This window comes from Phocoena phocoena, chromosome 7 (assembly GCF_963924675.1).
Source record: "Phocoena phocoena chromosome 7, mPhoPho1.1, whole genome shotgun sequence".
Classification (NCBI taxonomy): domain Eukaryota; kingdom Metazoa; phylum Chordata; class Mammalia; order Artiodactyla; family Phocoenidae; genus Phocoena; species Phocoena phocoena.
The window spans coordinates 4,657,841-4,729,929 of record NC_089225.1 but is presented as its reverse complement, the minus strand read 5'-3'; positions in this window follow the sequence as shown (position 1 = coordinate 4,729,929).

Sequence of the window (72,089 nt, the reverse complement as noted above, 5' to 3'; positions counted from 1 at the left end):
GTCTGAAGGGGTGGGATAGGGAGGGTGGGAGGGAGGGAGATGCAAGAGGGAATAGATGTGGGAACATATGTTTATGTATAACTGATTCACTTTGTTATAAAGCAGAAACTAACACATATTGTAAAGCAATTATACTCCAATAAAGACGTAAAAAAAATAAATAAAAACTTTAGGCACACACACAAACACACAAGTCCTTTCTTTTGAGCAGTAACAAATAAAAATTATGTAGTCAATGTGTTTTTAAATTGTTTAAATATGTACTTACATGCTAAACTGAGGGATTATTGGAGTTGTCTGTATAGGAAGTGGAGTTTTACATTGTCCAAATATCTGTTCATCATAATAAAATAACTTTAAATGAGAAAAAAATAAGAAAATACTTATGTGTATTTGCACAAAGCATTTCTGGAAAGAAAGAAAAAAAACTTGATACCAGTTACCTATAGCATGGAGCTGCTAACATATCACTGTGTGCTCTTTTGTGCTCTTCATATTCTTTAGCATGTGTCTGTTTTCCTCTTGTTTAAATAAATGGCCAAAAGAAAATAAAAAGGGTATAACGAATAGAAATGCATTTTGTTAAGGGAAAGGAAAATAATTTTTTCCTAAAGAGAGGTTAAGAGAGAAAGAGAAAGAAAAATGGAAAGCATAGGACAAAATCTGAAATTAAAAAAGGAAGTTGTAGAAGGTTTGTGGAAAGGAAACACTGGCAAAGAGTTTAATGGCTGGTCAGGTCAAGTTAAAATGGACTTGATTGAAACAATTCTAATATTATAAGTAAGCTAGTGCAAAACTAGAATTTTATTTTCTCTCTGTTAAGAGGACAAAGTTCTCTTGGAATATTGATCTGTTTTTGATAATAGATTGTAAAATTTTCTTTACCTTTTAAGTGATCTGTTGTAACTTCTCGTGTTTGCCTTTAAAATCTTATTGTCACTTTGGTTAAGTGAATAACTAAGTGTTGTTTCTCAGAGACGTATGATCCTATTTGACCAAGTATTTTAAAACCTTTATCTTGGATAAACTTCCTCAAATAAAATTTTAAATGAATTTTTTTGACCTCTAACTAACTTTGAGATGTTTCAGAGGGCCCCTGAAATATCTCGGAGAGATATTAAACTAATGAGGCTTATTGGTATATTAAATTATATGAGAAACATTTTAAAATAAATGATGATAAACCTCCTTAGGTTATATTGTATGGTTAAATGTTATTAATATAAATATTCTAGAAATTTTATGAAATCCCTAAAATTCAAATATGTCCTAATATAATATTATCATTTATAATCCTAATTATTATCTTGAAATATATGTCACAGAAATAATCAACTTTCTTTGTCAATTATATTTTAATCAGGTTGCTAACCATGCCATTTAAAGTCTTTTGTCATTTATAGACGATTATTATTTTATCCTTATACTTTTGCAAAAATGCTTCATCAAGAAGATTTATATATTTTTACATTTATTTATTTATTTATTTATTTTTTATTTATTAATTTTTTTTGCGGTACATGGGCCTCTCACTGTTGTGGCTTCTCCCGTTGCGGAGCACAGGCTCCGGATGCGCAGGCTCAGCAGCCACGGCTCACGGGCCCAGCCGCTCCGTGGCATGTGGAATCTTCCCGGACCAGGGCACGAACCTGTGTCCCCTGTATCGGCAGGCGGACTGTCAACCACTGCGCCACCAGGGAAGCCCTAAATTTATTTTTTGAAATTTATTTATTTATTTATTTATTTGCTTACTTGGCCACACCACATGGCTTCCAGGATCTTAGTTCCCTGACCAGGGATCTTACCCGGGCCATGGCAGTGAAAGCCCTGTGTCCTAACCACTGGACCACCAGGGAAATTCCCAAGAAGATTTATAGGAATGACTTTTGTTTTAAACAACCACAGGTTTCTGATAACTTTCAGATCATACTACTGAACTGGGTAAGAAATTAAAGAATGCGGGCTTCCCTGGTGGCACAGTGGTTGAGAGTCCGCCTGCCGATGCAGGGGACGCGCGTTTGTGCCCTGGTCCGGGAGGATCCCACGTGCCGCGGAGTGGCTGGGCCCGTGAGCCATGGCCGCTGGGCCTGCACGTCCGGAGCCTGTGCTCCACAACAGGAGAGGCCACAGCGGTGAGAGGCCCGCGTACCGCAAAAAAAAAAAAAAAAAAAAAGGAAATTAAAGAATGCTATTGAACAAACTGATGGCTTCATAAGACTTAACAGAAGATCAAAATAAACAAAAATTAATTACATAGGACTGAATGAATTGATGAATATGGTTATAAATTTTATGACTTTTGTCTAAAATATTACTCAGTTAAAAAAAAAAGTTGCTTTCCAGGTAAAAGGAAACTTTTCTCCTTACGCTAATTATGACTTACAACAATTTGGTAAATTATACTTTTGTAAGCAGAATTGAAACATTTATCTTTTCTCTGTACCTGATCCTGCAGCATTAGAAACTCTTAGTGAGTATTCTTATTTCCATGGCAATATAGTTATTTGCGTATGTTCAATAAGAATCTGTTCTTCTCGTGTGGACACCAAGGGGGGAAAGCAGCGGGGGTTGGGAGTGGTGGTGTGATGAATTGGGCGATTGGGATTGACATGTATACTCTGATGTGTATAAAACTGATGACTAATAAGGACCTGTTGTATAAAAAAATAAATAAAATAAAATTCAAAAATTCAATTAAAAAACCCAAAAAACTAAGGTACAGGTTTTAGTATCACAGTCTAGAAAGGAACTTCAGTAATCATCTAGTTCTATGATCATAGCGATCATAACAGTCTTGAATAGCAGTCAATATTATTCTTGACAATCTCTAGGCATTTATATATTATATATGTTCCTTCAGCCAGTTCTTGAGTTTTATCACCTAGTTGGTCAAAGGAGTTCTTTCTTATGTTGAAATGAAATGCCTTCTACTGGCAGAGACTATGTTGTAATTCATCTTTGTGATTCTGCAATCTCCTATTGTGTTAGGCAACAAGGCAGTGGCCTGTATTGTGTTTTTATTGATTGAAACAATGCCTAAATAAATGCTTTAATTAAAATAAATAAATAAATAAATAAAGGGAGTCTCTTGTAGGCAAAAAAAAGAAAAAAAAGAATCTGTTCTCCTATAAAGATGTTAAAAAAAAGAGAATCTGTTCTCCTTATAACTGGACATAGTTGGAAACATTGGCTATATTATCATGACTTTGACTGGAATGCCATATTTGAGAACATACATAGAATCAGATATGACCAGAAAGCTTTAATGAACTAAGATAGACTTTATGGAGCCAAAAAAGCCTTTAGAAAAACAACCTGGTACCTTACTTATAGGGTTCCCAGCAACCTTACCAGATGAATAAGAAAGGTCACTTCCTGACAGGTGCAGGGATCTCAAGATATTCTGCAGAGCTTGAGAAGACAGGACTTCACTCAAATCTATAAGTATTACAGGTGAGTCTGATGACAAGTCCTTAGCATAAATTTCCTGGCCTTGAGAGGCCTTTTAATGTTCAACCTGAGATTCCTTATGGAACGTTCCAGCAAAGCAAATTTAAAACAGCTTATATGATCAATTGCTTTTCTTGATATACTTATGTGAATAATCAGGCCAAGTTTATTGAAACCAGACTTATTTTGCAACCAAGTTAGCCTTAGTTTGGCTATATTTGGTGAAAATGAAGATCATTTTAGATAGAAAAATTACATTTCAGTAATACGTCTTTGTGGATATTAAGTTCTAGTGCTATTAATTCTCTTTAAGTTTTCATATGTATACCTCCTAAGACTCACTTCCTAGATGGCTCCTTGTTGCTATGTTACATTATTGCAAAATTTAATTGAATTATTTAAAGGACATTTTAGGCTTGTTTCTGAAGTTCATCACTATAATCTCTGTTTGAATGAAGATCAGATGCCCCAAGAGCTAGAACCAGGAAAATATATACTGAAAAAGTTATCTTAGACACTAGACACTCTCCAGCCTAGGTAGAAAGGCCTTTATCAGGTACTTTTAACTAGCTCATACACAACAAAACTAAAGGGAATTGACTCTTGGATTCATATTTCCTACTTAAAAAGGGCCTTGCACTGGACTGGTCTACAGAGAGGATTGTTAACCTCAAACTCACCTTAAAGCAATGCTCAAACAGAGAAGAAGGATCTCCACAGCAGGACAAGAAAAAGGTGACATCAGAAGTAGATAGTTATCCCAAGATGCTGGACCAGACCAGTATGTTTAATTATAGTGTTTTCTTGACTTCTTGGACTTTTACATATGAATTATGACCTTATTAATGCTATTAGCTATATTACTTGTATTCTGCTTATTTTCTTATATTACCCAATATGCAACTGAGTCTCTGCCAGACATAATGATGGCTAAGTGACTTGAAATAATTAACCAGCTATATAATTCCATATAAGATTAAGATGGACTGTAATAGTATAAACTCTAGATATGGAAATAAACAACAAGGGTGAATTTTTCCTGGATCATAACAGACTAGTAAGACAGGTGGTCCAGAGACCTTTATAGCTACCGTTAGACTGGCTCAGTTTGGTCATAACACATTGAGTGGTCTATCAACGAAATCCTTGCTTGACCTAAAAGTGAACCTTCCTAGTGCAGTGGGACAAATTGGTCATGAAATGCCTCCCAAACTTTGGATGAATTTATGACCAAAAGGGGGGAATTGCAAACAAAAGAACAGCAGTGAGCATTTCTCTCTCCATCCAAGTCGACAAAGATTAACCCACTGCAGTTGCTGACCCACAGTGCTTTTGGTATTTCAGACAAAGATTAAGGTGATAACAGGATGGGATGAAGCACCCTGTGCTTCAGACAGAGGAAATTAAAGACAATAACAGGATGCTCTGTGCTTTGTACAAACAGGCCTTTGAATAGTTGGATGCGTTTCAGGAAGAATTTTAATGAGCCCCATTTCTTGCATCTTCCCATACATAGAAAAATACTATAATCATCAACATAAGATGTCTGTTTTTTGAGACTAACAGTAATCTTTTACCAAGATGTTTACTGACTGCGTGTATTCCATAAGAAAAACCACATATAAACTAGCCTCCCCAGGACCTCTCTGGAACAGTGTCTCAGAGCTATCTTAGAGGCTGTCTCCTAGGCTACCATCCTCAGTAGTCTTACTGAATAAAACTTAACTCACAACTCTCATGTTGTGTGTTTTTCTTTCAGTCAACCAACATCTACTCTGGAGTATGATGCGGTCATTAAATAGAATGATGTAGACCTACATGGACCGACAAGAAAAGAAAGACTGTTAAAGAAGAAAAAGAAAACTATGTATAAATGGTTCTGTTGTTTAAAAATTTTTAAATGATATATAAAATGATAAACGCTTATACAAATATGTTTGCATTTGCATAGAAAAGGGTCTGGAAATTGCATCCTGCCTGGGTGACAGTGATGAGTCCAGAGGCTGGGGAAGGAGGGGTTCCTGATTGGTGTGTTGTTTGAAGCCCTCAGGCTGCTGTGAGGCTTGACTGAGTGAACCCGGGTGAAGCACCAATCACAGAGCCCATTCGTTTTGCAAAAGACAGGTTCTTTTTGAAGCTGAGGGTGAAGCTCAAAGTTCTGCACATTATTAAGCCACACTCTTCAATTCATTGACCTTGAGTGCTAACACATCATCTTGAAGGGCTTACTGTAAATCACTTCTACCCAGCTGCGAGAGCCCCGGGTCTGGGAATGGAGGGCGTGGGACACAGAGGACTGAGTCCCCCTTGGTGTAGCTCTGAGCTCTGGTATGACAAAGTTGATTTATGCCTACATTGGAACCTCACTTTCACTGGGAAAACCCCCAGAGGGTGGGAAATTAAGATGCTGCAGGCCTCCCAGCCCTGTCACTTTTAGTGGGGCATGTAATTAATGTGTAAGCTGTTCAACCATGTTGTATTAATTGTGTCTCTAGCCAGTGCCCAATGTGACAAGATTAGCAGAGAGCACAGTTATTCGTCAGTGAGTTGTCACAGTTTAATTGTCCTTTAAATGCTTCAGAATACAGCAGAGGTTGAAGAAGGCAGGGACAGATTACCTTTGCTTACCTGAGAACCAGCCCATGGAGGCACTGACAAAACTAAGTGCAGTTTCCAAATAGTGAATCTCAAATGAAGATGTATCAGCATGCATTGCTCTTTCCATCTTTGCCATGTCCTTCCTCTCACCCCTGACATCTATCAATTAATAATCATGGTAGCTACCATCAGTTGAGGGCTAACCATAAGCCAGTTTAGAAACAGCATCTCCTTTGAAGTTTGGAATAACCCTGAGCCTTGGTTATTGTGTTATGCCCATTTTACAGATGATGAAACTGAAGTTTAGAAAAGTTAGGTAACTAGTCCAAGATCCTGTGGCAGATAAGCAGAAAAACTGGGAATAAAACTCAGTCCAAAACTGTGTGCATATATGTGTATGTATGTGTGTGTGTGTGGGGGGGGTTTGCTGGACTATTCTCCCATGTGTAAAATCCTCTCCATCTTCTAGGACCTAGTTTAAGTGTGACTCCTAGAAATGTCAGACCTCTTCAGAGAAGCTGTCCCCAATATCTCTGCATCCTAAAGCAGTTAACTATTGTCTAATATCCCACAGGTTAATAGAATTCACTCTTTCACCTCCTTCTCATCAGTTTGCTCACACACAGATCCAAGGTAGCCAACAGGTTGTTCAGGGACAGAAAACTCTGTGTTGTGCCCTGGAACTGGCAAGCCCATCTGAAGACCTGTCCCTGCTTCCCCCAAGCTCTCTGATGTATGCTCCCTTCACAGCCAGCCAGCCAGGGAACTTGTCTCCTTACCAGTACTAGGGGTTTACCCTGGATTTCTTTATTTGAAGCAAAATCTTCCTGGAATCTTTTGCTTGCTCTTCTTTGCCCAAGCCTGAGGTCACTGCTTCTGGAAATGCATCTCTAATCTCTTTCTTGAACTAAAGAAACTGGTAACTTCTAGCTAAATTTTCTTTAAAAAAAATTTTTTTTATGGGAGTACAGTTGCTTTACAATGTTGTGTTAGTTTCTGCTGTACAGCAAAGTGAATCAGCTATACATATACATATGTCCCCTCTTTTTTGTATTTCCTTCCCATTTAGGTCACCACAGAGCACTGAGTAGAGTTCCTTGTGCTATACAGTAGGTTCTTATTAGTTATTTATTTTATGCATAGTAGTGTATATATGTCAATCCCAATCTCCCAGTTTATCCCACACCTCCTTTCTCACCTTGGTATCCATACATTTGTTCTGTATGTCTGTGTCTCTATTTCTGCTTTGCAGATAGATTCATCTGTACCATTTTTCTAGATTCCATATATATGCATTAATATGATATTTGTTTTTCTCTTTCTGACTTATTTCACCCTGTATGACAGCCTCTAGGTCCATCCTCCAGCTAAATATTTTGAAATAGAAAACTCTTGCACTTTCCATTCTTGGGTAAATGGATTAGGGAGCCATTGCGATTCCCTCTCAATCCTACTGGAAGAGAGGTATTAGGATAAAACTGACCGACGTGTTGATTACAGTGGCAAAATTAAGCAGAAACAGCTTACCTGGCCATGTTGTATTGAAACCAGCTCCTCACTCCTCCCTGTATGCATGAATTATACCATATGACCTTTGCAGTTTCCCCCAACTAAACAGAGTCTATTTCTCCACCACTTGACTCTGACGTCTTTTGGTTTGTTGCAAGCAGAGGCATGAAAAGCACTTGTGTAATTGGGCTTTGCTATTCTGGTGCTGCTGCCTCCACCCTGAAAACAGGCCTGGGACGGGGTACCCGAAGGACGAGGGACTTGGGGAGCAGAGTGTCCATGGTCGCCCTACCAGCTCATCCTAAATCACCTGACTGCCAGTCCTGGATCCTGGACATGGGGCTGAGCCACCTAGCTATTCCAGACACGGGAGAAATAAATGTTTCCCTTATCCACCAGGATGGTATTAAACCTTTTCCAAATAAAATCTGAAAATAAAAAGCAACCCGATATTACAGAAAACAGCATCTGTTTTAATTTTCAAGCATTTGATTTCTTTTAATTTATTCATCTTCTCAAATCATATTGATTTGGTAAAAATGAAGCCTGTTCATTATAAAGAATGGAAATAATACAGAAAAAGAAAGTTTTAAAACGACCTCAGATCCAGCTGCTCTACAACAGACATCTCAGCCTCAGGTGGCCCTCACCTCAGACATCTCTGTACCCATCTCTGTACCCATAAAAGGTGCAAGTATAGATAAACAAAGACTTTTAGATAAAAATGGGATTAGTGACACCTACTATTTTCAATATAAAAGTATTTTATTAAATTTTACTTTAATTTAAAAGAAGAAAATGGGGTGGTATTTAAGTGAAGGAAACTGCCTATCTTCAAATAAATGTTGCCTTGGCACAAAAGATATTTTGTAAAAGTGCCCTCTAAGATCAAGAACAAGGATGTGAAAAACATTAAGAGGCTAGCTTCTTTATGTTTTTAATTTCATGTTTCAATTTCAGAAAATTTTAATTATGCTCTATTATAAAAGATGAGGAAATCAGCATCCTTATACTTTCACATTTCTTGTGATTTTTGTTGGTGATATTTGCAAGGTTAGTAGCATTTGTATTCTATCATGTAACAATTATTCCCACCATTGTTTAGCCTTTTTCTGTATTTGAGTGGATTTGGTATTTTGGAGCCCTTTTCCTAATAGCTTTCCCTCTCCTGGCTGAATTTCTATTTGGTTTATTTGCTTGCTGGGCTGGATTTTATCATTGAGCAGTTCTAAGTTCTCAGAGATGCTGGATTCTTAAATTCTTGTCGGTCAAGAATCGTCTGTGGCCTATGTAATCAAAAGGAAACTTGGGTGGGTAAACAATATTTCCTTTCCCTCAGAACTCTTCAGTCCATACTCCATGTCCTCTGTTTTTTTTTTTTTTTCTTTTACCTGGTTGTTAAAAATTGTATGGTAAGGTATACACAATATAAAATGTACTTTTTAACTGTTTGTCCTCTGATTTTAAGTGTTGCCCAGGTCTACCTGTCCTTTCTCTGTTCATGTCAGTGGGCTGACTTTTTTTTAATGTCTCATGAAAAGAGCCTACTTTTTGGTAGGTTTACATGTGACTATGATTCCTGGAAGCCAGCTTGGCTGGGTATAATAATCTTGGGTAATGTGTTCTCGCTCGCAGAATTTTCTCTCCATGCCATTTTCTTTTTTAACTCTGGATCTTGCTGTGGGGCAGCCTGAGACCTGTCTGCATAGTCTGGTTCATCCCTGGCCAGCTCTCTCCCTTGCTTTCTATGCCTGAATGCATGAAGTAAGCCTTTGTCTTTAGTGTTTATTAACTTAACCAGGAACTATTTCACTGGCATTAATTCTGCATTAAATTTTCCTGGAGTGTAGAGTTTACCTTTTAGATAGGTTTCAGTCCATGTTCCCTTGTTCATGAAAATTTTCCTCTTTACATATTTAAAAAGACATTCTATCCCCTTTTGTAAGGTTTCCAGGTCAGGAACACCAATTAGTCATATCTGGCTCTCCCTTGCCTGTCCTTCATTTCTATTGTTTTTTCCATGATTGTTTTAATCTCTAGGTCTTTTCTTGGGCTTTCATAGCTGTCACCTCAAACCTGTCTTCTTCTATGTCAGTAACTGATTACCTATCTTGTTCCTTGCTGTTTTTGTTAATTTACTAGTTCTGTTAATAATGTTCTTTGGTGCTAAATTAAAAAAAAACCCTCTTTTAAACCTATTCTCTGCATTTTAATCTCATCTGTTAACTCATTCATATTTTTGTATAGATTTTCTCTGATGTGAAGGACTCATGGAAATACTTTTTGCCTTCAGGTTATATTTTCACTCAGATTGCTTTCTTCATCAGTCTTTTGCAGGCTGTGTGCTATCTTCTTTCCATAATTTCCCCTGAAACATGTTCATCTAGTTACTCTGTCATTTCTGTCTGTCTGCCTTGTCCTTAACCTACATTTGCTCTAATATCATTGGTCAAATTTTCCTTGACAGCTATTCTACCTTCTCTGATATTATCGTCTTCCTTGCAGAGTCTCAGTTCCAGGGCTGAATTGTGTTTTATACACTTTTTCACCCTATTCCCTTGGTGGAATATTCTTGGAATATTCAGTGGGGAGTCCTCAGTGACAGGGAACCCTGGAGTGCTTCCCTCTCTCTGAGAGCCAGAAAGAAGCCAGGTGAGCCCCCTTCCCTTCCCTCCCCTCCCCTCCCCTCCCCTTCCCTTCCCTAGGGTTGATCTTTATATTTTCCATCTTGGTCTACTTACCCCATAATCACCTTCTCTCCAAATGTGGGGGCTTTGAATTCTTGAAATTTTCTTTAACTTTGTCCAGTGTGCCTCTGGCTGTGGGGAAGAGTGCCTTGCTGAGCACTTTAACTCTAAATTTTAACTCGGCTTTCCTTTTTCAAGCTGTGGAATGAAGTACTCTTTCCTTTGTTTGTAAGCAGTTGGGGAGGACTTTGCAAACTTTTGCCCTTCTGTTGGAAGGAAGAAGATCTGTGGTGTGGCTTCACTCTCCCATCCTTATCCCATTTATTGGACATCAAAGCCTGCAGCAGTCAGAACTGGGCCACACACAGTGTATATGTGGAAGCCCCTGACATCCTTCTAGGACTGCATCCTCCTGCATTAACATATCAATTGGATCCATGCTCCCCACACCAGTGAGGATCTGGATTTTTCTTCCTGCAAGATCAGAGACCCAGCATCTTCATTTTGCACTATATAAAACTGCAGTTAGGAAATTAAGTTCCACATGAGGAGGAAAGATGTTAAGATCGCTTCTGATCACGTGAGAATGCAGCAGACGTTCAGCATGAGAGAAAACTGGGAGGAGGAGGCTGGGCTCAAGCCTCATTCAGCACAGATCCGAAGCAGCAGCAGCCACAGGTCTGGGCCAGAGGAGAGATGGGTTGTCAGGCCCCAGACAGAACCCAAGTCCTGTGTGGGTGAGTGGTGAAGGGTACCATCTGCTTATAAAGTGTACTTTTTGTGATCAGTACAAGTTGCTAAATTTAAGAAAAATGACTACAGCAGTGAAGCAGAAATTCACTATAAGTATTAATAGGCAGTGGTTGTTGTTACTATCTTGTTCTCCTTTATACTAACACCCTGCCCCTCCCTTCTCCCAAAAGTGTGCCTAGAAAGGTACGCGATGCTGCGGAACATCCCAGGGCAGAATTCAGGCCCCACCTCTGGCCTGAACTTTACCTGTACACAGGGCAAGTCCTAAAAGAATCAGAGACCTACCTGAAACAGGAAGCAAGCAATAGCAACATCAACAATGGCACCATGATAACCCACCGCAATGAGCGATTGTCCACCAGGAGTCAGGAACCGTGTTATGTGCTTTACAGACTTTGTTTCATATAAGTCTACCCCATGATACAGACAGAACGTGGAAGAAAAAAAAGGCTACATATACAAAATCATACAACTAGAAAATGCCAGACTTAGAATTTTTCCCAAAGTATTTTGCTGAAACACAAATATATTGACTTTTCATTCTTTTCATTTGACCTTCAAAAGTATGAAAGGGACCAAGAACCTTTGGAGAGGACCCAAATCTACCCCCACTACTGGATAAATATAGAATCCCCAAAACCCTCTAAGAGTGAATAAATGGACAAAATCACTGGTTAGAAAAAATGCCATCATTCAAAATATGTTTCAGTTTGAAGAGTTAAAGAAAATATTCCAGGATGCCAAGGCATTATCTCCTCCACCAAACAAACAAAAAGTAGGAGAACATGCCAGAAATCTCAAGTTGAGAGATACTGCACTCTGAAAATGCAACAGTTTTCAGGTGGAAATACAATGAACTTATTTGAAAATACATTGTAGACAGTGAAAAATAGATTAGATATGGAAAACAAAACCAGACCCATGAATTAGAAGACAAATTACTAAAATTCTCCCAAAACTAAGGGAGAAGACGATGATGATGCAGATGAAGAGATAGGATAGAGTCCTATGGGGTACCCTCAGGACATTCAGACTGTGTTAACAGAGAACTAATGAAACATTTTCCCTGAACTGAATAAAGACATCAATGCAATACATCACCAAGGGCCGAACAAAATCAACTGAAAGAGATCCACACAGAGGTATAATTTAATGCAATAGATCAAGCTGGGGAAAGAGTGCCTACAAAGGGAAGACACAGTGGTGATATTAAAATGCACCGAGGTGGCTCCTGATGCCTGCTTGGGAAGTGTTTGCCTCCGTCAGAATCATGCAGCACACTTGCTAAATATTTAGGGCTTTGCCCCAGACTTACTGAAGCAGATTTGCTAAGGGTTGGGTGCAGGAATCTCCATTCTTGTATATTCTGAGATTCACCTGGGCTTGGAAACCATAGCTGGCTGGATGCCAAGAGACAGGGGGCACACAAACTTGTTGCTTACCAATCGGTATCCACTAACCAAAGGTTTCTTATACAATAACAAAAAACAGTTAAGAAATAAAGTGGGAAACTGTCCATTCAGGAAAAAAATAAATCCCAGGAATGATATCAACCTGAAAGGTGCAAAACCTGTGTGATCAAACTATAATAGAGAAGAACAAAACTGACTCTGTATTAGATCTGTTGCTTTTGCTTTAACCTTTGTGTTTTATTGCCTGTGCTTAGTCATGCTGGCTCTGCACCTTTTATAAAAGAAGGTTGCCTACAGCCTGAAATATACAGGATAGCCCATTCTCAAAGCTCTGACCTTTAAGAGTCCATTCATATAAAGGTAAAAAGTTGCAGAACAGAGGATAACATTTGTCTTGCTGGAGGTTTACAGGAACATCATGACCTGACCTGCACTGACAGCTGGAAGAACAAAGGATTCCAACATCAAGAAGTTTGCAACAACTAACCACAACCCTCCCTCACCTGGCCTTTAAAAGAGCTTTGCTGAAGCCCTTCGGGGAGTTCAGGGGTTTTTTTTGGGGCACGAGCCACCTGTTTCCTTGCAGGGCCCTGCAATAAACCTTTCTCTGCTCCAAACTCTGATGTTTCCGTTTGTTTGGCACGCGAAATACTTGCGTTCGGTAACAAAACGAGAGGTGCATAAATGACTGCTAACAGCAGCCCAGAGTGAGACTCTGGTTGGCAAAACTTAAACTTGTTTTTCAAATGGGATAGAGGAATTAACCATGTTAATATGTAAATATCTTGTCCAGACATGTAAGAATTCATGCCAAAAGTGTTACTAATCCCTTGTCTGTCAGCAAGAGGAAGTTTGGCAAGAGGGACAAGGGACAGATGTATTTCAAGCCTAAGGTAGAAGGAAGCTCTGAGTCCCTGACTGGGCTCATGAGGACCAGTGGGCCAAGCACAGGACAGAAAGGTCATGTCCTAAATTTCAGTCCTTATTCTCCGATAATCAGGTGTGAGATCTTTTGGAAAAAACTTGGCTATCTCTCCCTTGTTGTTGGGCTTTTTAAAAAGTGGATCATTTTCCTAATTACATAGTCAATACACTCAAGCTAAAAACAAACAAATACTCTTGAAGAACACGAAACGTCACCATATGCCCACCAGTCCTATTTAATGTTGTGTGTGTTTTCCTTGGTCACTTCTAGAGCCACAGGTGTGTGGAACCTGCAGAGATGGTGTTTGACAGCTGTGCTTTACACTTGGCCTTGGTCTGTGAACCTCTCCATGTCAACAGCCTTCTGCTGCAACAAGGATTGTATTGGCCGCATTCATGGTTGCTTTGTCATTTACCTGCTTTCTTAGTTTTGGATATTTAGAGTGTTTTCATTTCTTTAGTATCAAAAATAACTCGCAATGAATGTTTTCGAGCTTTGAAAGTTGCCACTTTTCTAATTTTTTCTTTTTATGGGAAGTACCTAGGAGCTGAATTGCTAAAGATGAGCTTATGAGAGCATAAGCTCATCTTTAATAATATAATAATAAATATGGGCTACACGACTACAAGAATGGATGGGCAGGCCTCCTCACCTCTTCTTACCTTGGCTTCTTTGTTTGTAGAATGAGCATCCATGACCTGAGCCTCCCCTTCAGAACTTCTTGATCACCGTCACTCATTCGGTCAACAGGTGGCAACACTGTGGTCCTTAATGGCCGAGGTCCTGGATCCCTAGAGTTGATGCTCAGGACAGCTGACCAGAAGGAAGGCCCACTCCGATGGGAAGAGGGACAAGGAGAGAGACAAACTCTTGTGCTAGGGAGGGGGTCCTAGCTTTGGGAGGCTACAAACTGCTTCTACTCTGAGTGAGCCTTGAAGGTGAGGACGCTCTCTGAGAGTAGACCTGTCCCAACAGGAGGCATGCTCCAGCGGAAGGGGTCAGGCAGGATGCTCAGGGCCAACCTGGTCCAGACCCTGGGGGACACTGGGTGGAGGAGGGGGAAATGAATCCTTGTCATGTCTCCCGTGAGTGAATCCTAAACAGCTTGCCAGTCCCTCCAAGTCTCCCCAGACCACCCAGTGACTGTGCTGAGGACCACTAGAACTGCCTTGTTGCAGGCCCTGTGCACCCCTCTCTCCAGGACCTCAAAACTCATGGTCAAATCCTTCTGGAAAGGTGTGGGAGCCTGGCACTCTCTATCCTGCCACCCCATAGCTTTCTTCTGCTTCCCTGACCCAAGTCCTCACTCTTATGTTGCCAGTCAACCTCTCAAGCCTGGGCCAACTCGGGGTTAGGGTTAGGGTTAGGGTTAGATTGAAGGCAGCAGAGCTCCTCTGTAAATCAACAGAGGGAAGGGGATGCCGCCTCAGGAGCCTTTGAGGTGAGGCAGATCCCCAGTGTTCCTGAATCCCCATTTCTCAGGGCAGAGCTTCTCTGGAGGTGTGGCCGTCAGTGGACCCCGTTAGGGAGACACTTAACAGAGCCTGGAGAGCAGAGGATGAGTCAGGCACTTCCCAAGTGTGCAGGCACCCAGGAGAGGGGAGGACGCCAGACTATTCAGGTAAATGGAGGAAAATAGTACCCTGTGGAGTCTGTGAAAATGAAGAAACCCTCATTTAAGGTGGAGTGGGGAAGCCCTGAAGCAGGGAGGTCTCACAGAGGCATCAGGAGCAGATCACAGACCCCATCAGGAAGAAAGGTTTCCCCCGACCCAGAAACAACAAGCGGCCCACCACCTCCACAGTTCCCTCCTTTCCTCTATAACGCAAGCCTTTCTCCTCTGCTCTCTGGACTTGCCTATCGTTCACCATAGCTTCGTTGTCCTGAATCGCAATTCTCTGCTATTCCTGAATAAACTCATTTTGCTGGTAAAATAACTGGCCTTTTTTTTTTTTTTTTTTTAAGGTCAACAAGTTTAAGGTGGCAACTGTGTGGAAAGGGTTCAGTGAAAGACAAGAGAAAGAGGGGACAGTGGGTTTGAACAATCCTGGAAAGTAGGGACATGGCAGGACACAGGGAGGGGGAAGGATACATAGTGTGTTCCCTGGGACCCTGCCCCACCCAGGGCAGGGACGGGCTGACAAGGGGGAAGAGACCACAGGGCTGGTGAGGGGGTCTCCAGAAATCAGTGGATCATAGCACAGGGCCTCCTGAAGTCCTGCCCAGTGGGCCAGCTGTTGGGAGGGTGAGTAGGATAGCAGGACAGACTGGATTCTGGGAGTTTTCCTTTCAAATGTTGACAGAGTCAGACAGGAAGAGGTCCCACCTCAACCTCGGGCATTCCGTACCTTCTCCAGCCAGGATCTCCCAGGCATGACAAGTGCACAGCTTTCTCCTCGGCCTTCAAAATCACCTGGTGACCTACTAAAACACAAAGATGTCTTCCTCTAGACGATGTTCAAATGTAGTCCACGAGTTTCTGTCCAGTTCTCATGGGCCTCAGACTCTCCAGAGCCCCTGTCTTCCACAGCCTGTCTGTGCTTCATGGTTTGATAATATAGGGTATCTCCCCCTGACCCCCTTCAGGTCCTAGAGGCCTCCCACATCTAAGACAGTCACTTTGCAAATATGCTCAGTCCTGGAAGGTGAGACATCTTTTCTCCATAGGAGCTTTTAGCAAGGGTTCCAAGACAGCATTCCTCCCATCTGCCACAGGATTCCTCAGGCAGGCAGCAGCGAAGCCACCAAACGTACCGGGAGAAATGCTCTAGTGAAGGGACTTTTCAAGTGCTTTGTCATAAGTTCATAACGATAGTACTCTAGCACCAAGGCGAGAAACATGGCAACCTAAAATCCCCTATTGCTCACTGTATTTCCATTCTTACTGTGGCAAAGAGGCAGAGCAATGAACCTGACACAAGGGAGTTAAACCAGGCACACCTGCACACCCCACACCCCTGTGTCAGTTCACTGGCACCTGAACGAGTGTCAACAGTTTCACGCGTGCCAACTTTTCCCTGTCTTTTCCCAAGACATGGAATGCAGACATTCACAGGCACAGCTGAATCTCAGTTGCTGTGATAGACTGTTTCTCGGTGAGGGGGCAGGTGGCTAAGCCCACACATGCTGCAGGAAAATGCTCTCCACTAATGAGCCTGCTAAGATGGAAACACTGCTTTATGCATGTGTGCATGTCAGAGGGGCTAATGCAATCAAGGTCCTGCAACTCCACGCAAGCTCTTGGTCTGCCAGTCCCTTGAGGCTCTGGGGGGCAGTGAGCCCCTCCTCTGCTCCCCCAAGACCCAGCCTCTCCTCTCTGAAAATACACAGGCACGTGCCTTTGTTCCTGCTCCCTCAGCAGCCTTAGTCATTCATTCATTCATTCATTCATTCACTCACTCAAAAATACTAACTGCAAGTCAAAAGCTTCAGCCAAGGTTCTACACACTGGGGATACAGTAGAGAGAGAAACAGACACAAATCTCTGCCTTCTCTTCTACTGCAGAAACACAGATAATAAAGATCAGTAAGTGAGAAGTATTTTGTTTTTTTATCATGGTAAGTCCAAAGGAGAAAATCTACCAGAGAAATGGAAAAGTGACATTTTCATCCTCTTGCCTTCCTTATCTGTCTCCAAACCCAACCCATCCTTCAGGCTAGACCACCCCCATCCTCACCCTACAGCTTTCCTGAGTGCTTTCCTAACCCTAACCCTAACCGTAACCCTAACCCTAACCCTAACCCTAACCCTAACCCTAACCCTAACCCTAACATTAACCCTAACCCTGATCCTCACCCTCTGAAGACTCTTTCTGAACTTGTTGTTCAGGGTTTCACATGTACCAAGTTAGGTCAGAAGATCTCACCCTCTCAAGGACTACAGCCTGCACACCCACAAAGGCTCAAACGGTGCTGTGCTCAGTGGACTCAGGGGAGGCTCACGGATGACTGTGTGAAAACCAGTGTGGATCTGGGTACAGGTCCTGGGGGGCTTGCCTATGGGGGATGCTTAGGTGCTCCATGCCATGCACGGAGGAGCCTAGAAAGAAGTACATGGAGAGAACTAGCATGTTAGGCAATGCCCTTGGACACGCTTTCTGATTTCATCTTCACTTGCCCCGCTGAAACAGGGACTATCCACAGTATCAGAAACTCGGAGAGGTTAAGATAGATGAGTCCATGGTAGCAGAACTATTGAGTAGAAGATCTGAGAGTTGAAGGCCAGCATGTCTGAACTCATTCTTTGAGGCTAGAAAAATGAAGTTAGTCAGCCCTGAAACCAAATTACCTATCTGACAATTCTGTCTAGATCCTGCTCTGTTCTAGTAGAACCTGAGCAAATTTAACATACTAAAACCAGTAACAATCACTGCATGATTTATAATAGAGCTAATAACTGAACAACAACAACACCAAAAAAGAGGCAGAAAAAGGGGCAAGAAGGATCATGCTGAAGATGCTTGGTATATTGAGATTTAGCATTGAGCTCCAGTTACGTTGAAATGGAGAGCTGGAAGGAGGAATGGCAATTAGACGTATTCTTTCTTACTCCCTGGGGTAGAATTGGGCCCATTAATGACACTTAAGAAGACATTCTTTTTGGACCTCTGCTACAGGATGGAATGAGTGTCAGGAGGCTGGGCAGCTCCATGTGTTGAATGCAGAGAGAGAAAGGAGAGCTTTCCAATTTACACAGTGGGGTGTGGTGAGAACTCAGTGTGTAAAAGCTACAATCTTTCTGAAACAAATCTCGATGATACATGTGAAGAGCTTTAGAAAGCTCCTATCTTTAGGCTCAGCAATTTCTTTAGCAGGAATTTATCCTTAAACTAATTAATAATTTGGACATATATAACATAAAGGTGCTTCTTGACACAATGTGTAGAATAGGGAAAAATGGAAATAAACTAACTTTCCATTGTCCCAGAGATGGTGAGACACAACACAAGGAACGTATTATGGAGACGTGGAAATTATGTGTCTAAAGAGTTTTTAATCATGGGGAAATACTTACAATATAATGTGATGTGAGAAGAAGAGCAGAAAACATAATTGGATCACCCCCTCAGTGAAGCCTTCCCTGACCACCCAGACTAAGAACTGTCCTCTACACTTCTGCCTGTCAGGACCCATCGCAATTTTAATCCTGTTTAATTAATTAGGTGCACAATCATGTGTCTAAAGTCTTTTTTGCATTAGGATGAAAGCCTCAGGATGGGGTGTCTGTTGACAAGTCTGTTGATAACGAGAACCAAGAGCCAAGAACAGTGCGGGGCACATAGCAGCCACTCAATAAGTACGTACTGAATCACATGGAATCATGTAATATGTGACACTTTGTGCCTGGCTTCTCTCACTTAGTATATTTTCATGGTTCCTTCATGTTACGGTGGATATTAATATTTCACTTCTTATTACTGAATAATATTCCATTGTATGGATATACCACATTTTGTTTATCCATTAATCAGTTGATGGAAATTTAGGTTGTTTCTACTTTTTGGCTATTATGAATAATGCTTTTATGAACGTTTGTGTACAAGTATTTTATGGACATATATTTTCATTTCTCTTGAACATATGTCTAGGAGTAAAATTGCTGAGTTAAAAGGTAACTCTATGTTTAACAATTTTAGGAATTGCCAAAACTGTTTTCCAAAGTGGCTTCACTATTTTACATTCCCACCATCACTGTGTGAAGGTTCCAATTTCTTTGCATCCTCACCAGCACTTGCTATTGTCAGTCTTTTTTATTTTAGCCACCTAGTGGGCATGAAGTGATATTTCACTGTGTTTTTTTTTTTTTTTTCGGTACGCGGGCCTCTCACTGTTGTGGCCTCTCCCGTTGCGGAGCACAGGCTCCGGACACGCAGGCTCAGCGGCCATGGCTCACGGGCCTAGCCGCTCTGCAGCATGTGGGATCTTCCCAGACCGGGTCACGAACCCGCGTCCCCTGCATTGGCAGGCGGACTCTCAACCACTGCGCCACCAGGGAAGCCCTCACTGTGGTTTTGATTTGCATATGCATAATAAATAATGATCTTTAACAATTTCCATGTGATTTTTGGTCATTTGTGTATCTTTTTTAGGTAAATATTCACTTAAATATTTTTCCTAATTTTAGTTGGATTATTTATCCTTCCATTGTTGAGTTGTAAGATTTCTGTACATAATCTGCTTACAAGTTCCTTATCAGATACATGATTTGCAAATATTTTCTATCATTCTATGGGTTGCCCTTTTCTTTTTCATTCTTTGAAGCTCAAAAATTTAAAATTTTGGTGAAGTCCAATGTATTTGTTTCCTTTTTTGCAGTGCTGTTGGTGTTGCATCGCCTAGTCTAAGGTAAACAATATTTACTCCTATGTTTTCTTCTAAAAAGTTGTATAGTTTTAGCTCTTACCCTTTAGGTCTGTGATCCAGTTTATTGAGGTATAGTTGATTTATAATACTATATAAGCGTCAAGTGTACAACATATTGATTCATGATTTTTAAAAGTTATACTTATTATTATTAATTAATTATACTTATAATAAAATATTGGCTATGTTCCCTGTGCTGTAGAGTATGTCCTTGTAGCTTATTTATTTTATACATAGTAGTTTGTACCTTTTCATCCCTACCTCTAGCTTGCCACTCCCCCTTCCCTTTCCCTGCTGGTAACCACTAGTTTGTTCTCTATATCTGTGAGTCTGCTCCTTTTTTGTTGTATTCACTAGTTTGTTTTATTTTATAGATTCCACATATAAGTGATATCATACAGTACTTGTCTTTCTCTCTCTGCTTATTTCACTAATCATAATACCCTCCAAGTCCATCCAGGTTGTTGAAAATGGCAAAATTTCATTTTTTTTTATAGCTGAGTAGCAGTCCATTGTATATGTATGCCACCTGTTCTTTATGCATTCATGTATTGATGGGCAGTTAGGTTGCTTCCATATCTTGGCTATTATAAAGAGTGCTGCTATAAACATTGGGGTGTATGTATCTTTTCAAATTAGTTGGGTTTTTTTTTTTTTTTTTTTGATATCTACCCAGGAGTGCAATCGCTGAATCATATGGTAGTTTTATTTTTAGTTTTTTGAGAAATCTCCACACTGTTTTCCAGGGTGGCTGCACCAATTTACATTTCCACCAGCAGTGTACAAGTGTCCATTTTTCTCCACATCATTGCCAACATTTGTTATTTGTGATCTTTTTATGATGACCATTTTGACAGGTGCGAGGTGATATTTCCTCATGGTTTTGATTTGCATTTCTCTGATGATTAATGATGTTGAACATCTTTTCATGTGCCTGTAGGCCATCTGTACGTCTTCTTTGGAAAAATGTCTGTTCAAGTCTTCTGCCCATTTTTTAAATTGAGTTGTTGTGCCCATTTTTTAAATCAGGTTATTTGTTTTTTTTGATGCTGAGTTGTGTGAGTCATATCATTTGCATATACTTTCTCCCATTCAGTAAGTTGTCTTTTCATTTTGTCAATGGTTTCCTTTGCTGTGCAAACACGTTTAAGTTTAATTAGATCTCATTTGTTTATTTTTGCTTTTTTTCTCTTTGCCTTAGGAGACAGATCCAAAAAATATATTGCTACAGTTTATGTCAAAGAGTGTTCTGCCTTTGTTTACTTCTAGGAGTTTTGTGGTTTCAGGTCTCACATTTAGGTCTTTAATCCATTTTGAGTTTATTTTTGTATATGTGTGAGGCAGTGTTCTAGTCTCATTGTTGTACACGTATCTGTTCAGTTTTTCCAGCACCACTTATTGAAGGACTGTATTTACTCCCTTGTATATTCTTGCCTCCTTTGTTGTAGATTAATTGACCATAAGTTTGTGGGTTTATTTCTCATCAGTAAAGGCAAAGACACAGGATGATCTAGTTTTGAGTTAATTTTTGTGTATGGTATGAGGATATCCAATTGTCCCAGCACTGTTGATTGAAGAAAATATTCTTTTTCCATTGAATGGTCTCGGCACCCTTGGCAAAATCAATTGACTGTAAATGTAAGGGTTAATCTCTGGACTCCCAGTTTGATTCCATTAACTTATATGTTCATTCTTATTCCAGTACTATGCTGTCTTGAATATTGTAGCTCTGTAGTGAGTTTTGAAATTAGGAAACATGAGTTATCCAGCCATGTCCTTCTTCAAGATTGTCTTGGTTATTCTGAGTCCCTTCAATGTCCACATAAATTTAGGATCAGCTTGTAAATTCCTGCAAAAAATTCGACATGGGAGTTTGATAAGGAGTGCATTGGATCTGCAGATTGGTTTGAAGAACGTTACCATCTCAATAATGTTAAGTCTTTCAATCTATGAGCGTGGGATGCCTTTCCATTTATTTAGATTTCATTTAATTACTTTCAGCAATGCTTCGTAGTTTTAATATATAAGTCTTGCACTTCTGTTAACTCTCTTACGTATTCCTTTTGATGTTATTGTAAATGCAATTATTTTCTTAACTTCATTTTCAGATTGTTCATTGCCAGTGTATAGAAGTGCAACTGATGGTTGTGTTTTGAACTTGCAGCCTCCCATATTGCTAAACTAATTTATTAGTTCTAATAATTTTTTGGCTTGTGTGATTCCCTTAGGTTTTCTACATAAAACATCATGTCATATGCAAATAGAAGTAGTTTTACTTCTTTATTTTCAATTTGGATGCCTTTTATTTCCCCTTCTTGCCTAATTGCCATGACTAGGACCTCCAGTACAATGCTGAATATAATTGGCAGAAGTAATCTTTGTCTCGTTCCTGATTTTAGGGGAGAAGCATTCAGTGTTTCACCATTAGTATGACGTTAGCTGTGTTTTTTTTTTATAACGACTTTTATCAGGTTGAGGAAGTTCCCTTTTATTTCTTGTTTGTGGAGTATTTTATCACAAAGTTCTGTTGGATTTTGTCAAATGCTTTATCTGCATCTGTTGAGATGATCATTTGGTTTTGTCCTTTATTCTATTAATATGGTGCATTACATTTATCATTTATTATATGTTAGGCCAACTTTTCATTCTTGGGATAAATCCCACTTGGTCACGGTGTATAGTCTTTTAAATATATTTTTGTGTTTGGTTTGCTAATATTTTGTTAAGGATATTTTCAAATACATTCATGAGATATTGGTCTGTAGTTTTCTTTTCTTGTAATATCTTTGTCTGGCTTCATAACCATGGTAATATTAGCTTCATCAGATGAGTTGGAAAGTGTTCCCTCTTCTATATTTTGGAAGAGTTTATGAAATACTGGTACTACTCCTTCTTTAAACATTTGTTACAGTTCATAAGTGAAGCCATCTGAGCCTAAGATTTTGTTTGTGCAAAATTTTAAATGTGCTAATTTGATTTCTTTACTTCTATAGTGAGACTACCTATTTCCTCTTGAGTCAGTTTCTAGAGTTTTGTCTTTTGTGGAAGCTGCTCGTTTCATGTAGGTTTTATAATTTCTTGATATACAATTGTTTATAGTATTCACTTGTAATTTTTTTCTGTAAAGTCTTGATTTTAGTTATTTAAATCTTCCCTCTTTTTTTACTTGATCAATCTAGCTAAAGGTTTGTCAATAATGTTGAACTTTTAAAAGAAATACCTTTGGGTTTCATTGATTTTCTTTATTGTTTCTCTACTCTCTACTTCATTTATTTACATTCTGATTTTTATGTCCTTTTTCCTGTTTACTTTGAATTTAGTTTGCTTTCCTTTAACTAGCTTCTTAAGGCAGAAGCTTAGATTATTGATTTGAGGTATTTCTTTCTTTAAAATATGCAATATTTAAAAAAACATAGCCATAAATCTTCTTGGGAATGCTGCTTTTTCTGCATCCCATAAACTTTGGTATGTTGTGTTTCTATTTTTCATTCATCTCAAAGTATTTTCCAATTCCACTGTGATTTCTTCCTTGACCCATTGATGGTTAAGAGTGTGTTGTTTAATTTCCACATAGTGATGAATTTCCATCAATTTTTAAAATTATTAATTTCTAATTTAATTCCATTGTGCTTGAATTATCATACCAACCATATTTGGTATGATTTCAATCCTTTTGAATTTGTTCTGCTTTGTTCTGTTGTCTCACATATGGCCTACCCTGGAGAATGTTCCATGAGTACCTGAAAAGAATGTGTGTTCCAATGTTTCTGGGTGGGATGTTTTATAAATGTGTTAGGTCCGCTTGGTTAATAGTGTTGTTCAAGTTTCCTTATTGACCTTTCGCCTACTTGCTCTATCCATTATTATAATGGGGTATTGAAGTCTCCAAGTATTATTTTTGAGTTATCGATGTCTGCCTTCATTTTGTCAGTTTTGCTTCATGTATATTGGGGCTCTGTGGGCATAGGGGTGCGCTCTCACCCTGAGTGGACGCCAGGGTGTACTCTCACTTTGGTGATTTTCAACTCCTTAACCTTTACTTCCTGCTTGTGCAGGTCCTCAGGTTTAGCCAGGGGCGAGAGAATAGGATATATTCAGGTCTTTCCTGAGTATGCACAATGCCCTGTGTATGTGCATGTCCTTCCAGATCCCCAGGAATATGTTCAAGCTTTTCAGAGCTCCCATGAACACCTTTTTTCCCCATATCTTTCAGTTTAACCTTTTGGCCAGACTCTTATTTTCCCCAACAGCATCACTCTCTCAGTGATAATGTTAAACAATTGCTGCTAATTGTTTTCAACAAATGCTTTGAAGATAGGGCTCTTTACGCAGAGTGAGCTCTGAGTCAGGTCAAATAATGGTAGGCCCTGTAAAGGGGGGTCCTCCAGGGAGCAGCTGGATAGGTCATAGTGACAGTTCTCTACAGATGGGACTTTCTCAGTTTCCTCAGATTCTGGCCTCCTTTACTTGCTATTACAATGCTGGCTTTAACAGCTACTCTTATTGCAAGGCTGCTGGTTTTCAAGAGGACTGTCGAGGTGGAGACAGGGTGATGGGAATAAGACAAACTGAAACACCACACAGCTCACTGTTCTTACCAACACTCAGTCATTTTTTTGAATAAATGCTCCTTGGATTGTTGTAAGTCTTCGGTTAATTTTTAGAGTTCTGAAAAATTTGATTTTGCATGTTCTTATTGCTTTTATGAAGGAGTGGCTTTTTGGCGGACCTTCTCTGCAATTCTGGAAGTTTCCTATATCAATTTTATATAAATATTGGTAGGTATTAAGATATTATTCTAGGAAAACCTTCCAGGTCTCTGAAGTTAAGCGTCCACTGCTGCTAAAGAAAGGTCAGGTTTCCGTCTCTTTCTGCCCCTAGAGTCAGATGATTGGTTGCCTAAACTTAGAGATCTTAATTATTCAAATTGAAATTCCCTGTGAGGATCTGAACACTGAGCTTGGTTTAGTGAGGACATTGTGAAAGACTGGCTGGACCCCTGGACTTTCAGGTTTACTGTTAAAGCTACTGTAGTAGGTCAAGAAAGAGCGGTGCTGGGCGAAAAAGAAGGACAAGTAGGAGGAAGGGGAGGAGAAGGAAGAAGTGGAGAAGGAGAAACAGGAGAAAGGAACCATACATCTGTATCGGATTGTGGAAATTATTTACGAAGGTTAGTTGCGGAAGGATTAGATGATACGAACTGCAGAAAGGAATCTGGAAACCATTGTGTCCTATATAGGTAATATGATTGACTTTATTAATGTTTTGTTTCGTCTTAACAGGAAGCCCAGGGATCTATAGGCAAGCATTTGTGGGGATGCTGAAGAAGGGAGCCGTCCTGAACAAGCCAACGTGATAATTATTCCCCACCTAGAGAGAGCTTTAGGAGAGGTTAACAAGGTCCCGTTGAAGCAACAAAGAATACATATCCATGTGACAGAAGGAAAGCCTGCAGCACCCTCAGGTCTCATACTGGTTTGATTCCTTCTTTTACTGAGCAGATGCCATATTCCATGTTCAATGAGGATTCCGAGGGGGCAGCAATAATCCTAAAGGAAGCCTGACAAAGGTGTGGTCATCGAGGCTACAGTGTGGCTGGGATTAGAGCAGAGGGTGCAGGAGACTGGGCAGGATGCTGGGTCTGGGGCAGGGGGCATGTTACAGGAGCTCTGCACTGAGCCCTGAAGGCCGAGGAGGAGTTCCTTAGATGAAGCTGGCTGAGAGCACACTAAGACAGGGGAGCAGCCCATGCCCAGGCTGCTTGAGGCATGCACATTCCACAGGTGACAGGACACAGGGTTTGACAAGGTTCCTGGAAGCCACACTGCAAAAGCACAAGGTGCCATGCTAGGGAGTCAGTTAGCAGAGAGGAGCCACATGGATGAATTTACTCTACCCATAGTTCAGCGGGGCACTCAGGCAGAAATGTCCAGCGGGCCCTGAGAGAACATGTGCTGAGGATAGAGATCTGGGGTTTATCTGCCAGCAGGTGCTTGGAGCCGAGGAGAGGGAGGCAGGGTGATGATGAACTTGCCCAGGGAGACTGTGTACAGTGAGAGAGTCAGGAAGGCGAAGGCTTGATCCCAAAAGAATTCATGAAAGTCAGCTCCAGGGATTCCTGGCCTGCCAATGAGGACGAGAGGTTAAGTTTGTGAGGCCTGTACCTGTGCTGTCTTTTCTGCCTCCAAAGTCAGCCCTCTGCAACCTTTCCACCCACCCCCACCTTTGATACCTCTTAGCATCCTTTAACACCAGCCCTGGAAACTTACCCTGAACTCGGCTCCCAGCAGATAAGGGACTCCTGCTGGAGAGCTCCCTGTGGGCCCATTGAGTACACCCCCACTTCAGGGCCACCCCTCTGGGCTGTGACACCCTTGCTGGAAGGAGCTGTGGGGCTGAGCAGAGTGCCCACATAGGGCAGGTGACTGGGACTGTTTGAGTTGGATATTTGCCACCGATAACATTTGGCAAGAAACACATAAAGCCGTCAAACACAACTTTTCTTTCACGTCTACATTGCAGAATTTGTGTTAAGTAGATTCATAAAAGGATGGGTGCAGGGCTTCCCTGGTGGCGCAGTGGTTGAGGGTCCGCCTGCCGATGCGGGGGACACGGGTTCGTGCCCCGGTCTGAGAGGATCCCACATGCCGCGGAGCGGCTGGGCCCGTGAGCCATGGCCGCTGAGCCTGCGCGTCCGGAGCCTGTCCTCCGCAACGGGAGAGGCCACAGCAGTGAGAGGCCCGCGTAACGCATAAAAAAAAAAAAAAAAAAAAAAAAAAAGGATGGGTGCAAATAAATTTTAGACACACCAAGGTAAGGGTGTGGAGAGGGATACTTGTTGAGGACCTATTATGATGCAGCCGCTGTTTCAGTCTTAGTGGCTTGATCCAGGACTTGGTATATAATTTGCAAGGCCCAGTGCAAAATGACAGCAGGGTTCCTTGTTCAGAAATTGTTAATAATTTCAAAATCGAGAGAGCAGAGGATTTAGGCCATGCGGGAGGCCTTTCTGAGCACTAGTCTGTATGCGGGCCCTGACTTAATTCTACAGCAACCCTGAAACAAGGACATAGTTGTCTTTATTTTATGGACTCAGAGAGGGTGAGCAACTTGGTCAAGGTTTCTCAGCAAATGAACTATGTAGCCAGGAATAGGGATTCTAACTCCAAAGCCCTCAATTTTCTGAAAAGTCTGTGTGATGCATATTTTTATAAATTGTATTAGTTTGGACCATATGAAATTGTCATTTCTGGAGATTAAAGATGGCGGATTATTGGCAATTTCATATGGTCCAGTCTGATACATTTCTTTCACTCACACTCACCTTTGTACCTTACATAAGTCAGGATAATCCCACTTGGTTACTTAACGTGAAGCCCATGAGGCTGCTGGTCTGACCGTTCCACCTGTGGCACAACTTGGTGACTCTCTGTCCCAGCACATGGTGGTGGTGGTCCCTCAGCCATGGCTGTGGTCCCGGGATTATGTGTGATTGTTGGGGGTGCAGGAGGCTGGGTCCCCACCCCTGTCAGATCCCCAAAGCATGTCCAGAGTGAGTCCCATCTGGGCTCAGATGAAACGAGACCAGGGACCAGCATTGTTGCTTCTAGGGAGAATATGTTTCCAGCAAAGTGTCTGGTATATAGTAAATGCTTAGAAAATGTAGAATGTTTCTGATCCGTGAATTAAAAGCCTCAAGGAAAGAATCAGGTGAGATCTTCCTTTAATACACTGCTGAAATATCTGTCAATTAGCAATCTAGAAATTATAGAAAGATATCTGGCAATATGTACCCAATATATATTAAGCTTCTCCCCATACAGTTCTGAGAAATTAATCTGAAATGAGGACAAAGTTTTAAGGATACATGTGTGTCTTGGGGTGCTGTTTGTAATAGTGAAAATAGCAAACAGACCAGATGCCCATTAATAGATGAACAGCCGAGGAAATGAGGGCACAGCCATTTGGTGGAACATTTTGCAGCATACGTTATATGATTACTACTTGCTATTTGATAAAGTGGGAAAATGCTTGTATAGTGTTTTCAGAAGGAAAGCAGAATAAAATAGAACGTGAAGAATTGAGTAACATTATTATAGGTAAAAACAAAATTTTAAAACTTGTGAAAGATAAGGGTGTGAAGAGGATTTATGAAAGATCAGCGGTGCTAGTGACTTGGCATTGGGATTGTGGGTGACGTTCTTCCTCTACTTTTACATTTTCTGATTTTCTAAATCTCTACAGTGAGAGTGGAAGTCTGTGTACTGGGGAAGGACATGGGCTCTGTTTGTCCCTCCATTCTGAGCCTCCTCTGCTCCCACAGTGCCCTCCACCGGTCAACCCTCTGCTTACCTCTCCCCGAGTCCCTGAGACCTGGACTCTCCCTGAGCCTGGGTCCCATCTGCCCAGGTGAGGACACGGCCTCCCTACCCAGGTGATTGGCTCTAACTAGCACACCTAGCTCTGACCCACAGCTGCTCTGACTCTAGACCCTGGTCATCCTCGCCCCGGGTCCTGGCCAGCTTTCCATTGCCGCATCACTCCCAGTCTTCACTTCAGGCTGCAGTCCAGCCATAACAATCCAATTCCCCAGTTCAGTCCTGCAGTGACGAGATAGAGCAGGAGTGTTATGAGGAAACTGCTGACTTAAGGAGCTTTTAAGGACACCAGCTTTTAAGGACATAAATAGAATGCAGCCACATAGAATGAGGGGAAAGCCTGGACTTGCCAGCTGTGACCTAAGGGGAATTAACAAACTGCTCTCAGACCCATTTCCTCATCTTTAAATGGTGGTAATCATTCCTCATGTGCATAGTTTCTGTAATGACAAGAAATAACAGTGTCTTCTGGAAGAACTTGCCTTTCTCTCTCAGGCAGGCTCCCATGGCCCCTGGATGACCCCTGTGTCAAAGCACAAGCCCCCAGGGTCATGGGAACCAGGAATGGAACATTTCTGTCACTCTGATGGTAAAGCTCAAAGTCTTTCAAATCAGTTAGGTGATCCCCGCCCCCTCCCAACTCCTCGGCAGATAGAAGGTGTCCCCATTTCCTTGCCTCCGTTCACACCTGTTGTCCCAGCAGAGTTATTTATTTATTTATTTATTTATTTTTGCGGTACGTGGGCCTCTCACTGTTGTGGCCTCTCCCGTTGCGGAGCACAGGCTCCGGACGCGCAGGCTCAGCGGCCATGGCTCACGGGCCCAGCCACTCCGCGGCATGTGGGATCCTCCCGGACCGGGACACGAACCCGTGTCCCCTGCATCGGCAGGCGGACTCTCAACCACTGCGCCACCAGGGAAGCCCCCAGCAGAATTATTAACAGCACCTTTATTTATTCTAACAGTGTTCCAGTTTGGACCATGAAGAATATGGTCACCCTACCTAAAATCTACAAGGCAGTAGAGATCAGGGTCCCTTCTGAAGCATGGCTGATGGTGAATTCAGCTACATCTGCAACAGGCCATGTCACTTTGTGGTGGAGATAGTCTGGGGGCAGTGTACATCCTGGGGCTTGTGGCTTATGGCGGCTGCCCTGACAGCACTGTTGGCCGCCTGTGTGTCTCATCTGATTCCCTGTAATGGTGCAAAATGTAAGCAGGCTCGAGGCTACCCTGGAGGTGGGTGGGAGCCCCCAGGTGTCTTGGTTGAGCAGGGATGGGGGGGAGACCTGGTGGTTGGGGGTTATAATTACAGCGAGTCCGGGCTCTGGAGGCCCATCTGCTGTGAAAGGAAATGTGGATTCCTCAGGCTGCCCACACTCTCTGCTCCCCCAACTGCACCCCTGGTGGCAGCCCTGCTTGTCCTGTGTGACTGGAGCACGTCCTGTCAAGGGAAGAAGATGCCACAGGGGCTCTGGTTTCCACTCCACGCAGAAAGTACGGTCTGGACGCCTCCCCAGAGCCCCACCTCAGGCAGAACCACTGACAGTTCGGTGTTGGGTCCATAAACCAGAGCCCTGAGGAGAGTGGGGAGAAAGGAGCATGTGGGGCACAATGAAGAAGCCACAAGAAGAGCAGCTGTGGGAAGGGGAGCAGTGACAGGCTGGGATGAGGGCCCCACGGAGGATGCTTCTGTAGAGCGCTTTGCTCTGTGCCCTGCTATGCTCCCCACAAAGGGACTGAGGGTACAGACCCAAAGGGTGTGACCACTGCACTGCGGACACGTTGGAGTGGACTCTGGGCCAGAGCACCCTTGGCACATTTTGGGAGGGTGCCAGAGGCCTCCTGACCTGAGCCCCCTTGACTTAGAGCGGCGGGGGTCCACACACCCAGGGACGTTGGTGCCCAAGTGCTCTGGCCTCTGTGTGCTGGCAGGTGGGGTCTTCCCTGTGTTGCTGCCCTGCAAGGGACCCCAGAAGGCCCATTTCCTCTGTACACCTGGTAGAGGATCCATACATGAGAAAACCAGCGTTTTCCCCTCCTGTGTAGGGAGAAACCCAGTTCTTCCCAGCTGTGTTTCTCCTGAGTCTCCATCACGCCTCACACAGGACACTTCACTTCTGGTCAGCAAGCAATTCTCCAGGGTACCAGCAAGCAGGGTGTCCTGCCGTATAACTCAACTCTGACACTATCTACCTGGAGAAAGTGTCAGATCCCACAGGATAAGGACTCAGTCTATAAGACCGTCCCCTCCCTCACATCGGATGCCAGTTGAAAGCCCAGGTTGTCACCTGTGCTTCTCACCAACTGGCTACAGATCGGAGGTCCCAGTGACCCATCACCAACCCCCAATCGAACCCTGGGTTCGATTAATTTGCTAGATTGGCTCCCAGAACTCAGGGCAATACTTGCTTACGTCGAGCAGTTTATTAAAGGATATGATAAAGGCCACAAGGAAGAGAATGCACAGGGTCAGGTGCTGGGGGAGGGGTGAGGAACTTCCATGTCTTCCACGTGTTTACCAACCCAGAAATCCTGAATCCCTTACTATTGGGATTTTATGGAGACTTCCTCCGTGATCAATTACCACCTCCATTTCCTGAGCTTCTCTTCTCTCTGGAGGATGGGGGTAGATGGGACTGAAACATCCGAGCTTCTAATCACACCTTGGTCTTTCTGACCAGCCGCCACTCAGGGTCCACCCAGAGTTGTCTCATAAGAAGTAGAGATGGTCCCAGTGATCTTGTCACTTAGGAATTTACAAAGGTTGTAGAAGCCCTGTGTCAGGGCTGGGGTCAAAGACAAATTTTAGAACAAGAGATGGCCCCAGTGCTCTTATCATTTAGGAAATTACAAGGGTTTTAGGAGCTCGATGCCAAGAACTAGGGGCAGAGACCAGTATATATTTTTTCTGTTATCTCCCAGAATCTATGATTGATGAAACCCTGGAGATGGGAACCAGTCCCACAGACTGCACCTGGTGCAGGAGGTTTCTCAGTGAGGCGGGAGTTCCAGCTGGAAAGTGCCGTGTCTCTCACACTGTGGGTGACCCTTGCCCTTTCTTGCTGGGGACCAGGTCCCTCTTCTGGGGGCACAGTTCACGATGGCATCTCTTGCTGGGTGCAGGAGGGGAGGTTCTGCTCTAAGCATGCAGCCTGGAGCGTCTGGGTTGTCCTCTCCTCTTGCTTGACATCCACGCTCGGCCCCTGTTGGGTGCACAGTTAGAACTGGGGTTATGGTTCTAGGTCACAGAGGGGTGAGCCACTGCAGGAGGAAAAACTAGAAATGAGGGTGTACAATGCTGACACCCAGACCAGGTCCGAGGATGGAAGGACAGAATGCAGTGTGAGCAGGGCCAGCCCGAGGTCCTCCCTCCACTGTGTGTGTGCTGGCTGAGCTCCTACCAGCTCATGGCTCCCAGAAAATGCTCTTGAAACTTCCCTCCCTTCTCCTCATAGGAAGTGTCAACCTAGTTGTACTCGTGCCCAGAGAAATGTCCTTTCCAGCTCAGACCAGAGCAGGTGAGGGCCTGTCTTGCCTCACTCAGAGAAGCCCCAGGGGGGTGTTCCTCCGACCCAGGAGGGCATTTACAAATGCACAATGTGTGCCCAGGAGTCTTGGCATTGACACGCCTATTACAAGAGCGAGGCCTGACAGTCTACCTCCCCGAGACCTGGGCCTCCTCCTGGGTTTGCAGGCCCATTCAAGGCACTGGCCGCCACCAGGCATCTGAGCCATGTACTGGGAGCACCCCCTCTCTTCACCCCATTTGCTGAAACACTTTCTTGTCAGTGCGAACGTCTACCTATGCATTCCCACAGCAGCCGGTACTGCCTGGTTAGGGTCCTCGCCGTCCTGCACCACATGCCCCCAGGGGCATATCTGCCCCCAATCCACTCTACACATGGCTTCCAGACAATCTTTGCAAAACCTGCATGTAACCACATCGCTGCCCAGTGGGAGACCCTGGTGGGGTTTGCCTGGCTTGAGGGCTCAGCTCCCAGCTCCCACACTAAGGGGTGGGTCACAAGCCCTCCGTCCTGCAGCCCATCTTCTAGCCCAGTGCTGGGGGCCTGCACAGCGAAGCTCTGTGTTTGCCATGTGCACCGACGGGTGAGCGGTTGGCTCCCTGTGGTGTCTGAGGGCATGAGCACAGGCACATCTGTTCATGTAAAAACTCACAGTCCCCCTTAATTAGGTTAATCGGGATCGTACCTCTGCAGCTGCTGTCCAGGCCGTCCCCTCGCTCTGGCCAAGCTGGCTCCTGTGGGCTTGGGAAGCTCCATTTTCTTCAGGTGCAGGAGAGGATGCTTGCTCACAGGCCCTGGAAGAAAACCCAGCCAAGTGTCTGGGCAGGAGATGGATGGGATCTGTCTGACCCGGGACAGCTGCGGACCCCTGTGCTTGCCGAGTTGCCATTGGGTGGGCGCCTCCCTTCAGGCTGAGCAGACAGCCCAGAGCCCATCCTCCAGGCTCCTGTGCTCCGGCTGCCTGGCCTCCTCTGTGCCTGTGCTCCTGCATCAGGGCTCCCACCCACCCTTGTCCTCAGACCAGACCCATGCATGCCTCTGCTCTCCAAATCCACCCTTTTAATAAATCCAGTTGGGGCCTCATGTCCTCCCTGGAAGCCCCTTCTCACACACTGGAACTCTCCCTCCTCTGAGCTCCCAGAATCTGGGCTGAGCTTCTTTTGGGCACCAGGCATCTATGTTTCCCTTCCCTCTGCCCTGAGTTTCTTCCTCCGTCCTCTCCTTCAGTAAGCGAGTGCCTGCTCTGTGTGTGATGCTGAAAGTACAGATGTGGAAAAGGTAGCCCCTCACTCCCACCTCTGCTAACTGAGAGCTGTGACGACACAGAGGCGGGGTCCCCACCGGGGCCTGTGGCACGGGAATGGCCAGGAAAGCTTCTGGATGGAGGGAGGGTCAAGCGTCACATCTTGAATGAACAAAGGGCACTGGGTAATCAAGGGAGGAGCATGTGGAAGGGCTTTGCTGTCAATGGGCAAGAGGACGTCTGAGATGGGAAGGCACCTGATTCTGTGCAATGTCGTGCTGACCACTGCAGCAGAGGGGAGAGTCTCTGGGAGCGTGGCCACCCGATCTCGGTGCTGAGCATCTGTGTGTCACACTTAGGTTGCTCAGGGTACCAGGCATATCACAGCAAAAACTGCTGGATGGGCAGGGAGTCACTTTCTGGCTCTGGAGGGCAGATCGCCCACTTACCCCAGGATGCATCCTGCATACCTTTTCAGGTTCCAAATAACTTGTTTTCATGTTGCAGGGAGTCAGACAATATAGACAATAAAGGATTATTTTTTAAAAACCCTATTATCTGCAACTCCCAAATCACCGATTTAAAAATTATGTATGAATTAGAGGTGAAAAATAACAAAGTGCTGTTGCTTTAATCTGTATTCCCTTGACAATTAGGGAGTTTAAGCTTTTCTGTTGTTTTCCTTTGCACATTTAAATTTGCTCTTTTATAAACTAAGCATTTACTTCTTGTCTTTGTTTTTCATTGCTTTGCAAAAAGTCTACACATTGAGAGATATTAACAGTTTGATGAACATAGCAAGTATTTCCCTAAATGATGTTTGTCTTTTAACTTTATTATTTTGTGTTTTCACTACTCAGAAATGTTTACTTTCAATACATTCCATAGTTGAGTCTATCATTCTTTTCCTTTATGGTTTTGTCTTTGGTATCATGTTTAAAAACATATCTCCCACTCCAATATTACATAAATAGCCATCTATGTATCTGTAAACTAATTCTATGGCTTTACTTTTATATTTAATTCTTTAGTTTCCCTGTAATTTGTTCAGTGCATGGCGCCAGGATGAGATCTATCCTAATTCATTTTCCCAAATGATCCCTCGTTTATTTGAAATGTACAATTCTCATGTACTAGTCTTATATATACTTGAATTATTTTCATAATTTCTGTTCTATTCTAATGATTTGACTTTTTCCCTCCATCAACACCAAACTGTTTAAATTATTTTAGCTTCTTGCTATGTTTTAATGTCTGGTAGGACTTGTTTCACCTGAGTATTCTACTTTTTTCTTATTCTGTGTTCATAGATGAAATTTAGCATTATTTTGTTGAGTTCTAAAACTCTTCATTGCTAGCTGCCTATTTAATTTCCATTCCTTTCTTCTTCCTAGACTTCCTCATAGCATGGGTGACAAATGACCCATTTTTTACCAATTAGATATAAATGATACTTTTCCTGCTGGGAGTCCCAGAAAAAAAAATGTTTTCCTGATTAAGAGGGACTCACTCCTCTGGTAGGCATAATTTCCTTTTTCATCCTGCCTGGAATGTGGCTGATATGTCTGGAGCAGTAGCAGCTACCTTGTGCATATTGTACAATTGACATAACAGAATAGATTAGAAAGATAATAGAAAGATAAAGGGGCATAGACCCCCCTTTGGCATCATGCAGCTGTCCTTTCAGTACTTGATTGTCTATTTTTGAACTTCCTGTTAAAAGAGAAAAATAAATCAATTTTTGGTTAAGTGACTATAGATGGATTTCTGTTCCATGCAACCTCAATCCTATTTGGACTTTTAATCGAATTTCCTTTCATTAACTGGTTATTTGGAAGGAGTATGTGTACGTTACAACATTAAGACATTCTGTTCAGTTCATCGTATGTATTGCAGAATTTAAATTCAGGTTCACTTTGCTGTCACTATCATACCACAGTGTCTGCTCACTCATGCTGTTCAGACCTCCCCATAAGGAACCCATTTACCATCCTCTCTACTGATCTGGGTCCTGACCACCAGCCTCTTCCAGAGTCTTTCTGAAATACTCCCCACCATGAGCTCTCTCTTTTCTGTAGTGGGTCCCACTGTATCTGGTGCTCGACCATGGTTGGGGACAGGAGAGCGTTTTCAAGAAAGAACAGACTCTACAAGTGTAACAGGGTAATAAGTCTCACGATTCCACTTAATAGAGGGAAAGGGAGCTAGTGCTTCTTCTGTACCTAGCCAGGCTCTGTGGTGTGATTAGGGCTATTCACAAAGACTGGTTTCTCTCCTTTCTTCCAGACCCCTGGTGGAGCTGCATTCCCACCCTGCTGCAGACTCAGGGCAGAGCTGTGAGTTTGCTGTGGCCCCAGAGAGTAGCAATGGGCCGGCACTCACTTTCCATGGCCTCCCTCTTCCCCCATCTCTGTAGCTGGAGTCCCTGCAGATGATGGTCCCCTGTGTGCCTGGGGCCCTGGAGGGGCACGAGGTCATGACCTGTGAGTGAGCAAGTAGCTTGTCACCACAGTTTACACAGCCTGTCCTGTCTGATATGGCCACCTCATCCTGTTGAGACACTGGGATGTAGATTTAACAATTCCCGTTCCATCGGCAAGAACATGGAGGCTTAGAGAGGTAAAGTCACATACACCCAGTCGTGAAGGGTTGCCTGCTTTGGGACTCCACCGTGGCTGCCTGCCTAGAAGGCCAGCACTTGTCTGTAAAGCCATTTGCTTCTAGTTCAGCCTGGGTCTTCTCTGTAGAGTTTTTAGGCATTTGTATCTCATCTTTCAAACTAGATATAGACATCTTACCTCTGTTTGTACTGCCCTTAGTGACACAACACAGGCACAGAGCAGGATTAGGGAACGCTTGCTGCATTCGTGACAACAAAACTGGCAGCGGCCCACATGCCACTCCCAGGAGGCCAGTTCTCATGTCAGCAGGTCTAGGGACTTCCCTGGAGGTCCAGTGCTTAGGACTCCGTACTTCCATTGCAAGGGGCACGGGTTCGATCCCTGGTCGGGGGACTAAGATTCTGCATGCTGCATGGCGTGGCCAAAAACAAAAAGCATCCATCCTGTCAGCAAGTCTACACTGAGGGCAGCTCAGTGCCTGGTGCACCTGGCTCCTGGGGACAAGGGTACCTTGCCCTGAGTTCCTCCCATTATGGCTGGACCCAAAGTCTAGGTCCAGACAGGTTTTCCCAGGGCCACATGGTTCCTCTAGCCCGCGGATTGTGCAGGAGACCTGCCTTTCCCATGGGGGTCCCCACCGAGCTGCCTGTGGCAGACACCAGCTGTGTCTTCTTGCTCTGGGCTCACTCCCACACTTGGCTCCATCTAATAGCTGTGCAGAGTCACCTGCTCGTCCCCTGTCCGGGGCCCTCCTCCGATTCGGGGCCCCTTGCTTGGACGGCAGTGAGGAGTCTGGACTTTTGGGCCCTGGCTGGGGATACGGGCCCAGGTCCTTCCAGCATCATCTGCTGGAAGGTGTGTGAGGAGGAACATGACCCAGGTGGATGGCCCGGTGTGGTACCACAGTGGAGGGGTGCCAGTCAGGATGGGGGGGCACCCAACATTCAAGGCTCTCCGTAAGCCCTTCGTGCACATACAGTCACATCGGTGAGGCCATTGCTAGGTCTGGGCACCTTCAATGTGTCCTTGGGCTGTTGGAATGGCTTATTCTACCACCAAAGAGGATCTGGAGAAAAGAATCCTCTCTTCGCACAATCCCTTGGGGCTTTGGTGAGGAAGTGAGCATTGCGGCACATGGGTACACAGATGTGAGTGAGTGAGTGCAGACACGCAGGCAGAGGACACGCCGCTCCTGGTTCTGGTCGGGCACAGGTCCCTGCTGTGTCTGTGTCTGGGCATGCGTACACACACGCCCGCACGGATACCACGTCCCCTGCAGGCCTTCCGTGAGGCAGGCGTGTGCTGGCTTTTGGACACCCTCCCGCACGCACTGTGTTGATACTGGAAGGTGGCGGTCTGCCGGACCTCTTGCTCTCGGGGCCTCTTCCAAGGTACTGGTGGTGCTGGTGGGGGCCTCCCAGTGTGTTCACATGGCCAGTTTTTACTAAATTTTCAACTGCAGTCTCTGAAGACTCTCTTTCTGGTCCGACTTTCTGCCATGTCCTTCACTTCCTCTCACTCCAGGGCTCGTTGGTGTTTTGGGATCCAGAAGAGGGGAAGCTGAGCTGGGCATATGCTCAGTTTGGGTTAAGTGGGATAATTGCATGGGGATTGCCATCATGTCCACGTGTTTATCACCGCTAGCCCTCTGGGGCTTCTAGAATATTCCCACCATACTCTGTATCTAGCATCTGGCACACGGTGTGAGGATACAGGTCAGAGAGGGTACTGCGTGATGTGTCTTAATTCCTCCAGACCCCAGAATGTGAGATTCTTGGAGGAGAGGCAGGTTACAGTGGAAGGGAGTCAGGAGGTAGTCTGTGGAACACTCATCCAATCAGCAGGTGAGTGGACTTGTAAGGATCACTTCTCACTGATACTCATTTAAAAAGAAGTTATCTCCTGTTAGAAATGGAATCAATAATGCAGTGTACAAGACTTTTACATGCTTCTCTTAAAGAGGAGGAATGAAATAATGTCATTTGCAGCAACATGGATGGACCTAGAGATTGTCACACTGAGTGAAGTTAAGTCAGACAGAGAAAGACAGATATATGATATCACATATATGTGGAATCTAAAAAAATGGTACAAATGAACTTATTTACAAAACAGAAACAGACTCACAGACATAGAAAACAAATTTATGGTTGCTAAAGGGGAAAAGGGGGGAGGGATAAATTGGGAATTTGGGATTAACATATACACACTGCTATATATAAAATAGATAACCAATAAGGACCTACTGTATAGCATGGGGAACTGTGTTCAATATCTTGTAATAACCTACAACGGAAAAGAATCTGAGAAAGAAAATATATGTATATCTGAATCACTTTACACCTGAAGCATTGTAAATCAGCTATACTTCAATTAAAAAAAAACTTTAACAAAAGAAGAAGGAGCCAGTGGACCTGCCTGGAGGCATGGGAGGTCCAGACTGCATGGAGGAGGAATGGGGAGGAGGGATCCTGGGGGCTTGGGGAAGGAAAACTTGCTCTCAGCCCCTCTTCGAGGCTCCTGCTGAGAGTTGAAGAGGCTTGGGGTCCACGTTCCTCGAGAGCAAACGCTCCACCAGACAGCGGAGGAGTGCCTGGCAGTGCGGGTATCCCATGGAGCCAGGCTCAAGGTCAGATGAGTTGTTGGCCCGGGGACATTTCAGGACTCTGCCTCGGAGCCAAAGGCTGAGTCCTCACCTTCAACAGCTGGTCAACCTGAAAAGAAAAAAGCAACCAAAGAATTTGTCTGAGGGTGTTTACATGAGGATTTGCTACACTGTGGTTGTGCCTGCACGAGTCAAAGAGTGGGGAAACTGAGGCCAGGACCAGCTATCTTTGGAGTTCGGAGGCCTGGCCAAGAGGGGACCCATATGCCTCCATTTCTGGTCAAGTGTTCCAGACCTCCAGGGCTGTGAGCAGGCTATTAAAAAACGCATTAAATAACTGCATTCCTCAAGCCGCCTGGGGTGATTAAAATGCATATTGTGATTAAAGCAGGCTTGATGTGAATTTCACAGCTCTTGCCACTTTCTCTTCCTGTCTTCCTTCCTTGCTAATCTCTTTTGCTTTCCAATTACACTGCCTATGTTCTGCTGGGAGTGTGAGAATCCATCTTCCTCGGGAGAGCCTGCTAATTACCCTCTAGGGTGGGGCTGTGCTGCAGATTTTGCCCGAGCAGAAGAGGGGAAAGGACAGAATTGACCCCAGGCTCCACCAGGAAAGATATGGCCGTTGAGTGATCGGCAGAATCAAGCTTTAATTATTTATGATTGTGTTAATAATAATTTATTTCATGTTAGTGCAGGTGCATGCTCTCTGTGAATGACACAGACGTGATGACATTCTGGGGAAATGAAACTGGGTATTTGTGAAGATTAGGAGCCTGGCTGAGGGCGGGGAGGTCCTGACACCCTTTGCCTGTGTGCACACTTCCATCTCTCTGAGATGCACTCAGGGCAGTGAACCTAACTGCCTGGACTGAGCGTTTCCCGCACCAGAGCCAGTGAACACGAACACACAGTGTGTGATGGGCAGTGAGCAGGCAGGCCTGGGGACAGGAGAGGGGGGAAAAGTCAGGCCTGGGGAGTACGGTCTGATCGGGGAAGGTGGGGAGGGTGTCTGCTGGAGTGGTGCTCACTGGTTCTTTCTTTATTCACATCCACCTGGAGGGGCCTGGAACCCTTCTAGGTGTTGGGGGTACAGCAGTGGACTAGACTGATACCACACCCACCCACATTTATATATTTATACAGACACTATAGTGATGGGTACTATGAATGAAAAAGAGAAACGAGGCAGAGTAAAGGGGATACAAACGTGTGTGTATACAAGTCAGGGAAGGCCCCTCTAAGAAGGTAAAATTTAGCAGCATCCAGAAGGAAGTTAGGCAGGCAGCCATGGAGATGCCTGAAAGAGAGCATTTAGCAGAGGGAACAGCAAGTGCAAAGGCCCTGGGGCAGGGGCAAGTTCAGCAAGATCTAGGCTGCAAGAAACTTATAGAGAGTAAGGGACCTGCAGCAGGAGGTAAGGGGGGACTGGAAGCAGATGAGAGCTGTGCCTGCTGGGGAGTTTTGCCCCCAGCTCCCTCAGGACCCCTGCTCATGCCTTGCCTCCTGACACGCCCCTCTCCTTAAGGAGAGGGACGTCACACATATCAATCGCCTTCTCTGTGTGTCTTGTAAGTCAGTATGACCACTTTCATTTTGCAGATGAGGAAGTAGAGGCCCATGAAGTTTCAATGAGTTGTTCTCCTAGCTGGCGGGGTGGGGTGGGGTGGGTGGGGGGCGGTGCTGGAGAGAGGTAACACCTGCACACTTTGCATGCTGCCCACTAGCAGCCCTTATTGCACATCTGGTCACACCTGTGTCTCCCTCCACGCTGCCCACCAGGATTTCTCACTGCACTTGGTTGAGGACTTGCTGCTCTGTGCTTGTACAGCATCCAGGGGCTTGGCACGGGAGGACGACGAGTGCTGTGCATCGCTGCTGGAAGAGAGCAGAAGATGCCTTTCCACCTCAGTCCTTCCACGCTGTTGGCTTAGGCCTTGGGTTCAAGGGCCAATGCTCAGGACTGGCTTAGCAGCATAAGGAGTCTCACCCCGGGCAGGCCCGTTGGCCACAGCAGCAACATTCTCTCGGAGCCCAGCTTTGCACTCTCCGTCGGGACCCCTTCTCATTACCTCTGCCCTAAGGCTGCACAGTCTCTAATTTTCCAAGTCCCAAGTCCTGTTTTTATTCCATTACATTATGGAGAGTCACAGTTAATGGGGGGCCTAACGTACAATGGTCTGTCCCATCATCACAAGGACTGGGTGCCTCTGCTTAGCCTGGGGGATTTTCAATCAAAGTGTCACCAGTGGCTCCATGCGAGGCCCCCTGAAATGTCTAAAAATAGCACAGCAGACAGGGCGATGGCTGGCTTTCAGCACAGAGTCCTCTCCAGAGCTTGGCGTGGACACTGTTCAGTGCTGGGGTCACAGGGCTGAGGACATCCCTTCAGATGGAGCACCCATTTCTGCTGGGCTTGTAGTTGAAAATGACTCTACTGCAGTATTGCTGTTATTTGTTAACTGAAAATAATTTAATGAAGGGTCTGTTTACAAAGCTGCGTGAAAAGAGTTAATAAGAGTTGATAAGGCATCCGATTAACGGCAACGGTGAGAAGCCATCACCTGAGGCCTCACGCAGGAGTGGGGGGAGGGGGCCTGGGGCTGCGAAGGTATTATTATTATTGTAATTATTGTTTGCTACATTTATTATCAGCATTTAAAAAACTGTGGTAAAGTATATATAACAAAGTTTAGCATGGTAACCACTTCTAAGTGTTCAGTAGTGTTCAGTACATTCCCATTGTGGTGCAAACATCACCACCATCCATCTCCAGAATACTTGCATCTTGCAAAACTGAAACTCTGTATCCATGGAACACTAACTCCCCATTCCCCTCCCCCAGCCCCTGGTACCACTATTCTACATTCTGTCTCTATGAAGCTGACTACTCTAGGTAGCTCATATATAAGTGGAATCATGCTGTATTTGTCTTTTCTGTGACTGACTTATTTCACTCAATTTAACATCCTCAAGGGTCATCCAGGCTGTAGCATGTGTCAGAATTTCCTTTTTCTTAAAGGCTGAATAATATTCCATTGTATGTATATACTGGGCACGTGGGTTGCTTCCAGCCTTTGACTCTAGTGAATAAAGCTGCCAGGAGCATGGATGTACAAGTATCTCTTCAAGACCCTGCTTTCAATTCTTTTGGGTGTATACCCAGAAGTGGAGTTGCTGGTTCATATGGTATTTCTATTTTTAATATTTTGAGGAACAAACAGGTAGTATTATTTTTTTTTCACCAAGTTTATTTTTATTTATTTATTTATTTTAACATCTTTATTGGAGTATAATTGCTTTACAATGGTGTGTTAGTTTCTGCTTTATAACAAAGTGAATCAACTATACATATACATATATCCCCATCTCTCCTCCCTCTTGCGTCTCCCTCCCACCCTCCCTATCCCACCTCTCTAGGTGGTCACAAAGCACTGAGCTGATCTCCCTGTGCTATGTGGCTGCTTCCCACTAGCTATCTACTTTACATTTGGTAGTGTATATAAGTCCATGCCACTCTCTCACTTCGTCCCAGTTTACCCTTCCCCCTCCCCATGTCCTCAAGTCCATTCTCTATGTCTGCATCTTTATTCCTGTCCTGTCCCTAGGTTCTTCATATCATTTTTTTTTTTTTTTAGATTCCATATATATGTGCTAGCATACGGTATTTGTTTTTCTCTTTCTGACTTACTTCACTCTGTATGAGATTCTAGGTCCACCCACCTCACTACAAATAGCTCAATTTCGTTTCCTTTTACTGCTGAGTAATATTCCATTGTATATATGTGCCATGTCTTCTTTATCCATTCACCTGTTGATGGACACTTAGGTTGATTCCATGTTGGTAGTATTATTATATTTTTTTTTTTTTGCGGTACGCAGTCCTGTCACTGTTGCGGCCTCTCCCATTGCGGAGCACAGGTTCCGGACGCGCAGGCTCAGCGGCCATGACTCACGGGCCCAGCCGCTCCGTGGCATGTGGGATCTTCCCGGACCGGGGCACGAACCCGTGTCCCCTGCATCGGCAGGCGGACTCTCAACCACTGCGCCACCAGGGAAGCCCCGGTAGTATTATTTTTAATTACTGAAGTGATCATCGTCCTCCTTCTTCTGAATCTCCTTGTTCCCATTTTTAACTGGGACTAAGTTTGTTCTTCCCAGTGCAGTTTTTTTTTTAATTGGGGTATAGCTGCTTTACAATGTTGTGTCAATTTCTGCTGTATAATGAAGTGAATCAGCTGTATGTATACATACATCCTCTCCCTCTTGGATCTCCCTCCCACAGCCATCCCATCCCACCCATCTAGGTCATCACAGGGCAGCGAGCTGAGCGCCCTGTGCTGTACAGCAGGCTCCCACTAGCTCTCTGTTTTACCCATGGTAGTGTATTTATGTCAGATCTAATCTCCTAATTCGCCCCACCATCCCCTTCAGTTCGATAGGGTCTGCCCTGCAGTAAACTGTAGAGGACCTTGTGAATCTTAGTTATTATTTGGTATCTCTTCCCTCTTCTCCCACTCTCCTCGGAATTTTTGGTGGGTTCTCAGCACTGTGCTATACAGGTGTCTGTGTCCTGCTGTTGGCTCAGTGGTGGGTACGAGGTTAGGTTGGGCTCTGCTTTCACGTGAGCCTTGTAGAACAGTGTGGCATCTCGGTGGTGCTGACCACCGGGGTTGGGGGGGAGGTGACGATTCCAGGGAACCATGTCTCTGCAAAGCCTCGATTTCCTAACTGTCCGTGAGGCAACCATGACGACCACACAAGAGCCCTCACTGTGCCCATGTCTTGTCACGCATGTCCCTGGGGGGCAGGTCTCAGGGAGCGCGGCGGTGGACGTGGAGGTCACCCTGGGGCCACACGCATGCACTTTGCTGGGCATGCTGCTTTCCCCCTGCATCCCTTCTGCCAGCTCATGGCACCCCATCCACCCAGGGGTCCCAGCCTGGAGCCAGGATCCCTGCTACTTCTCCCCACTTCCATTCCGTCACCAAGCCCCTCCCCCATCTCCTGCCTCTTAAATCTCTCTTAAAGTCACCATCCCTCACCAACACTGTGACCTTATCCAGAACCCAATCTTGTCCAGGTTCCCCTAGGACCCAATCTGGCTAGAGCATTCTCCGTCCGGTCTCCACCCAAAAGCCTCTGGGATCTTCATAAACTGTCAGTTTGGCGAATGAATGAATAACCACCTTGTTGATGCCCCGAGAGCATCCCCCCCTCAGGAGCAGGTCCCCACTCGTCATGGCACCCAACCCCCAACCCTGCCTTCAGCCCAACTCTCCCACTCCAGCCTTGTCAGCCACTTGTCTTCACAGCACAGGGAGCCTCTGGCATCCTAAACTCCCTCACTCCAGCCTCTTAGCATGGCTGGCCCTCAGGCCTGAGCTGAGATGTTGCTTCTCCATGGGGCCATCTGGAGTGAAGGTGGGCAGCTTCCCCCTCTGCCTCTGCAGAGCTCATACTCAACGTTCATTCCAGCACTTATTACCCTCCTTGGCAACTTCCTGTTTTCATCTTGAGCCTGTAAGCTCTCCAAGGGCATGTCTCCTTCACCATAACAGGTCTCCCTGTGTGGAAATACTTTCAAAGAAAACCAGTGAAGGGAAGGACACATCCAGGATTCTGAAGTTAACTATGTAACCTGCCTGGCCTTTAGCACAAGCCTCCTCCCCAGACACTGACCTCCCATCCAGCATGCCACTGTCACCCCTTGGAGCCGGACAGCACCTGTCCCTCTGAGGCTCACCCAGCATCACTGCTGTGTCTCCCTAGTGGGCCCATTCATTTGGGGCCACTTTCCAGTGTCCAAACTGGGATCTCTGAGTGGATTTGCTGGACACCCTGTTTCTGCAATTACGTGAATGTTCTTTGCTAACCACGCTAGTACGCTGGCCCGTCTGGAGTTTTGCTAATTTTTAGAAAATAGAACTGTGTTTTTTTTTTTCTTTCTTTCTTTTTTTTTTTTTTTTTTTTTGTGGTACGCGGACCTCTCACTGCTGTGGCCTCTCCCGTTGCGGAGCACAGGCTCCGGACACGCAGGCTCAGTGGCCATGGCTCACGGGCCCAGCCGCTCCGCGGCATGTGGGATCTTCCCGGACCAGGGCACGAACCCGTGTCCCCTGCATCGGCAGGCGGACTCTCGACCACTGTACCACCAGGGAAGCCCCTAGAACTGTGTTTTAAACATGCCCAAGTATGAGTGTGTATATGTGCACTCTTACCCGCCCTTATGTGCCATGTAGGAGCCAGCTGGCTCCTGGGAGGCCAGCCGGGAGTGTCAGGGGCATGGCACTCAGAAGGAGCTGGGTCTCAGTGTCTGTAACGCCCTCTGTATCACCTGCTGACCCACGGACACTTAGTGCAGTGGTATCTGAGCAGAAAGCCTCCACCGGCACCTCTAACGACAAAGTCCGTTGTGACCCCTTGGCTCCACACCTGCAGCTTTGTGCATTGGTCCAGGGCTCCTCCGGCAGCCCCTCCAGCCCCCTGGGCCCCTCATCCCTCAGGATTTCTCCCCTGTGCTCCCCAAGGGCCCTACGAATTGCTACTCACCCAGTTTTCACATTGCTCATGTTATCTATTTGTGTGTCTGCCCGACACATAGACAAGTGAGTCCTTGAGTGCAGGATAGTTGGCCTGTGTGGCTGTGAGGCCCCGAGGCAGGGTTTGCCACCTGGCAGGCAATCAGGAGAGAAGGATGAGCACGGGAGGGCGTGAATGCACCGACCACTGAAAATGACAGCGACCTCTTCGGGGCCATCCTCAGGCCTTTGGTGGAGGAAGGAGCTCGGCCTAGCAGTCGTGTGTGCTCCAGCTCTTCCTCTGTTGCTATAATAGTAATTTTGCATTACTGATAATCATTTATAAGCACCTCAGTAAATAAAAAGCAGGGATTTGAGGTGGATTTTACAATGCATACAAGTTTATTTACTTATTTATTTATTTTATTAATTTTTATTTTCGGCTGCGTTGGGTCTTCGTTGCTGTGCATGGGTTTTCTCTGGTTGCGGCGAGCGGGGGCCACTCTTCGTTGTGGTGTGTGGGCTTCTCATTGCGGTGGCTTCTCTTATTGAGGAGCATGGGCCCCAGGTACATGGGCTTCAGTAGTTGTGGCACATGGGCTCAGTAGTTGTGGCTCGTGGGCTCTAGAGCGCAGGCTCAGCAGTTGTGGTACACGGGCCCAGTTGCTCTGCAGCATGTAAGATCTGCCTGGACCAGGGCTTGAACCAGTGACCCCCGCATTGGCAGGTGGATTCTTTTTTTTTTTTTTTGCGGTACGCGGGCCTCCCACTGTTGTGGCCTCTCCCGTTGTGGAGCACAGGCTCCGGATGCGCAGGCTCAGTGGCCATGGCTCACGGGCCCAGCCGCTCCGCGGCATTTGGGATCTTCCCGGACCGGGGCACGAACCTGTGTCCCCTGCATCGGCAGGCGGACTCTCAACCACTGCGCCACCAGGGAAGCCCGTGAGGCTGGAGGGGAAAGTGGGGTGGGCCAGTAGGTGGGGTGGTGGCTACACTGTGTGCCCTTACTGGGGTGGGCCCCACCTGACTCCTCATCTCCACTGATTAGAGAGAGAAACACAATCATTCATATGATAAGGGAAACCAGCTGCTTTCTCGGACCCCTGGCTTTGGGGCCCTGGGCCCGACAGTCAGCTCCCAGGTTCTCCAGCAGGGTCTCAGGGGGAGAAATTCTGAGCCATGTGGCCAAAGCAGGGCGCAGGGAGCAGAGCCTGCCGATGGGCCCGCCCAGCCCGTCTGATCCCGGGGAGATGAGAAGAGTCCATGGCCCCGGAGGACAGCCTGGTGGCCTGGAGCAGACAGCAGAGCCTCCCGAGGCCATGGTGGTCCAGAGGAAAAGGGGCCCTCAAACATCCTATATTTGGTGAACGACAAACAGGATGACGGATGACGGATGTGAAAATATGGGGAGAAATAGAAAACTCAGCAAACTACATACACGCGGGGCTTTATCACCACCAGGGTTATAGAATCTCTACCCAGCCCCGCCTCCCTCTTCCAGACCTCTTTACGGATCCTGGATCCTCTGTGTGACAGTGACAGCATCAAGGAAAGTGGACCTGAGTGTGGAAACCTACGTTTGTTGTTTGAAACACATTAGCCATTTGACTGATGGGCCAGAGAAAGGCTGAGAGGTGGGAGGATTTGGAAGCTTCTCCCGTAGCCTCAGCGGCTTTCGACCTGAATCTGCTGATGTGTGACACTTCCAGGGCGGAATGCCTTGGGCCTGGAAGAATCAGACTGGAACTCAGCCCTAGCCCCAAGAGATGCTTCTCAAGTGTTCTGCACTGAACCCTTGGCATGGCCGTGCCCCCTCCTCTGGGTGGGGAGCAGGATGGTGTGGGGTGGAGAGAGGGGCCTGGGACCCACCTGAGGCCTCTAGGCGACCTTGGACCCACCCTGGAATGTGGTCAGTGTTGCCACTGAACTGTGTGCGGACCTCGGGCAAGCTGTTAATTGCAGGCCTTACATGGAAGTGTCTGCGTGACCAGCTGCACGTGGCTGGGGCTCACCAAACACCAGTCCCCGACCCTAAGTTCTTCGTGTATGCACATACCAACTGTTGCTTGGTTGGTTAGAGGGTCTGGTTTAGATCAGGGAAACCCGTCTGTCCCAGGCACCTCTAGGTTAGACTTCCTGGGGAGAAGCGGATTGGCTGTTTAAGATGAACATTTGTGGAATTACATCAACAATTACAGAGCCTGAAGTTAGGGGAAACCAGTGGGATTTATGGGATGCAGGTTCCCATTGAATTACAGCATCTTGTTTGTATTCCTATGCATCTCACTGAGCCCTCCGTGCCCATGGGAAGAGCAGGCAGGGCCATTGTTCTTTCTTTCTCCTAGTCAGTCTCCAGTATGGGCACAGCCATGGGCAGAAACCCCCTTCCTCCAGCACAGCCCCTATCCCCACCCCCCGCAGGAGCAGCCTAGGGAAATAAAATAATGAGAAGCAGCGCCATCACAGTTTTTCCATCACAATGGGCACCCAGCTAGGAAAGCACTCCTGCCTTCCCCACCCTCGGTCGCTTAGGTGCCTCGCTGGACAGTGTTCTCTGCTTCCTGAGGGAAGGTAGGTAGAAGACGGGTGCCCGTCTGCGTCATGGGAGGGGCCCAGAGGCAGCAGCCCCCGGAAACCTGTTGGACGCCTGGAAAGGGCTTCCTTGGACTGGCCACGCAGCAGGTCACTCTCGCACTCATGGGGCAGTGGCCCCACTGGAGCCCACAGCCGGCCTCACCCAGGCTCCCCAGCCCTCACACCCCTTAAAGTGTTGCTTCAGCTGCCTCTGCTCTCTGCCCTTCCCCTCTGCCCTCCAGGAACGTGGGAGGAGCACTGCCCAGCAGGTGTCCTGGCTTCACACCCATCCTGCTTCACGGATTCTCCAGCAGGAGTCTGATCACTTCTGTGATTCTGTTCTGCCCCAAAACAGCCACGCTCCTTGCCCACGGCCTCGCCTGCCCACCTCGTGCCATTACCTGCCCTTGCAGTGCCCTGAGCAGAACACGCTGTGCTGTGCTGGCTCCTTTTAAAAATTTTTGAATTGTAGTAACTACTGATATTTACTTGTAGGTTTCAGTCAGCCAGTGACGGTCCTCTGACATAATGAAACGGTGACTTTGTGAGACTGGATGCTGCATGGATACACCAGTCAGGTCTGCACAGTTTAATTACCTAGATGTGAGTTTACGGATAGGGTCGACTTTCTTTTAGAGTTTTAAAATATTTTCTTTTCTTTTTTGTTCTTGTTTCCAGCTTTCTTGATGTATAATTGACAAACGAAAACTGTGTATATTTAAAGCGTACGACTTGATGTTTTGATATAGTTATACACTGTAAAATGATCACCTCTCTAGCTAATTCACACATCTGTTACCTCGCATACTTACCATTTTCTTCTCTTTATCCTGGGTGGGTCATGAGAACATTTCAGATCTACCCTGGTAGCAAATTTCAAGTCCACATACGACCTTGTAAACTATAGCCACATCGCTGTGCATTAGATCCCCAGAGCTTACACATCCTGCACAACTGAAACTTTGTGTCTCCTTTTGCTAGGACGTTCCTGCCCACTCCTCTGCTTGCAAGATCCTGTTGACGCTTTGTGACCACTGCACGGGCACCTCCTCTGAGAAGCCTTCCCGCTCCCGCCAGCTCCCACCAGGCCCACTGAGGATGCCTGGTACAGGGCTGCTGGGCCGGCACTCAGCACAGGGCGCTCCTCCGTGGTGGGTGAGGAGTAGATACCTGGGAGGAGGGGCAGAGAGATGTTAAGCCCGTCAGCATCACAGATGTCCCAGTTTCATCAGCATTTGGACTATAGTGCACATGCTTCTTCCCCTGTGATGGGGAGTCTCCAGAGCCCATGCTGGCTTGGTCTCCTTCCTCCAGGGTTTCCTTTTGTCCTGCCGTTTCCAGATCCTGGGGAGACAGAGAGGTGTTGCACGGCCCTGCTGGGCAGGGGTAGCTCCCCTGCTGGAACACTGGAAGGCCTCTGCCCTGGACTGGCCACTCCACCCTGGGAAGGGTCCACTTGCTGAGTCTGCACTGCGGTTCAGGTACTACCCAGGGTGTGAGCCGTGGTGGGTGGTGGGTGTTGTATTCTGGACAGGAGAGCAGCGTAAAGTCCAGAAGCTTATGCAGCCAACTGGAGTATCTGGGGAGGAAAAAAGGAACTTTGTATGGACTTCTGTATTATCTATATTTTTTATAAGCAAAATAACGCTTATATTTCTAAAAGAAATTATATAGACAAAGTATGAAATTTCAAATAATATAGGTCCAGACTGTAACAGGGTGAGGCCCGTGACCTTGCAGGTAACCTTGCTGGTGATCCCACTGCCATTCTCCACCTCACAGTCAAGTTTCAGAGGCTCTGCCCCGGCCTGTGAGGAGCCTCTTGCTCAGAGGTCAAGGCCAGGGTCGGGACAGGGCAGGAGGACTGGCTGTGTGGGGGCCAGACCATCGCCGGCTGGAGGGCCACGACCCTGCACTCACTAATGGTGTGGAGGACGCCACCTACAAATCCCTTCTATGGCTCTGCTTCATCCTCCTGACCCACTGTCTCAGCCCAGTTGGGGCATTTCCACACCCAGCAGGGAGAGAGAGTGAGGAAGAACAGGCATCCCAGGCCCCTGCGCGCAGCTGTCTCCTGCTCTGTTCTGACAGTCCTCAGCCTCGCCTGACGTGTGGAATGGCTCTGATCCAGCTTCTACCTCTGGTCCAGCCCCTTCTGGGTCACGAAGGCCCCAGCGGGGAGGAAGAACATGCATTTGGGAGCGTGGATCCAAGTTCGATTCCTGGGTTGCCACTTACAAGCTGTTCATCCTGAAGAGGACACGCTTCTTGGACCCTCTGTGTCCTCTTCCAGTTGCATAGATTGTAAGTGACAGGTTCCTCACAAGGCAGTAGCAAAATGTGAAACAAGACCATGTATGTAGTGTCCAGATGGGGCTGGGCCTGAGTAGGTGCTCTGTAAATATCTGTCACCTGTCCGGTCAGCCACTCCTGCTGCGAACCCCAACATCAAGTCGGGGTGTGAATGTGACATAAGACCTGCTCAAATGGGATTTAAGTTTTCTTCCAACTCCACGTGACAAATCAAGTTAGATAAGGCATTCTCGCCGGCTCTGGGGAGAGGGCTTCCCCGCCCCAGTCCTCATAACCAAGGTTCACTTGCTCTGATCTCACCTGGTAGGTGAGCAACGGAAGTGCCTGCCTTCTAGTCTGGTTAGAGGTTGGTCGCAGTGCTGCGTTTCCCCCTGAGCCTTGAAGGCAGAGGGCCCAGCCCTGCGAGCCTGGATCCACCTCAGCACCCAGGCTGAGCACAGATCCCTCTGCAGCTCCAAGCTCACTGGCTTCTGGGAACGCCACCTCCCTTCCTATCTGTAAATGTAAGAAGTGAGATGCTGACAGATTACCCTGGGCACATCCCCAGGTGCCAGCCCAGGAATCTTGCTTCTTATCAGCTCATGTGGCCAAGAAATAGTGGGGCTGGCAGAGGGAGCTTTACCTGGTAAGGCCTGTGGACTAACAGCAAGGGAGTGTCCAGAAACAAGAGGCTTCCTTAGAGCCCACAGGCTTTTTCCTTACCTACTGCCACCTCTGTTGGCTTCTCCTCAATTGCCTGGGAATCTTTGCTTATCTCAAGACACACACCATCCCCTGCGTGAGTCAGTGAAACACAGGTTTATTTTAATACAATACATATGGATGTGGCATCTATTACTCATTCATCCACTTCTCCAACAAATCTTTAATGTAAACACACTCTATGCCAGACACTGTACTGGAAGGTGCAGGGGACGTGATGATGAAGACAACTGCCTTGGACACTGACCTCAGGGGCCCAGAGCCCCATGGGAGCAGAGGAGCATTGATTAAGTAATGAAGAAAGTGCAAACTCTACTGCAAACAGTGATAAATACCTTGGAGGACACACTTTGGAACTTATCGCAGGGGCTGACCTGGTCCAGGGAAGCAGGAAATCTCCCTGGGAAAATGGCACTTGAGCTGAGAGCTAAAGCATTTGTAGGCACTGACTAAGCAAATATGCATGCTAATAATAGAGTTAGTCTTACACTGTACTGACCACGTCCCAGGCTATGTTCTCAGTGATTTATATCAACTCTGCAAGCCTCACAAAAGCCAGGGTGTGAGTGCTGCTGACAATCCCCAGCTCACAGGTAAAGGGTTGAGGCTTGGGGAGTCATAGGATTGGGAGTCCATGGGCCACTGGGCTCTGCTGCCACCCAGACTGAGGTGTGGAGGAGGAGGGGCAATACCGGGATGGAGGGAAGAGCAGGTGGAGAGGAAACCCTTAACAAACATTTGAAGCTTAAAAATTGGCAACTGACAAATCCACCCAACAAATCCTTGCAGCTAACCCTGAGCTTACCTGAGCCAAAGAAAGTATGTCATGTACTGACTGTCAGTCACTTCCCTGGGACTGAGGGTGTGAAGTGGGCACGTGAAAGGCAAAAAGTGGCTGCTGGTTGGATGACGTAGCCAAATAGGGAGGTACCGACCTCTGCCTCCTGCTGCCATATCCCATTCTGTCTCAGGAGAGGGAGCTCTGTGATCCAGGCATCACCTTACCTGTTGGGTGGAAGTGGATGGAGCTGAGGGGCTCTTAATGCTGCCTCCTGGACTTGGCTTTGCTCTGATGTTGACAGTTGAGGGTGAGGTCATCCAAACAGGATGGATGGAATGCACTAATGGCTGTGCCTACCTCATGACCAAGACTCAGCCTCCTTCAATGCACTAACATATCAGGAGACACAAGGCTCCCAGAGATGGAAAGTGATCATTACAGACCAAGGGAGAGACAGACAAGAGTTTGGAGAGAAGGCAACCCCCTGCAGACAGGACGAATCCCTTACCAAATGATAAAGAAGACCTTGACAGGTTGTATATCATCCTTTCTTAACTCTAGATGATACATGTTTTTTCCCCACATTTTAGCATTTCTGCAATCAGATGTGATGCATTGTACAACTGATAGTGTCTTATACAATGGTATCCAGGATATGAAACGTTTGTGCTGTGGTTGTCATTGCTTGCATATGCGAACTTGGTCATAGCTGGGGTAACCTCACATTCTATTTTGCTGGGAACAGTTCTGGCTATGTCAGTTGCCCTGTATTTATTATTAATAATATCCCTTTATTCCCAAAGGTGTTACAGTGTGGTTATACATTGCAAAGTCTCCTTATCCATAGCTAGTGTCACTTCAATATATATTATGTGCATTGTTGGATATATATATATATATATATATATATATATATATATATATATCAAGACTAATTACCATTTAAAGTGTCTTCCCGGCTGAGGAGGAACCAAGATGGCGGATTAGAAGGATGTGCTCTCCCTCTTGTGAGAACACCAGAATCACAACTAGCTGCTGGACAATCATCGACAGGAAGACACTGGAATTCACCAAAAAAGTTACCCCACATCCAAAGACAAAGGAGAAGCCACAATGAGACGGTAGGAGGGGTGCAATCACAGTAAAATCAAATCCCGTAACTGGTGGGTGGATGACTCACAGACTGGCAAACACATACCACAGAAGTCCACCCACTGGAGTGAAGGTTCTGAGTCCCATGTCAGGCTTCCCAACCTGGGGGTCTGGCAATGAGAAGAGGAATTCCTAGAGAATCAGACTTTGAAGCCTAGTGGGAATTTATTGCAGGACTTTGACAGGACTGGGGGAAACAGAGACTCCACTCTTGGAGGGCACACACAAGGTAGTGTGTGCATTGGGACCCAGGGGAAGGAGCAGTGATCCCAGGGGAGACTGAACCAGGCTTACCTGCTAATGTTGGAGGGTACCCTGCAGAGGCAGGGGGTGGCTCTGTTTTACTGTGGGGACAAGGACACTGGCAGCAGAAGTTCTGTGAAGTACTCCTTGGCTTGAGCCCTCCCAGAGTCTGTCATTAGCCCCACCAAAGAGCCCAGGTAGGCTCCAGTGTTGGGTTGCCTCAGGTCAAACAACCAACAGGGAGGGAACCCAGCCACACCCATCAACAGTCAAGTGGATTAAAGTTTTACTGAACTCTGCCCACCAGAGAAACAGTCAGCTCTACCCACCACCAGTCCCTCCCATCAAGCTTCTGAGATAGCCTCATCCACCAGAGGGCAGACAGCAGAAGCAAGAAGAACTACAATCCTGCAGCCTGTGGAACAAAAACCACATTCACAGAAAGATAGACAAGATGAAAAGGCAAAAGGCTATATACCAGATGAAGGAACAAGATAAAACCCCAGAAAAACAGCTAAATGAAGTGGAGATAGGCAACCTTCCAGAAAAAGATTTCAGAATAATGATAGTGAAGATGATCCAGGATCTCGAAAAGAGAATGGAGGCAAAGACTGAGAAGATGCAAGAAATGTTTAACAAAGACCTAGAAGAATTAAAGAAAAAACAAACAGAGATGAACAATACAATAACTGAAATGAAAACTACATTAGAAGGAATCAATAGCAGAATAACTGAGGCAGAAGAACAGATAAGTGACCTGGAAGACAGAATGGTGGAATTCACTGCTGTGGAACAGACCAAAGAAAAATGGATGAAAAGAAATGAAGACAGCATAAGAGACCTCTGGGACAATATTAAACACAATGACATTCACATTATAGGGGTCCCAGAAGGAGAAGAGAGAGAGAAAGGACCAGAGAAAATATTTGAAGAGATTATAGTAAAAAACTTCTCTAACATGGGAAAGGAAATAGCCACCCAAGTCCAGGAAGCGCAGCAAGTCCCATACAGGATAAACCCAAGGAGGAACATGCCAAGACACATAGTAATCAAATTGGCAAAAATTAAAGACAAAGAAAAATTATTGAAAGCAGCAAGGGAAAAATGACAACATACAAGGGAACTCCCATAAGATTAACAGCTGATCTCTCAGCAGAAACTCTACAAGCCAGAAGAGAGTGGCCTGATATACTTAAAATGATGAAAGGGAAGAACCTACAACCAAGATTACTCTACCCGGCAAGGACCTCGTTCAGATTTGATGGAGAAATCAAAAGCTTTACAGACAAGCAAAAGCTAAGAAAATTCAGCACCACCAAACCAGCTCTACAACAAATGCTAAAGGAACTTCTCTACATGGGAAACACAAGAGAAGAAAAGGACCTACAAAAACAAATTCAAAACAATTAAGAAAATGGTCATAGGAATATACATATCAATAATTACCTTAAACGTGAATGGATTAAATGCTCCAACCAAAAAACACAAGCTTGCTGAATGGATACAAAAACAAGACCCATCTATATGCTGTCTACAAGAGACCTACTTCAGATCTAGGGACACATACAGACTGAAAGTGAGAGGATGGAAAAAGATATTCCATGCAAATGGAAATCAAAAGAAAGCTGGAGTAGCTATACTCATATCAGATAAAATAGACTTGAAAATAAAGAATGTTACAAGAGACAAGGAAGGACACTACATAATGATCAAGGGATCAATCCAAGAAGAACATATAACAATTATAAATATATATGCACCCAACATAGGAACACCTCGATACATAAGGCAACTGCTAACAGCTATAAAACAGGAAATCAACAGTAACACAATAATAGTGGAGGACTTTAACACCTCACTTACACCAATGGACAGATCATCCAAAACGAAGATAAATAAGGAAACAGAAGCTTTAAATGACACAATAGACCAGATAGATTTAATTGATATTTATAGGACATTCCATCCAAAAACAGTAGATTACACTTTCTTCTCAAGTGCACATAAAACATTCTCCAGGATAGATCACATCTTGGGTCACAAATCAAGCATCAGTAAATTTAAGAAAATTGAAATCATATCAAGCATCTTTTCTGACCACAATGCTATGAGATTAGAAATGAATTCCAGGGAAAAAAACGTAAAAAACACAAACACATGGAGGCTAAACAATATGTTACTAAATAACCAAGAGATCACTGAAGAAATCAAAGAGGAAATCAAAAAATACCTAGGGACAAATGACAATGAAAACACGATGATCCAAAACCTATGGGATGCAGCAAAAGCAGTTCTAAGAGGGAAGTTTATAGCTATACAGGCCTACCTCAAGAAACAAGAAAAATCTCAAGTAAACAATCTAACGTTACACCTACAGGAACTAGAGAAAAAAGAACAAGCAAAACCCAAAGTTAGCAGAAGGAAAGAAATCACAAAGATCAGAGCAGAAACAAGTGAAATAGAAGCAAAGAAAACAATAGCAAAGATCAATAAAACTAAAAGCTGGTTCTTTGAGAAGATAAACAAAATTGATAAACCATTAACCAGACTCATCAAGAAAAAGAGGGAGAGGACTCAAATCAATAATATTAGAAATGAAAAAGGAGAAGTTACAACAGACACCGCAGAAATACAGAGCATCCTAAGAGACTACTACAAACAACCCTATGACAATAAAATGGACAACCTGGAAGAAATGAACAAATTCTTAGAAAGGTATAACCTTCCAAGACTGAATCAGGAAGAATCAGAAAATATGAACAGACCAATCACAAGTAATGAAATTGCAACTGTGATTTAAAATCTTCCAACAAACAAAAGTCCAGGACCAGATGGCTTCACAGGTGAATTCTATCAAACATTTAGAAAAGAGCTAACACCTATCCTTCCCAAACTCTTCCAAAAAATTACAGAGGAAGGAACACTCCCAAACTCATTCTATGAGGCCACCATCACCCTGATACTAAAACCAGACAAAGGTACTACAAGAAAAAGAAAATTACAGACCAATATCACTGATGAATATAGATGCAAAAATGCTCAACAAAATACTAGCAAACAGAATCCAACAACACATTAAAAGGATTATACACCATGACCAAGTGGGATTTATCCCAGGGATGCAAGGATTCCTTAATATAAGCAAATCAATCAATGTGATACAGCATATTAACAAACTGAAGGATAAAACCATATGATCATCTCAATAGATGCAGAAAAAGCTTTTGACAAAATTCAATGCCCATTTATAATAAAAACTCTCCAGAAAGTGGGCAGCGAGGGAACCTACCTCAACATAATAAAGGCCATATACGACAAACCCACAGCAAACATCATTCTCAATGATGAAAAACTGAAAGCATTTCCTCTAAGATCAGGAAAGAGACAAGGATGTCCACCCTCACCAGTATTATTCAACATAGTTTTGGAAGTCCTAGCCACGGCAATCAGAGAAGAAAAGGAAATAAAAGGAATACAAATTGGAAAAGAAGAAGTAAAGCTGTCACTATTTGCGGATGACATGATACTATACATAGAGAATCCTAAAAATGCCACCAGAAAACTACTAGATCTAATCAATGAATTTGATAAAGTTGCAGGATATAAAATTAATGCACAGAAATCTCTTGCATTCCTATACACTAATGATGGAAAAGCTGAAAAAGAAATTATTTAAGCACTCTCATTTACCATTGCAACAAAAAGAATATAATACCTAGGAATAAACCCACTTGGGGAGACAAAAGACCTCTATGCAGAAAACCATAAGACACTGATGAAAGAAATTAAAAATGATACCAACAGATGGAGTGATATACCATGTTCTTGGATTGGAAGAATCAATATTGGGAAAATGACTATACTACCCAAAGCAATCTTCAGATTTAATGCAATCCCTATCAAATTACCAATGGCATTTTTTACAGAACTAGAGCAAATCATCTTAAAATATCTGTGGAGGCAAAAAAGACCCAGAATAGCCAAAGCAGTCTTGAGGGAAGAAAACGGAGCTGGAGGAATCTGACTCCCTGAGTTCAGACTATACTAAAAAGCTACAGTAATCAAGACAATATGGTACTGGCAGAAAAACAGAAACCTAGATCAATGGAACAAGATAGAAAGCCCAGAGATAAACCCACACACCTATGGTCAACTAATCTAATGACAAAGGAGGCAAGGATGTACAATGGAGAAAAGACAGTCTCTTCAATAAGTGGTGCTGGGAAAATTGGACAGCTACATGTAAAAGAATGAAATTTGAACACTCCCTAACACCATACACAAAAATAAACTCAAAATGGATTCGAGATCTAAATGTAAGACTGGACACTATAAAACTCTTAGAGGAAAACATAGGAAGAACACTCTTTGACATAAATCACAGCAAGATCTTTTTTGATTCACCTCCTAGAGAAATGGAAATAAAAACAAAAATAAACAAATGGTACCTAATGCAACTTCAAAGCTTTTGCACAGCAAAGGAAACCAGAAAAAAGAAGAAAAGACAGCTCTCAGAATGGGAGGAAATATTTGCAAAAGAATCGACGGACAAAGGATTAACCTCCAAAATATGTAAACAGCTCATGCAGTTCAACATTAAAGAAACAAACAACCCAATCCAAAAATGGGCAGAAGACCTAAGTAGACATTTCTCCAAAGAAGACATACAGATGGCCAAGAAGCACATGAAAAGTTGCTCAACATCACTAATTATTAGAGAAATGCAGATCAAAACTACAGGGAGGTATCACCTCACACCAGTTTGAAATGGGCATCATCAGAAAACCTACAAACAACAAACGCTGGAGAGGGTGTGGAGAAAAGGGAGCCCTCTTGCACTGTTGGGAATGTAAATTGATACAGCCACTATGGAGAACAGTATGGAGGTTCCTTAAAAAACTAAAAATAGCTTTACCATATGATCCAGCGATCCCACTACTGGGCGTATACCCAGAGAAAACCATAATTCAAAAAGACACATGCACCCCAATGTTCATTGCAGCACTATTTACAATAGCCAGGTCATGGAAGCAACCTAAATGCCCATCAACAGATGAATGGATAAAGAAGAGGTGGTACATATATACAATGGAATATTACTCAACCATAAAAAGGAACAAAATTGAGTCATTTGTAGTGAGGTGGATGGACCTAGAGACTGTCATACAGAGTGAAGTAAGTCAGAAAGAGAAAACCAAATATCGTATATTAACATATGTATGTGGAACCTAGAAAAACGGTACAGATGAGCCAGTTTGCAGGGCAGTAGTTGAGACACAGATGTAGAGAACAGATGTATGCACACCAAGGGGTGAAAACCGCGGTGTGGTGGTGATGGTGGTGTGATGAATTGGGCAATTGGTATTGACATGTATACACTGATGTGTATAAAATTGATGACTTATAAGAACCTGCAGTATAAAAAACAAACAAACAAAACAATGAATACTAAACTTTCATTGGGTTATTTGTATGGAAATATGTTAACATAAATGTTTCAGACAGTACATGAAATTTCTAAAAGTCTTATATATTCTAGTATAATGTTATAAGTCATAATTCTAATTATTACTTTAAAATGTATATCTCAGAAATAACTAAATTTCCTTGTCAATTGCATTATTATGAACTTTCATCAAATCTTTAACCGTGGTCATTTTTAAGTCTTTTGTCATTTACAGACAGTTTTGGGTGTACTCTGATGCTTTTCAAAATATGTTCTTATAAAAGGTTTTCATCTTCAAGGAATTCATGGAAAAGACTCTGACAAGTACAGGTTTCTGGTAACTGACTACACTGCTGAACTGAATGAATAAGCATTTTCAGAACTCTCATGGAAAACTGATGAACTCATAAAAGTGCTAACAAAAGATCAAGATGAAAAAATTAATTACATGGGACTGAGTGAACTGATGAGGGTGATTATAATTTTTGTGACTTTTGTTTGAATTAAAAAAAAATCCCAGAAAGACTCAGAGGCAAGAAATTTTCACTGCAAGGTAAAGGAGCTGTTACAGTGGAGGATTACTGGACTGAATGTCAATAGTATGACATAGTATGAGTGTGTTTCGTGTTTGGTAATTGCAATCATTGTTGCTTTTGTTGTGGCCATCCATTTACAATGCTTGGTGTCAGTCTATTTATCTCTTGTAAAAATAAAATACAGTGTGTGTGTGTGAAAAAAAGAAGAATAAATTTGCTATAACATTCACATAAAAAAAAATAAAGTGTCTTCCCAATGATAATACTATGATACAGCAATGAAGCAGAAATTCATTGTATGCACAGAAAAGAGTGGCAACAGCCAAGGGGGACACTTTGATATGTTTTTCATTGTCAGTGATGATGATTCCATGTTTTCTTGCAAAAGCAACAACCAAGTACATTTGGGATCCAAGAAGAGAAAGTCTCACTGGAGATGTAAGCTGGGTAGTTTTGACTGGGACTGTGTAAAAGGACACAGCAAGTAGCACAGGAGAAGTTGCCAGGAGACATTTTTAGTAAATGAACTTGATAATGACCCACTGCATTACACTGAGAAAACCACATCTCGGGCGATGCATACCTGTGTTTGCTGATGAGTGCTTTCTCACTATGGGGAGAGCTGAACAACGATGCCAGTAAAAATCATGGGGAGAGAGTGGTGGTTTAATCAATCAGCAGTCCGTAACTTCATTGCTATTGCAACCATTGTGATGAAACGTGGCAGGAGGTCAGAGGTTTCTCAGCTTTTAAAGCTGATGGACGTTTGGGTAAGAGTACATTTCTCTGTGTCATCACTCCAGGTTTTTGTTATGTGAGGGAGGGGCAGGCTCTGGAGGCATCCACCCGGCCTCCCATCAGGACCCTCTCATCTGCTGCCCTTGCACCTGACCGGGGCAAGTTCCTTACTCTCTCGGCTTTGTTGTCTTCTTCTGAGAAAAGAGGTAAGAACCACGCCTGCCTGTAGAGTTCTAGAAGGAATAAATAACACTGTCAACTGCTCAGCAGACACTGGGCATGGCACGCACACAAGTGTAGGCTTATATCATCATAGCTGCCGCTGTTAACCTTCCCGCACTGCAAACGTCATCAGTGATGCCTTATGATACTTGCTGTCATGATGGGCTGTGGGGCCTCTGTTGTAGTGAGTTCCTTAAAGGCACCATAGCCTTGCCATAGCACATATTAAATCTAATGAATGAACAGTGGGACTCAACTCTTAGTGCCATATTTATTTCCTCATACAAAGCACATACTGATAAAGACTATAAGGGCAAAAGTATTTGAGTACATGATGGTTGCTATGGGAATAATTCACAAAGAAAGGGACAAGGATGTCAACTAGATAGGAATAGAGGTGCAGGAGTGAGATTGGCTGGTTTGGGGGATCCTGGAGAGAGAGGCTGCCTCCTGTCTTTTCCCCAGAGTCCTCAGGTAGAGGATGGTTCTTGCTAAAGACAAAGTGAGGGTCTGGGGAAGGCAGCCCAGGACTGATGGAGACAGTGAAGGCTCTGGGGAGAAACCTGAGGACCCTCGGTCACCCAGCTGGATGGCCAACTAGACAGCAGTCATGGATAGAACCCTCCAGCTGTCAGCCACTTGCTTAAGACGGGTCTGTTTGTCCTTACTGGGGATATACTTTTTTTTTTTTTAACATCTTTATTGGAGTATAATTGCTTTACAATGGTGTGTTAGTTTCTGCTTTATAACAAAGTGAATCAGTTATACATATACATATGTTCCCATATCTCTTCCCTCTTGCGTCTCCCTCCCTCCCACCCTCCCTATCCCACCCCTCTAGGTGGTCTATCAGCTGTCAGCAAGCAGAAGCTGGTCTGGGTAGTTGGGCATAGTTTCCCAGCTTGCAGCACAGGTGTCAGCACCCCACACCCCACTGAGAGACAGTTTACTATTTCTCCCAGCCCCCTACTGCTAGCCATCCAAAACTTCACTAAGGGCCCCAATATTTCTACTCAACTTTCTTTACTACTGGTCTGAGAATCAGGTGACCTGGGTTCTGGTCCTGCTTCTGACTCCAGCCAACCTTGTGAAATTTGAAAAATGACTAAACCTCTCTGAAACTTAGCTCACATTTATTAAAATGAAGTCACTCTCCATAAAATCTTCCAGGGCATGTTTCTGGCTCTTATTGGAAAAACAGAGAATAAATTGCTTCCATGAGACCATACAAACAATCAGCATTCAGATTTTAGAATTTCTGAATTTCCAGCTCACATCTTCATATCTGAACTTTGCTTCCTCACCCAGAATTGCATGGGAAAAGCTGATGAGTGAGTATCTGACTGGAGAACCATGGATTCCTTCCAGGTGGGGGCCCCAGTGCTGAAGAGGAATGGAGGAAAACACGGGCCAGTTTGCTGTACTGAAGGGTTTGCTGGGATCCCCCCAGGGAACAGGCCATGGACATACTGCGATTCCTGAGCAGAGCCATGGAAAGTTGGACTTGACACTCGGTGAAGTGACAAGGGCCCGGGTGGGGGTCAGGAAACTTGGCGTCTATTTTTGGCTAGGCTGCTAATGCCCAGTCCCTCTTTGTGCCACATGCTTGGTCTCCCTGGATGTTCTTTTCTTTGATTGTAGGATGAGGGCTGGACTCCGTGATCCAGGTCCCTTTGAATAAACCATCCTATGGCTCCTTGTGTCATCACGGGAGTGTTCTGTTATTATGGCTGTGTCCGTCAAAGTTCAGGCAGAAAAGCAGAAACAGAGTGTTCAAAGTATTTCAAATGGAGGGGATTTAACATGGGTATGGGAAAGTTGAAAGCAAGAAAATGGTGTGACGAGGCAACTCAGAAAAGAATAAGTGCAGGGTTCAGCTGGTGTCCCTTAGCTCTGGGGAGGGGGCACAGGAAGAGTGCAGGGGCAGCTGTGGGCCTGGAGAGGGGCTGCTGGAGCTGGCACTCAGACAACAGAGGGTGAAACACAGTTCATGCTTGGCCCTCTGAAGGAAGCCTGGACTCTATTCAGGGAGGGGGTGTGGTGTCCCATGGCTGGTGCATGAGCTTCCAGCAGTGCTGCAGTGTAGTTGCCACTATAGACGCAGAGATGCCTGCAGAAGCTGGGACGGGAAGAGGGTCTCTTTCCCCTTTGCTGGCCTTCCAGTTCCCTACCACTGCCTCTCACTGGCAGGACTGAAGAAGTCCTCTGGGGAGGGAATCTGAGAAATGGGGTTGCAGACCTCCTGCTCAACATCACAGAACAGAGTACAGAGGGGTGGACTTGGGGCTGGGAGTCGGTAGACTACATGACATTGGCACAGTGGCTGAGCTCTGTCTGTCTTCTCCATCAACTTCCTGTCCCCCCAGCCACCTTCCATCTCCTAACTGAGCTCAGAGGCCATTTCAGAAGATGAGTGCAGCTGTTTTCTGATTTCTATTCCTGGGACCCCAGAACATCTACTGATCAACCCCCAGCTCAGAATAACACATACGGACCCTGATTCTGTTGGGGGGCAGAATGAAGACTGAGATGAGGCCTTCCCTCAGATTACTCACCCAGGTGGAGGACATAACCCGAGGATTATGTGCCTGGCAGGGCCTGGTGAGGCCAGTGGCTGGAATAAAGGAATTCTTAGGCTGAAGATCATGGCTGCATTAGTGACTTGCAAAAAATTTAAGCCCAACCTCTAGAAATATGTGTTTATTATGACCCATTGCCTGCATATTATATATATGCACATGTGTGTACAAATTTGTATGTGGGTAATATGGAGACTTGTCTTTGATTTGTCTCTATCCACGGTCTCTGGAAAACCTAGCCTGAGGCAAAGCCTTGGTACTAGTGCTGTATTATAGGTGAGGTAGAGAGTAAGGTAGGGAAGGAGGTGTGTTTCCAAGTTAGTGATGGCTGTCTGCAAACATAAGGCGCTTTGGCCATGCAGGTGTCACCAGAAGGCTCTATGGAGCCACTGTAGCCTGGAAAAGTCTGTTGCAAGGAAGAGGGAAAGAACTTTGTTGGCTGCTTCCATTTCCTGTCTCTCCTCAGTCAACATTGGCCTCAGGAGATGCCAACACTGGCCACAGGAGATGCCAACATTGCCTGCGTTTTCAGGCAGAGCCTCTGTGGTCTAGTTGGGTTGGATAAGGGAGCTGCAGCTGCCGTATCCCCACCACAGCAGGTGTGTTGAGGGCAGTGTCCATAGCTTGACATTCCCTCCTGTGGGCATCTGAAAAAGCCAGTGTCATTAGGAAAAGAGGGACAACAGAAGACACCAGGGCTCTCCACTGAGCAAGATGCAGGACTTGGAGTTTCAGTTGGGGCTGAATACACCGGAAGAGGCACAGAAAGTGGGTCCACAATATATGGATTTATAAATTGGATAAATATATAATCTTTATACACACAAAATTTCACAACGCAATCTTTATCCTCACTACATTGAAGTGCACTCATAATTTCTATTCTATTCCCTTATAACATCCCACTTGTTACCCACTATAACACTAAACTACCCCTTTAGAATAGAACTAGACATGATCTTCATCTTTGGCTCATGTCAGTGGTGGGGAAATGTTGCCAGAAGCAACTAGACTGGGAGTTCACCATGCATACTGTGTTTGGATTTTTAATTGAAATTTTGGAGATAAATGTACATTCAGCTGTAATATATAACACAGAGAGATTCTTTGTACACTGTACCCCATCTTCCCAACGGTAACATTTTCCAAAGCTATAGAGCAATAACACAGGCAGGATATTGACACTGATAAAGTCCACCTGTCTAATTCAGATTCCCCCAGTTTTATTTCTATTCATTTATGTGTACATATGTGTATTAAGCTTTACACAGTTTTATCATGGGTGTAATTTCATGCATCCACCACAATCAAGATACTGAATAGTTCCAATACCACAAGGATCCTTCATGTTGCCTTTTTATAAGCACAGACACACACACATACACCCCTTCCTAGTTCCCCTTCCTTTAACTGGGAATCTGCCCTCAATTTATTAAATCTTTTCACGTGTTTATTTGCCATCTCTATATTCTCTTAATATCTGTTCATATCTGTTAAGCATGTTCTAATTGTATTTTTTTTTACAGTCCGATGTTGAGAGTTCCTTGTGTATTCTTAGACTGTAGTCCTTTTGTGAATATATGGTTTACAATTTTTTTCTCCCATTCTGTAGTTACTTTTCATCCTCTTAACAGGGTATTGATAGAGCAAGAGGTTTCTTTTTAAATTTTGATAATGTACATTTTATCTTTTTTCCCCCTTTTTTGGGTAGTGTGCTTCATGTTAAGCCTAAGAATTACTTGCCTAGCCCTAGATCCCAAAGGTTTTCTACTTTTCTCTGAAAATTTTTTAGGTTTTCATTTTACACTTAAGTGTATGATCTGTTTTGAGTAACTTTTTGTATATGGTTTGAGATTTAGGTTGAAGTTTTTTTTCTTCTGTCTTTTACTTTGTCCTCCTCCTCCTCTTTTTTTTAACCTATGGATGTCCAATTGCTCGAGCATTATTTCTTGAAAAGGCTAACTTCCTCCACTGAATTGGTATTGAACCTTTGTCAAAACTCAGTTGAGCATATTTGTGTGTGTCTATTTCAGCATCTTCTAATGTGCTCCATTGGTTCGTGTGTCTATCCCCTTGCTAGAACCACACTGGTTTGGTTTCTGTAAGTATGTATTAAGCCATGATATGTGGTATAGGGATTCCTCCCACTTTATTTTCTTCAAGATTGTTTTAGCTCTTTTAGGGACTGTGCTTTCCGTACCAATTTTAGAATAAGCTAATCTATGTGTACAAGAATCGTTGATGGGATTTTGACAGGAATTACATTAAACTTACATATTGTTTTGTGGAGAACTGATGCCTCCACTGTGTTGTGTCTTCCCATCTATGAATGCTGTATGTTGCCTCATTTATTTAAAGCCTCTTTGATTTCTTTCATCAGCGTTGCATAATTTTCAACATACAGACCCTATACATGTTTTGTTAAATGCATACTTCAGTATCTTACTTTCTTTGGAGTTATTATAAATAATATTGTTTAAAATTTTTATTTGTGCATTCCAGTGTTAGTACACAGGAACGTGACTGATTTTTGAGTGTTGATTTGTATCTTGCAACCTTCCTGAAATCACTTATTACTTTTTGGATTATTACTTTTTTAGGATTTCTTGGGATAGATAATCATGTCATCTGCAAATAGAGACAGTTTTACTTCTTCCTTCCCAATCTGTATGTCTTATTTCTTTTTCTCTTTTCACTGCAGTGGTTAGAAATTCTAGCACTATGTTGAATAAAAGTGGTGAGGGAACATCCTTGCTTTGTCACAGATCTTAGGGGAAAAGGATTTAATGTTTTGCCACTAGGTATGAGGTTAGTTGTAGGATCATTTGTGAACGTTCTTTATCACTTGAGGTGATTTTCCTCTATTACTAATTTGCTGAAAGTTTTTTTTTTTTAATGAATAGGTATTGGATTTTGTCAAATACTTTTTCTGCCTTAAGCGATATAATCATATGATTTTTCTTCTTTAGCTTGTTGATAGGTGGAATATATTGATTAATTTTTGAATATTGAACAAATGAAGCATTCCTGAAATAAATCTCACTTTGTCATGTTGTATAATTCTTCTAATACATTGGTGAATTCAGTTGTCTAATATTGCATTAAGAATTTTGGGCCTGAGTTTATGGGGGATATTGGTCTTTGGTATCCTTTTTCTTGGTACTGTCTTTGCCTGGCTTCAGTATTACTGCCCTCATAAAGTGAGTTAGGAAGTCTTTCCTCCTCTTCAAATTTTAGAGGATACTGTTAAAATTGTATTAATTGTTTAATTATTTGGTAGAATTCTTCAGTAAAACCATCTGGACCTGGGGATTTCTTTTTCTGGAGATTTTAATTACAAGATCAATTACAAAATCAATGGTAGATCATCTGTTTCACCTTGGTTGAGTTTTAATTTGTGGTTTTCAAGGAGGTGGGTCATTTCTTCTACGTTGTAAAAGTGTGAACATGAAATGATTCACAATATTTCCTTTTATTACCCATAATTGACTGTAAGATTTGCAGTGATAACCCATTTTACTCCTGATATGGGTTATTATTTGTCTTCTATCTTTCCTATTGTTTTCAGTCGGGCTAGAGGTTTATAAAATGCATCGGAACATTTTCTATATTATTTTAAATTTGTTAATGTTTGTTTTATGGCTTAAGTCATGGTCTTTCTTGGTGAATGTTCCATAAGCACTTGGAAAAAATGCATATTCTACTTTTCTTAGGTGTAGTGCTCTATGTCAATTGGATCCCTTTCCTTGATTGTGTTATTCAGATCTGCCATATCTTTGATGATTTCTGTCTAGTAGCTCTTTCAGCTGTTGAAAATTGTTAACGTCTCTAAATATAGTAATATATTTGCCTATTTCTCCCTTTACTTCTAACCACTAATGTATTTTATGCTTTATAATTTGTTAAGATTTAGGATTGTTATGTCTTTCTGGTGGACTGACACTTTTAGCTTATATAAGGTCCTACCTTGTCTCTAGTAAACTGTTTTGCTTTGATTTTGGCTTTATCAGATTAATATAGCCACTCTTGCTCTGCTTTATTTTTTAAAATTTATTTTTATTTTTATTTTTTTGTGGTACGTGGGCCTCTCACTGTTGTGGCCTCTCTCGTTGTGGAGCACAGGCTCCGGATGCACAGGCTCAGCGGCCATGGCTCATGGACCCAGCCGCTCCGCGGCATGTGGGATCTTCCCAGACCAGGGCACGAACCCGTGTCCCCTGCATCAGCAGGAGGACTCTCAACCACTGCGCCACCAGGGGAGCCCATGCTCTGCTTTATTTTGATTAACGTTTACATGATATATTGTTTCCCATCCTTTTACTTTCAACCTACCTATGCCATTGATTTTAAGTGAGTTTCTTGTAAGAGGCATATAGTTGAGTCATGTTTGTCATCCATTCTACAGATCTTAGTGTTTTGGTTATTGTGACTATATCTAAGTAGGCCATTTACATTTAAGCTAATTATTAAGGTGATTATGTCTGCAGTTTTATTATTTGTGTTTTATTTGCTTCTTTTCTCATTGCTGTTTCTCTTTTCTTGCCTTCCTGCAGGTTACTTGAAAATTTTTTTAGGACTACATCTTTATTTATTTATAGTGTTTTTGAGATATATCTTTGTACAATTTTCTTAATGGTTGAGTATTATAATATATACATGTGACTTATAATAGTCTACTGGTATCAACACTTTGCTACATCAAGGGAAGTCTGGAAACCTCTCTTTCCTTTAGATCTGTTTTCCTTCCTCACTTAAATATCATATCTGTGGTGTCAGATGGTGTTATAATTTTTGTTTCAATCATCAAATATAACTTATAAAACTTAAAAGCCAAAATGTGGTATATTATTTCTGTTCCTTCCATTGTTCCCTCTTCCTTCCTGATGATCCAAAATTTCTTCTTCTATAATTTTCTTTCTGTTTTAAAAGAACTTCTTTTAGCTATTCTTTAAAGGTACATCTACTAGTGGCAAATTCCTTCAGTTTTCTTTCATGTGAGAATGTTTTTATTTCCCTTTTATTCTTGAAGGATAATTTCACCAGCTATAGAATTTGTGGTTGAGAGTTCTTTTCTTTCAGCATTTGAAATATAGTGTGCCACCTCTTCATGGCCTCCATGGTTTCAGATGAGAAATCTGCTGTCGTTCAAATTGGTGCTCTCCCATATATGTAACGCATCATTTCTGTCTGACTTCTTTCAAGATATTTCCTTTCTCTCTGGGTGAAATTATGATGTGTCTTTTCATAGATTTCTTTGTTTATATCCTGTTTGTGGTTTCCTCAGTTTACTGGGTCTCTAGGTTTGTGTTTTGCACCAAATTTAGCATGTTGTCAGCCATTACTATTTCTTCAAATACTTTCAGGCCTTTCTCCTTTCTCCTACTGGGACTCTGACGGTACGGTGTTGGGAATTTTGTTATTTTTCCAAAGGTCCCTGAGGCCCTGTTTTTTCTTTTTTTTCAGTCTAGGTTTTCACTATAGTTCAATTTGGGTGAATTCTACTGATCTGTCTTCAAGTTCACTGACTCTAACCCCCATCATTTCTCTTCTACTGTTGAAACCATTCATTTAGGTTACTGATTTTTTCAGTACTATAATCTCCCTTTGGTTCCTTTTTATAACATCTAATTTTTTCCTCTTTTTTTTTTCCTTTTTTTTCGAGAGAGTTTGTAATTGTATACTGAGGCACTTTTACAATGATTGCTTTAAAATCCTTGGCCGATAATTCCAACATTTGATTCATTTGAGTATCGGTGTAAGCTGATTACCTTTTCTCATTCAAGTTGTGATTGTCTTGGTTTTTGGTATACAGGTGATTTTTTTATTGCATCTTGGACGTTTTGTCTATTTTTCAGGAGTGTATTGGGTACTATTTAAATCTTACGCTTTTAACAGGCAGTCACCTGCTCAGGTTTAGCATGCAGGTTGTAGTTTCAATTTCTGTTTAATTTTCTGAGCCGTTGCAGAATTATTTTTGCCTGATGTGTTCACGTGCTGTTTCTGGCTCTCCTGTGGCTTCCTGTTGGTGCTGCCTGAGGGGTGGAGCGATCTCTACAGGTTGGGCTCTGAGTTGGTGAGTGGGGTGGTGGGATCCTCCTACCAGTGCCCTTGATGACCCCTGCCTCTGGGTGGGGGAGGAGAGTCTTGGGCCCAGAGGGACAAAGAGATTTCCTAGACCAGACCACTTGCTGTAGCTTTCTTGGTGGCTCTGCCTATTCATCCACCTCAGCACCTCTCAGTGGAAAGGGGGATCCCAGGACTAATGGCAAAGAAGAGTGTGTCCAGTGGCCCTTTGTTTCTGATGGATGTCTCACCTGATCCCCTTGCTAGAGTGTTGACTTGCCTTATGTTGTTGGGGGTGACTCCTGTTTGATCCTGGTGAGTGATGAACCTACCTGGGCTGCCCTCTATTGCTAGGTTAGGGGTCTGGCTTGCCTTCTTTCTTTGGGTGGGAGGTTGTAAGACTTCCTGCTGCTGTTCCTTCATCCCCGAGGTCTCAAACCAGCTTACCTTCCTCTTCCACTTTCAGAGTTCTGCTTTGGTTGTGTCCTGTCTTGTTTCCATAGTTTGTAGTTTTGATTAGTGGAGAGGGGCAGGGGGAAATGAGTCTATGAATAATCCTGTGTAGTATCTGGCCAGTGAAACTTAAGATGACTCATGATGGGAGTGACTGAGGTTAAATCTCTGCCTTTAACCTCCACTGTTTCCTGCTCAGGACATGTTGTGTGATAGTGTGATGCCTGGATCACTGACAGCTGTCTAGTAGCCATGAGGGGAAACATAACCAACCTAGATGATGAGGAATAAGAAAATTGAAAAAGCCTGATCACATCATTGAATTGCTGAGTTAACCTAAAATTCTTCTTAAATAAACAATAACTACTTTCAGGGTTTAATTCATTTTCAGTAGGGTTTTCTATTTCTTGTTGCCAAAAGCATCCTTAATAATACCGACTCATAACTAGTCTCTGGTCCACCTACCACCAGTCTCATGCTTCCAGCATTGTAATCCATCTGATGTAGCTACTCACCAGACATGTGCCAAGCCTGTTTCCTTCCTGTCTCCCCAGAATAGCTCGCACTTATCTACAACATGGGATGAGTTACGACAAAGTGATTTCACATGCCTTAATATTTTGTTTAGAAATTTTTCAGTGGTTCACAAGCCATAAGTTTTAGAGTCTGGGAAGCCTGGAGACCATCTCCTCCCACACTATTGTTTTACAGATGAGGATCCAGGGTCCTTAGTGGGGACATGATAAGTCCAAGGGCAATCAGCAATACCAAGTCAAGATAGGATGGGAACCCAAACCTCATCCATTTCAGGTAAAGGTTCTTCCTGCTATACCTCTTGTCCTCTGGGGCATGGGCCATCTGACCATACCACGGGCACACTGAAGTTTGCATCTGCGATGGGAACCCTTTTCACTTCCACTTTGCTTGAAATCAAAGTAGCAGCCAAGGGGCTCCCTTCTGTACGTTACCCTGGCATTCTGCGGAATGTCAGATGCAAAGAAGGGAAATGATTATCCTGAATTTTACCACTAATTACTTTGCCAGGAAACCAATCCCAGGGCAAGAAGCAATTCTTGTCATCACCATTTCAGGTTTCTGCCAGCTGAAGTCTCCTCATCAGCAAGAACCTCCTGCCAGGCCGAGGCAGCAAGGCCACTGCATGAGACGTTAGTTGAAAGGGATGCCCTCACTTCCCTCCCTGGTTGGAGCAGTGGCCAGGGAGTGAATGATTCTTTCTTGAGGAGACTTCTCTTCCAGGCCAGCCGATCTCCAGGAAGCCGATCTGGTTCTCACAGCGCTGCTGAGAAAGCGAGCCTGGCCTGTGGAGGAGCCCAAGCCGCTGAAGCTGGACCAGCATCTCTTAGCTCTGGACTCTCATATAAGCCAGCCACTCTCAATTACACTGCTGAAATACAGGGATCTGAGATGGGGTATGTGTGCCAGGGTTGGGGAAGTGCTTGGTGCTGAGAGAGAGGCTGCCCTGAAGAATGGAAACGTTGCTTCTTATGGGTCATCTAGCCGTGAAATCCATTAAACCTGGCTGAACATCAAGATCACCTTGTGAGCTTCTTTAAGCAGATTTCCAGACCTATTCCAGATCTCCAGAATCAGAACCTCTGGGTGTAGGAAGTAAGAATCTGTATTTTTAGGCTCCCAGATGACCATTTTGTACCCACTTACCTAGGGCATGTCCCCTTTTAGTGAAATAACATTGTCAATAGCCTCCCTGAGGGAGAACTGGCCAACATCCCCTGGAGTATCATTCAAGTCTAGGAACTCCCAGCTGCAGAGAACTCTCAGTGCACCTTGGGGTGATATACTGAGAAGACAGGGGTTCAGACCACATATGTTGGGTTTACACCAACAACGGACCATTCAGAGGGATTCCCACCCATTGGCTCATTCAACCTCTAGCATAATTTGGTGAATATGTTCTATCATCATCCCCTTTACAGGTGCAGGATTGAGGCAGAGGGAGGTAAGGCCATGCACTTAGGTAACTCAGGAAGGGATGGGACCTGGGGTTTGAACCCCAGTGATATGAGTCCCAGGGATGTTCCTTCCTAACTACAGGACAGCACTGCCCTCAGAAGGTGCTGGGCCACAGCCAGCTGATTCTTGTAGCCTCGGCTCCAAGAGCCACGACTTCTCTTCTCCCCATTTCCCTGGAGGAGGGAGGGCATGATGGTGGTGTGTGAGCTGCAGCTGCTGCCCCCTGCCTGGCTTGCCTCTGTGCAGAAGCTGCTGCCCCCCACCTTAATGCCTCGAGGATGCCAGAACCCTGTGACTATAATACCTGTGGCTCTCATTGACCAAGGTGTAGCCTCTTTATGCTTGGCTGGTATCACAGTGTCAGCAGATTCTTCAGAGAGAAGAGTTGAGGGGCTACGTGGGGCTGAGGCTGGGATCCGAGGCTTGTGTGATCCTGTGGCCCAGCATACAAGGATGGGGTGGGGCAAGGGGGCCTGGATGTCAGGCTGCAGGCTTGACTGCCACTGCCTGCTGGTTCCTCACACAGGGCCAGCCAGCTGTGCTGCCAGGGCCCTGGCCCAGGAGAAGTGCTGGAATGTCAGGATGGGGGTGGGGTCCTCCAGGCTCCAACATGACTAGCAGGGAGAACTACTTTCCCCCTACTCTACCACCCTCCATCTGTCTCTGCCTCCCTCCTCCCCTCCCCACCTCTCTTACTTCCTCTTCCTTACCTCCTGCCCTTGTCCCCTCCTCCCTTCCCTTTCCCCATTTCCCTCCCTCCTTTCCTCTCTGCTTCTCCCAACCATTTCTGGAAATGTTCTGCCCATCTCTGTAGTGCCCTGCAGGAGCCCTCCTCTGGGGTTGAGAGACATTGACAACTGTAACCAAACATGCGATGCCCACCAACAGGTACTAGAGGTGTTGAGAGAGGAGGAAGCCCTCGTCTGGGAAGGGCTGGATCAGGGAAGCCCTGTGGAAGGGGTGAGTCTGGGTTGGAATTGAAGGATAAGCCAAGGCATCCTGGAGGCCAGGTTAGAAGATGGCGAGTGAGCATGTTCTGAGCATGCCTGGGGTAGTGGTCACAGGTAAGAGTGAGAAGAAGGTGAGGGCCATGGGGGCAACCCAGGCTTATGACCACGAGCTTCACCTTGGGTGATGTGGGCACGTGGAGCTTAGCTTGTGTGTGGATGAGACCTGAGGGAGATCATCACCAGGCATGTGGATTTGCAGAGTGTGCGGGCGTGGTCATCAATGGGGACGATCAGGATCTGTGCCTCAAGGGACAGGTGGTCTGTGCCATAAGGAAGGAAGCAGAGGCAGGACAGAGGAAAGGACCCAACTGCAGTGACAATAAAGAGGTCTCGTGGAAAATATCCAGGATACACATGACATTGTCCTGGACTTGATGGTGACTCCATGAGGCCCAGCTGAGGTTCTCCTGGCTGCCAACCAACCCGATGGCTCAGCTCCTGCCTGTCATTCTGTCCACCAACTGTCAGAGTTCCTGAAGATTTTTACATCCATCCAGAAGCCCTAACCCTGGCTTCTCAATCCCATGGCTTCTTACCCCATTGACCTGGCTTCACTGCTCCACCATTTCTATAATGAAAATATATGACTTTAGTAATGAAAATGTTATATTCTAATGAATAATTGTTGGGGAAGCAGACTAGATAGAAGATAAGACCAGGCCAGATATATCTGTCTTTTGAATAGGATAT